The 72089-nt window shown below is 41.6% G+C and overlaps 1 protein-coding gene and 1 long non-coding RNA gene across 2 annotated transcripts; both read right to left on the minus strand.

The window, feature by feature from the left end:
• Positions 1–7695: 7695 nt before the first annotated feature.
• Positions 7696–40106, minus strand: ZPLD1 (zona pellucida like domain containing 1). Its single transcript, XM_005440532.4, has 12 exons — positions 39657–40106; positions 30373–30472; positions 29733–29846; positions 24210–24430; positions 20957–21138; positions 19939–20011; positions 16593–16690; positions 15972–16052; positions 14964–15135; positions 13454–13562; positions 10360–10389; positions 7696–8665 (listed from the first exon to the last, which is right to left on the minus strand). Exons 3-12 carry the CDS (start codon positions 29836–29838, stop codon positions 8490–8492), a joined length of 1248 nt encoding a protein of 415 aa, XP_005440589.1. The 5' UTR covers positions 29839–29846; positions 30373–30472; positions 39657–40106; the 3' UTR covers positions 7696–8489.
• A 30019-nt stretch (positions 40107–70125) lies between these two features.
• Positions 70126–71780, minus strand: LOC129735468 (uncharacterized). The gene is made up of 3 exons (XR_008731148.1): positions 71516–71780; positions 70993–71267; positions 70126–70318 (listed from the first exon to the last, which is right to left on the minus strand). It is a non-coding gene; the product is annotated as an uncharacterized LOC129735468 (long non-coding RNA).
• Between the last annotated feature and the right edge of the window lie 309 nt (positions 71781–72089).

The raw sequence follows: 72089 nt of genomic DNA on the forward strand, positions 1-72089 counted from the left end.
CCAGGGAACCTGTCGAAAAGTGAATATTGGGGAGGGAAAGAGGTTTCCGAGAGCTTCTGAGGTAGGAAACTAAGGTTTTGAAGGGAAGGGAACCATGTCCAGAATGAAATGAGTGAAGAAAAGGAAGCAGGCAGCTCACACCACAAGATTTACACTCTGCACAGCACCCCCATGTCAATGGCTCTTCCAGCAATTCGGATGGGAAATGTTTGTGAGGCAACTCTGAGAGGCTGGGCTGGTTGTTACCACATCGAAGCAACAAATACGGATACCATTAGCTATTTTGTTGTATATTCACTGCCTGGTAAACATTACAGAGATATTTCTCGCAGGGTGAAGCTGCTTGCAGACAGCACAAACAGCAGCCAAGCTCAGCTGCTTTGTCTGCAGGCAAGCAGAGACAAGTGATCTCCGTACCCACCTTAAAAGAGATTATTGGCAGCCCCAACACACCTGTAAGCAGAATTAACCCATTCAATCATAGAAATAGAAACAAGAAGCAGGATGTAAGTCTCTCTCCAGATTTCTCCCACCACAAACCTCATGAAACAATGAGAATAGCAATCAGCCTCTGCAGCATCAGGGCAAACCTGTACAAGTCATACAAACAGCTGAGGAAGTACATGAGAGGGATGCCCTCTGAGAACATCAGTATCTATTTTATTAACTGTAGATGGCCCTCATGCTGGATTCACATCCATGTAAATCAGAGTGCATCCGTGACACTTCTGCACAACTCCAGTCCAAAACAGAACAGACCGAAAAGGCTACTGAAACACACAGCTTTCAGTTTATGTTTAATTATGAGGTAAGTCCAAGAATATTAGCATAAAGTTTTGCTGTCACTTAATGTTTTTTGCTTCCTCTTTGTGCCACTATTTCTTCTCTCCATACAATGACAGCAGCAGAGCATGCTCAATATATTGAGCATCAAGGTTTATTTCCTTAAGCCTTACCCGGAGGAACAGTAAGTTTGACATTTACCAAGACAAGAACTCTTTTTCCAGACTGTTAGTCACTGTATACTTTCATTACTGTAACCAGAGCTCCCATGTGCCCTGTCCCAGGTAAACAGAAACTGAGAAGGAAACAGGCACCGAAGAGAAGCTTCGCTTAACCGCCCTGACCCGGGGAGGGAGGGCACTGGCACCCAGAGCCGGAGCCAGCAGGGCTCCCGTGTGCTCGTGCTCGCGGCACAGGGCTGAGCCAGGCCGGCCAGAAGAGGAGCTGCAGTCAAGGCAGGCTGAGGTCAGGAGCAAGAGAAGGCAGGTGCCCGCCCGCCCGCCTGCCCACCCAGGGAGCAGCAGGAAGGATGCTCATGGGGCAGCACAGAGGTTACAGTGCCAAGGAGTCCCAAAGAAGCAGGCAAGGTCAGAATGCCAGACACTCACAGTGGTGGAAGCCTGTACCAGGAATGATGCCAAAGATGAAGGCTTTCACTTGAGCAGGCAGGATTCGGGGAGAAGGTTAAGGATTAAGGTTTAGAGCATGACCTCAATTCAATCTCTCAATTCAACCCAGCCTCGCCCGGCAGGAGCCTGGCCCAGAGGCACTAAGCTGGCAGACCGCAATCAACTGCTTGATCGCACCACCGTCACCTCTTCAACCACGTCCCTGCCTCATTCACTGGGAGCCAACTTCTGCATTAAGGGGGACAGGGCTGCACTAGGTAGGAGCCCCCTTGTCATGCACTGCTTGAAACCACGCTAGTGCTCTGTGCATCCTGTGCCTCGCGAAATGAGACTCCGTGGAAAACAAGACCCTTTCCAAGGAAACCCACCATGCTTGAGCGCAGCTTCTTAGCGCTTTACTTTGAAACATCAGCTTTCTCTCAGGATTGCATTTCTGACATCCTTTCCTGATTAAAAACAGACAGGTAAAGCATCTTTGCTGTGTAGCATCATCACTGCCCCTACCACACATAATCAGTTGAACATGAAACTTGAAGCAACGGCAAATGGAGGAACGGTACAACTGCAGGCCAGCGCGGTGGCTGGTGCATGGGAAATGCTATGAAATGGCTTCATAGTGGCTTGCAGGTGACAACACTCAGCCTCCCGGGTGGAATCCCAAGTGCTCTTCAGCATTTGGAGCAATCAGGCAGCGAGTGCTCTTGGAACGGATTTCTGGGCACACAGAGGAGGTGGTGGTGATTGGGAACAGCAAGCATGGATTTGCCAAGGGTAAGATGGTGCTTGACCAACCTGATCAAATGACTGAATCAGTGACTGAGTGCCCAGCATGCATCATTCACCTCAGCTTCAGCAATGGTTTCCACAGCACTCTTCTACCCAACAGGAGGGTGAACAGCAAGGTGGTAAAAGTTTTGTTGGATGACTGAGTCCAGAGCAGTGGCTAACGGGTCACTGGCTACCTGGCTAACAGCAAGAAATGGAGTACTGCAGGGGTCTGCCTGGGACCTGTCCTGTTTAATGCCTTTATCAGCGGCCTGGAGGAGGTGACAGAGTGGACTCTGTCAAGTTTTCAGGTGACAGAAAATTGGGGTGAGCACTTGATATTCTTGAGGGCAGGGCTGCCATTCAGAGGGATCTCAGCAGACTGGAGGAATGGCCTGAAAGGAACTTCATGAAATTCAACAAGAACAACTGCAAGGTCCTGTACCTGGCTGGGAATAACCTCTGCGAATGATGAGGGCTGACTGGTTGGGGAGCAGCTCTGCTGGAAAGGGGGTTTTGGGGGCAGAAGGCTGCAGGGGGTCAGCAGCGGGCCCTGGCAGCAAGGCAGGTCAGCGGTGTCTGGGGCTGTGTGAACGGGAGCATGGCCGGGAGGTGGAGGGAAGCAGTCACCCACCACTACCCACCACTTACTGCACCGCATCTAGATACTATGTCCTTTTTTTGGTTGTGGGCCCCCCAGTAGAAGGAAGACCTCAATAAGCTGGGACATGTCTGGTGGAAGGCCACTAAGATAGTCAGGGGCTGCAGCACTTGCCCTGTGGAGAAAGCCTGAGGGATTTGCGTTCATTCAGCCTGAAGAGAACCCAATACCCTTAAAGAGTTTGCAGATCTGAAAAATGCTAAGAAAAGACAACGCGCCATCATGAGCACATGGCAATTCCTACTCTAAAGTGTTAAAGTAGCAACTGAAACAGGAGCATACTCAATGCATGCCCGAGTTTAACATCAACTAATTTAAGAGCCAAGGCACAAGCCACACCCACAGATTTGGCCTGACAGACCAGGAATTATTTTATTATTATGCAATTAATTTAAAAGCTCCCAGAGACAGGTTCTTACCTGAGCAGTGTACCAGTGCAGTCCTCTGCAAGCACTGACAAAAGGTCTTCCCATCCAGCTGAGTGGAGAATGTCAAAGTGTCACCGGAGCAAAAAGCCCACTCCTGCTGCAGAAACGATCTGTACGAGAGCAATGCATGCCAGGGCTTTGGCTTTTACTCTGTCCCCTTGAGGTCTTGTTGCACGCTCAGTATCAAAGCAGACTTCCCTAGGGGCGACACTGTCCTTACCAGTTTGTACTGCAGAGCCGACGTTACGCGCTAACTGCTCTGGCACGTTCCAGGCTAAGGACAGGCACGCCGTTGCCCCACAGACACTACAAGGTCAGCCACTCCTGCCGCAGGACACGTTCACCAGCCTCGGGAGCCCGGTGACCGCCGGGAGGGAACAGAGCTGCGCCTCTGCCTTGCAGCCGCCACCTCGACAGCTCATTGTGCAGGGGCTGCCACCTGCCCCTCTTGGGGCTCTGCCTTTGCTCGTGGAGCACACACAGATCTCCAGAGAGCGGGTCACTGCGTGATTTCCCACTGACCCCCACACTTCTGTTGGTGTATTTAACCAGGGTACCCACCAGAGCAATCCGCGCAGAGCTCAGGTGCCGCAGAAAAAGCTACCCAGCAGCATCAACACGCAGCAGTGACACACACCAAGAGCAACAGCATCGCCAGGGCTGTGCTCTCGCTTTGCCAAGTCACACAGCACGCGCAGAGCGCGGCCGGGGCTGGACCTGGCTGCCTGGGAGCCATCAGGAAACAACGAGGCTAACTGGGAGCAGCCGGCTCAGCCACCCGTCACGGCTCCGGCCACGCTGCGGTGCTGCGATGGCACCGTGCAGCCTGCTGGCCCGTGTTCGGGGGAGCCTGGCCAGCACTGCTCCATCACACAGCACTGACCCGCCTGCACAGCCCCAGCACCCAGCAGCAGGATTTGACCCTGCAGGTGAGGTCGGAGCTGCAACACATGGTGAGTGCTCACCTCCTGAGCAGCCGCTGCCTCCAGCACCAACACCAGCCCGTGCAGAATACACACCTGGCAAACATGCATGCTTGTATGTACCAAATGAACCATCCAGTACAGACCCCATGCTGAACTTCTGCACTTACATTCATTTGCAATTAACCTTTGAATTAACAGGTTCATTACTTTTATTCACTACAGCCTGGAGAGGAAAAAATAAATCAGAAATATCAGCTATGTAGAGTAACCTGCGATCACACTGATCAATCCAGTTCACTAAGTCCCCTTCTTACCGTAAAAAAAACAACAAACCAAAACCAAAACACCAAAATAAAGTCTGTGTTCTAAAAAACAGTTAAAAAAAAAACCAAAACAACAAACACAAACTCTGTCTGTCCCTCAAAACAGCCGCTGAGCAGGCAGATGTTACCACCTGCTAAGAATAATGGAACTGACTGACTGAAGGCAGAGCTCAGCCTGAATCACGAGACTAAGGATTAAAGCGCTGAGCCGAGAGCAGTCACCTCCTGAACAGTACCTGTAACAGACGTCACTCACCCTCTCCATCTCAATGGGGAACATCGTGCACTGCTGGCAGGAACGCAGGGCCTCTCCCGAGGCATTCTGTGGCCCAGGGAAAGGGGCTGGCAAAGCGCAGAAGCAAGCCTTTCTTTCTTATTTTCTTTATGCAAAACAAGCAAGTTTGATAAAGGCACCTCAGAGACCTAGAGCTGAAGCATGAGCCAGTTCAGGGCGCAAACAGAGGATGCGACGCCTGCTCAGGCCGGGATACTGTGTGTCTGTAACCACCCAGCCAGCCCAAAGCACCGGAGGTTTCCCCTTTTAGCAGGGGATTGCAAGCGAACTCGCAAAAATACTTGAGCTCTTGCAGAACGGCATTTCTTAGTTACAAGGGCTGGCGTGCATCCTGCTTGGGCACAAAGCACCACTCACGCTGCACACAAAGCCCAGGAGCAGAGGCCGCAGAGGCAGCAGCCGCCTGCGCAGCCTGGCTGGCCGGCACCCAGCCACCACCAGCAGCATCAGTTTGCCTTCTTCACAATGTAACTCACCTGGACAACTTTTCCACCTTATATTTTCGATTTCACTGTCTCAGGGATGGGCTTCCTAATTGTACAAACATTCTTTGAAAGACTAGGGAAGAGTTAATTAACTAGTGAATAACAGAAAAGTTACCAAAACTTTTCAAAAGAGACATTATGGCAAAAGAGCCGTGATACAACCCTGAAACCACCAGCGCACCAAACACGCAGTCCAGCCACCAACGGCTCTGCAGAGCTACTCTCCACTGCCTCTTCCACCTCCACCTCACCCCCTTCTTCCCAAAAAGCATGGGAAAGGTCAAAGAGGTACTGAAATAAAACCCAGGAGTAACCTGAGGAAGGACTAATTTCCCACACTTGGAACGTGTCCTAGTTTTATCATGACACTCCTGACTATATCTCCTCCAGATGAAGAGATGCCGAGCTTAACAGGGCATGGCTGCTTCTTCTGGCATAGTTGTGGAGTCTACGAGATATCAGAGTAAGAAATACTTCCTGCCAAATGAAGTAGAAAGTGTGATTTACGCCCAGGTTCCCATGCCAAGGCCTGTCTCCCAGATATCAGCTGAATTCATCCCAAGCACTGGTGTACATAGCTCCCGTTATGTGCCATTTATTTCTTCCAAATATGGGAACCCAGGAAGCATTTTCACCGCTGTATAGATTTATTAAGTTCTATTGGATTTAGACCTAAGGTTAAACTCTCACCCAGTTTCGTTCTTGCCTGCCCCCTAATGCAGGTCACAGACCTGAGACCGTTCCACCGCACTGTGCTCACCTGCGGAGCCCTGACCCCCGTTCACAACCGGCATTTAGGCTCATGTAACGGGCACCCCTAAGGGAAACTATTTTACTTGCAGAGCCGCTATCGGTTTAGTAATTCAGTTTCACTTAACACCTGTGAGACCCCCACTACATACTCAGCCAGAGTTCCTTCGCCTAAAGTACCGAGCGTCTTAGTAATTCCCTGCTCCATTCAAAACTCGGAATCTCGAGTGCCAGCAGTCCCTGCCCACTGAATGTAATCCCTGTTTTCAGTCCGTTACCCCTTCCCTCTCACCTAACATCACGCCCCTCAAAAAGCAGGATGTAGCCTTCCTGCGCATCCACCCAGCTTCTACCTAGCCTGGTTCCAGAAGACCAAGGTCACACGTTATGGCCTCCACGTGCTCTTAAATGGCTGCATAATTCTTTCGGACAAAGCGGGATGGGGATGGTTTTTTACAAAAACAGTCAGCCTTCTCCCTGCTAGAAATATGTGGGCAGCCTGACTCAAGTTTTAACGTCCCCCAAAAGCCTTTCATAGAGAGCATTCCCATGTCAGATCTGCAGACGAAGCAGCCAGGGTTTAGATGTCATCTTCCACCTGTGACCGTCCATATTCCTTGACCAAGGAGGAACAGGTATTTCCCTATGGAATGAATGACGCAGACAAAGCCACCCAGTCCACAGCAAGCTCAGCAATGACTCCTACAGACAACTGTGGGAACTCTGTTCACTAACCTAGCTGGTATAGGATCACCCTTCAGTACCTAGTAACTTTCACATGAGGAAAAGCTACACAAAGAACATCATCTTATCTGCCTCCTCACAAAAACAAACCGCTCCAGAAACTTCAACTAACATAAGGAAAACATTTTGCGTGTTACATTACTGGGTAACAGCTCCATTTTTGTAATAGGCTACCCAAGCCTTAAAAAGTTTGGTCAACCAAGTCTGTTTTAATTACTGTAAATTACTTTTCTCTATATAAGCAGCAAACTGTCTTCCCAGAAATACACAAAAACTGAAATAGGACAAGTATGATACCAGCAACTTTTGGTTTTCTTTTTTTAATTATTTGTTTCTGCAACACTATTCACTATTTCTTTTTCCTGTGGTCTTAAGCAAACTATGTGAGATTTGGGTTAGAAAGTGTGTGTCTCAGTCTAGCAGACAAAGGCACAACAGTCTCTAGCAGCTGGCAAGTTAAGCTGGGCACATTCATATTAGAAACTCTTTTAAAAAGTACTGAAGACAGTAACTGACTGTTGGAACAACTTACTGAAGATGGTAATGGCTTTCTCCATCACTGGAAACTTTCAGCTAAAGCTGCTGGTTATGAAGCAGTAATTACATTAATGGAATTTCTGTGGTTGCCTGTATGAGTAAGTTAAAATAGATTATCTGTATTTATCCCCAGACTGGGATATAAATCTCCAGAGTTTATCACCCTCCTGTAAAGGCCAGTAAAGCTATACTTATATTAATTTATCCTATATATTGAAAGCTTTCACCAAACCGGCTTAAAATAGAATGTCCAGTTTTCATCTTTGTAGAACAAGGTCGTGAAAACACATACAAAACTGTAACGATTTGACAAGGGGAGGAAAACAGTTCAGACAAAGCATCCGCTCTGAAATGTTTCAAATAATTTTATTAAACAATCATGTTTTACATGTCATCAGACCTAACCCCTGAAGTGCAAAAATGTTTCTGAGGTATTAAGACTGGAGGAAAACAGGCACAATATTGGTTGTTAGGGATACCACACTACAGCACAGTGGACTTTGCGAACAACAGGCCTTTATACAGCATTTGCAGGATCAGAGAAAACTGAGAACAAGTCTCTATTTGTCTTTAGGCTTGAGCGCCAAAAAGGCCTGATCGTTAGCCAGTTGCATCACATCAATGAAAGCACAGACATGGTTAACACAGGATGATGATAAATATCAATGAGGTGTTATTTTTAACCAAGATGGACAGATGAAAACCAGTTCCTCCTGAGACATGACTTTTTTTTTCAAATTTGTCAAAAATACAATGACAAAACAGAAGCGATCCTTATCTTAGTAGGCATTTATGAACTTATGTTTCTGAATGTGTCAGGTTTTGTGTAAGAATGGCATACTCGGAAAGGTCCTCACCTTCAGCATCTTCAGCTTTAAGACCCCGCTGGGAAGCTGGAGACACGAGCTGTACTGTCGGCACACCCACGGGCATAATGTCATACAGGCTGATCACAAGCACAACTGAGATTCTCCTAATTTTCTAGGATTGTTACCTGTATCACTGCTGCTTACCTACACGTCATCTAGCAAATCTACAAATACAGAATAGCTGGCATAGAAGCTGGATACAGCTGGAGCGTTGCCGTAATATTTTTTAATGGAATCATATTTCACGGACCAGAAAGGCAACCCCAAAGAAAAAGTGCAAGTAAATCATCACTTTCAGTTGAAAACTGGGTTTCGAATGCCACTCAAGACCGAACTGCTGGGCCACTTTCTGCGCAGAAGAGTTAGGGAACATACAAAAAAGAAAATGCTTGTGATTCCTAGGACAACAATGCCCGAAATCAGTGCACCGGTGACTGAGTTCAGCTGGAAAGGAGGTCCATTTGGATGAGCTGCAAAGAGAACAAAAATGTGCAGGTAAGATCTGGTTACAGGCTCTCAGCAGTGCCAGCCACTGCTGTCTTTCCATTACAACACCCTAGATACAAAATAATTACAATGAATGGACTGAAACTGTACTTCAGAACGAGCACCTGTCCACGTGGATAAAGCTTATCTAAGTGCAGTTTGAAAACAGTTATTAGTTCTTTCAATATCCATCAGCTAGGGGATAAAGACAGTAAGGATACTTCTAAGGCGTAATCCCTCATGTGCTAGTGACAACCTTGACCTGTGTTATTTAAGGCAAGACTATCCTTATCCAAAAACTGTTAGAGCAGAAGTATAAAGATTTGTGGCCTAATCAAGTTAATGAAAGGATTTCTTCCCTGATATCATTATCCACATCTCAATTCAAAGGGTATATAAATCCTTAGCAGACATATCTGGCACCAGGTATCTGAGCTACTCTAAGCTCATCCGTACACCTTCACAGAAGGCTTCTTAAAGCGTTTATCAATTCTCAGGTAGAAAAGGTAACATATTTACTATTTAGTGTAGCTCAACAGGCTGTCTGTGGACCAGTTCCTCGATACTGGAACACACACAACCAGCCCATACCATCTTTCCCAGCAAGAGGGGAAAAAAAACCCACAACGAAACCCCACACATTTGAGTGGTAGGTGCGACCCAAAGCACCAATGTGCGTTTTCCCAAAAGCCACATTTGCCACTACCAGAGCTGGAGGGTGAGGTGGAACGACACCACAGCTCCTGTGTGGGAAACCAGACTGCTGCTCCCAGAAGCAGCCACCTGCCCTCAACATCATCAACCCCCCCGCTCCTCACCAAAGCTGGGGGGGGATAAAAAAACCAGCTCTGTTGATGAGGTTGCCCTCCCTTTCCCAACTCTGTGCTGCCTTCTGACCTTGCTTGTCTGCTCCCCACTACAGCAGTGATCCCACCTTGCTCTTCCTCTACACTCTCCACTGGGACAGCAACAGGCACAGGAAAGGCACCGCCACTCCTTACTACCGGCAGAGCGACCGGCTGACACCAGCCCTGCGAGTGCCCGGAGCAAAGCACCCCACAGCTCAGAGGCTTGCTGTCCCCCACAGCCCGTCTCCTCCGCTGCCCTAGCAGACCACCAGCTCCAGCCAAGCTTCTCCGTAGGCTCCCTGCGCGGTTAAACGCCAGGAGAGCAGGAACTGAAGCACAGCTCTGCTGACTTTTGTAGCACAGCTCTGCTGACTTTTGTAGCACAGCTCTGCTGACTTTGAGCTATGAACTGAAATAGATTGGAGCATAACAACCATTTTGCTGCTCTATTCCTGCGTGGTGTGAACAAATTTTACCATTTAGGTCTGATTTTGCATCTGGCAGTTGCAATGTTCCTTCACCCTCACATGTCCCAGCAGCAGATTTTCATGTCAATTCCATCACAGGAATGAGAACTTGCTATGTTGGTGGGGCTGAGTACACAAATTAAACTGAGCATTCCAGATTTACCAATTGCTTTCTTTACACCATGTCAGCATTAACTCATTCAAATGACAAAAAAAAAAACCAAAAACCAAAAAACAAAAAACAGCCAAAAAGGAAAAACATTCCAGCTTAGTGCACAGACCTCAATCAAAATGGTTCATGTCCTCAGTTATGTTTCACTCATAAACCCTCTTTTATGTTTCTTGGAATTCTGATTAACTTACCAAGTTGTGAATTGTTGGTTGGCGTCTCATCTGTAGAAAATAAAAATGGGATGCATTACATTTTACAAATACCTCTGCCCATCTCCTCCCCTCCTTACAACGCAAAAGCCAACAGTCCTAGCTTTATTTTCAAAACACATCAGCTACACTTGCAACACTGACTAGCAGCTTTTAGCATCTCTAATAGGATAAGGACAACAACATTAATTACATGATGCTACTTCATTTTTTAATGTGAGCACACAAATATGAAGTTACTCAGTACTCTGGGGAGAGGAAAAAAAACAAACCAACAACCACCAAACAACTTAATGCAGGAACCTTTTACCTGAAAAGGTGGCCAAGTTCTATTCTGTCCCTCAATAAAAGTACAACTATAAGCCCAATATTATACACAAGTCCCTTCACTGTTAATCATAGTATAAAAAGATCTGTGTAGGAAAAAGATTAACCTGAGTTTTTCAAGGCAAAATACATCAGTGACCATAAATGATTACAAAAATGCCTTTTCCCCACGCTCATTTTTCTCTTGACAGTTCCACAGTGGCATTATATTCAGGGAAACATTTGTATTTTGTCTTCAGTTTTTACTTACTTACCATTGTCCATCTCAGAATTACATTTCTTGTCACTATTTTTGCTTTTTTGTGCAACTTGTAAGCACAGCTCATGTATACATTTGTTTTGAGCAGCCGTCTTCTAAGTTTAAGTGAAACATCCATCAAAAACTACACAATTTCACCCTCACAAGTAGGTACCTGCTTTGTTTCTATATACAGATACTAAAACATTTTTTTCTGTGTATGTCTACTGTATTGACTTATTTTAGATTAACAAACAAAAATAAAGTTTCCCTGAAAAGAACAAAATGTTAGAAATAAGAGTTCAGAATTATACAGGAGAAGGACCATTGCTCATTTGCAGTAGCACTATTCAGTATCTTTATATACTGGTACATTATGTCAAGGTAACGGCATAAACAGCCCTAGTGCCCAGTTATTCCCGTACTGGAGTAACAGGGAGACCTGGCCACCTCGAGGTGCCTCTGCAGACACTGATGTGCACAAGAGTGGCCCAGGACACAAGCAGCACCAGCCCAAATGAGGGGAGTGGGGGTGGCACATCCATGTGACCACAGAACTCGCACTGGCGTATGCACCACGGCGAGTCAGGAGCAGCAGGTTGGATGGGCTCTGCGCAAATGATCCAGCTGCATTGAGCGGGACCAGAGTTGGTCTCGAAAATAATGTAAGTACCTCCGCGCAGCACCGCAGCAAGGTAAGCCAGCGCTGCACGACGGCACTCCTCAGCCAAAACCAGACAGCTCTGTTCAAGTTCTGTCATGACCTTCCCCTCTTATTCTTTCCTCGACTGTAGTATTCATGAACCTCACATTCTCAGTGCACTTATTTTCACGATGGGTAGGGACAGCGGGAGGGAATGCTGGTCCTCTGTTTCTGCTCCAGGAGAAACAGGGAAGTGCGAGGCAGATCAAGGGACCCACCCAGTGCCACGCAGGAAATTCATGGCAGAGTTCAGAACCAAATCCCATTTTTTCCTGAGTACTTCCCATCAAACCATCCTTCTGTCAGCAGGAGTGGGATGCTCCAGAAGCATACTATGGCGATGCAGAAATATCTAATAATGTAATCTTATCTAACATCTAAAAAGCTACATAGCTCAAGTAGAAGACACCTAAAGAAATATTTTCCTTTCCAGCCTTATTCATGTTTTCATTTTAAAAACCTCAACAATCATAATGAAATTATAAAACTGTTTATCATTTCATCAGGGTCATTTAATACCCATGGACAGATCTTTGCTTGCTTGAAATTATGCAGTATTTAAATGTAATTGATGCATATCTTTTTTTTTTTAATTGTAAAAAAAGCATTCACAGCATTTGAACCATAAGCTATATTACCTAAAAACTTGGTTTATGACCAACACCTATATCTAGATCCCATTCCTTGCCTAAGGCAGCATTTCTCCAGCATACATGTTTGTCTGAGCAAAGCTGTCATTCCTTTCCCATGAAGTACTCGTGCATGCAGCTTTAAAGTGAGTTCTTTTCACTTTTTCTTGACTAATCAGATAGCAGTGACTCAGTTGGGACTACACATAATGCACAATAAAATACTCATTTTCATTACAGAAACGTTGCTTATAACAGGGGCTATTTGTTCTAAAAATGGTCTCTTGCTAGATGGTTCCCTATTCTGGAGGGTCAGTTGTTGCCTTTGGATATGTGGGCACAACTGCTTTGCATGTAAAGAAGGATTTGATTAAGTGTTTTGATTATTTTTCCTAGACAGGATTCAGTCCTGCTCTCAGCTTCCTAACTCTAATGACTGCTGAAATCAGTTGCTTAACTGCAACTACTTATAAATATCAGTAAATAGAATTTTCTAAAATTTTTCAAATATTATATTTGCAGTCACACAAATTCTTTTCAGAGACTGCAGGTTGCATTTAGAGCTGCCTTCCCGCCCCCCCCCCCCCCCTTTTTTTTTTTTTTACTTTGGCAATAAAAATGGAAATTATGGCATTTCACCCTGGATTTAAAAATTTAAAATAGTCGATTTTGGTCCACTGTTTAGAATTTACAATGTGTTTGTCCTATTTCTTTCTTATAGCTGAAGGCTAAGCATAGCATGTATTAATTTTATGCAACACTTAAATAAAAACCAAGAGGTGAAGCTGGAAGGAATGGCGACTAGAAAGTGACAGTGAATATTCATTAGCTGCCTAAATTAGATGGCAACACTGAACACAGTACCTTAAATTCCATTATTTTCAGTGAAATCTGACAAAAAGAAAGAAGTCAGCCCACCGAATTTGGGCTTCTATAATACCCTTATATGCATAACAGTATCCCACAGTGATTCTACTGGGGTAGGGAGGAAGCATGAGTGCTGAACTGAAACGTTAGCTCAAAATTTCTACCGAACACTCCAAGAGCAGGGAAAAAAATACCCAACAAACTCATGGAGAATCCACCCGTTCTCAAAGTCACTGCAAAATTAAACTGCAAAACATTTCCCCAGGTTTCTGAAATTCCTGCAGCCCATAGAAAAAGTTTGCTCATTCCTACCGCTCCTGGTAATGATGGGGCCAGCAGAGATTACAGCATTGCCAGAGGTGCTCTGAGGGCTCCAAGTTGTCCTCCCACCAGCGTCTCTTCTTTCTCTGTTACTGCAAATCTGAGTGGTTAATCAAAACAATCACCGTTTCAGAGTGGAATGGAATTGTTGCCCTTCCTGTGCTTCCTGCTTTAATGTAAACTCTTTTATAAGCAATACTACAACTTTGATTTTATTTCTTAGTATGTATTAAATTACTTTGCAATAAAAGCACCTGCGATATTCACTAGAAGTGTATCTTATAAATGCCTGGTTTCTCATTGTATTTTGCCTCACTTCGTTTACAGAACTACATTGCTGTTGTGTACAAGATCCATCTTATAGCATATTAAATTTTCAGTAGTTAATTTCCCAAAGCTTTGTTTACAGACATTTTTCCCCAACAAATGTGCTTCACTCGACTAGGGATAGAAAACAGGCTACAATCCCTATTCTAGGAAGCTTCTTGAGTTAAAAGTTTGCACGTTTTCCATGGAGTTCTAAACAGCAATGACCCACATTAAAAGAGCCCTCAACACTCTGTCACCTGGAATCCACCTTTAACATCTCTAATTTATAATCCACCTTAATCTTGGGTATCAAGTATCCTTCGACCAAGAGCATTTCCTTAATTTCAACTTCTTGTGAAAGGACTTTGAAAACCTCAGAACTTAAATTCAATAGAAACAATTAATTCAGTGTGACATAAAAGCATAAAATAATGCACAAAATGTCAGACATATACTGAACTGATAGCATTTTAAAATTCTAAATGCAAAGTCTTTCAGTAGGGGACAATACTGCATTCTGAAGACATCACAGGATGTTCTCTGTTTATACATTTATTTAAATAAGTTTCAAAAATATATTTGTTGAACCTGACATTCCTCAAATTGGATATTTTTTGAATTGACACAACTTCATGAACTTCAACAAAACAGCAGTTTCCAGACTGTAAGGGAGGTGGTAATAAACTATAGGGGAGGTAGTAGTTTGGGGTTTTTTCCTCTACTATCAGAAACTCTTTCAAATTTTCTGAGTCAGTAGAACGGCACTTACTATAGCTTTAAGTTTTCCCATAAACTCTATTCTAAGATACTTCCATTCATCAACTGTGACTGTGGATACCTTTTTTCTTAGATGCTATAGTAAGAATATGAGCTCTGGAGCCATCTCAGAAGCTGTAACTTTTAAAAAAGAATTAAAGGGCTAAAAGGCAAAGAGGTCATTTCTCACATGTTCAACCACCTGTGTTTTGCAGGTCTGGTATTATTCTAACTCTGGATGACAACGTTCATTGCCCTGTTCTTCATCAGTTGTTTTACATTCCTTCAGACACAAAAAACATTCTTACTTCAGACTCTACTAGTCATCTTAATTCTGCACCTTCCAAACTTCCATAGAATTTGCATGCAGAATAACTCCAGTGTACCTATTTTGTATCCAGATAATTAACAGCAGCTTCCATCCACTGAAACTTACTGGCACAAGAAAGGGACAGTCATCTGCTCTGCACAGCTTTGTCACGCAGTGAAGGAAGACCGTAGACATCTTCTGGTTCTTATGCTTCACAAAGCGAAACACCTCAAAGGAAAACCGTCCCATTTGGCTCTTGCCATTTTCAATTATAGTTGTCTGCGGGTCCTTGTCACAGCTAGTTTTTGTAGAGAAGATTAAAACTAGGATGAGCAGCTGTATTAGCATTGTGAGGCTCTTAGCTGAGAATAAGAGAACTTAGGTAGTAAGTTCAGTGCTCTAGCTCCTTGGAAAAGAGCGCAGTGCCCTCATGTGCAACACAGGCAGCCACAACCTGCCCGTTGGGCTGCACAGTCCTTTGCCAAAATGCATTCCTACAAAACCATCATGTTCTGTTTTGCAGCATCACAGCTATAACCAAGGTACCATTTCATTCCAGTGCCCAAAGAAACTTGAGACCTGAAGCAAAAAGTAATCAAGTATGCTAACCGGCACAGACAGGTAACTCCAAATGAAGACAGTGTCTCTCCAGCAACCATCACTGCTGAGATTTAATCTGAGATACTGCCAAGATGTTTTTCAAAGTTCCAATTCAAATAAATGTTTTTACTGGGAGTAGAAGCAGGAGCATCTATTTATCTATAATTATTTGCTTAACTGCTTTCCTGAACTGGAGTCTATGATGTTTTATATCACTGTCATTCACTACAAGGGTACCTTTGGCAAAATAAAGGCCAGCTTAGCCATTCAGTTTGGGTGTTTATGGTATCTCTAGTAGAGCCATTTTGGATATATGCTTCTTTGCCTTCATAATTCTTACAGCTTTGCACTTGCTTCTATGTTTATGTTCACAGACAAGAAAAGTCCTGCATGTTATCTGCAAGCCCAGCCCCTGGTCCTCCCTGCTAATATTGCTTAGACTTTCCAGGCAGTTTAGAACACCACTATCGGAGAGATTTATAACTGTTTTTTAAAGGGAGGACTCACAAAACAGTGGGTTTGCACAGGACCTACCTGAAAAAAAGATCATATCGAAGATCATCGCTAGGATTACCAGATGGCGTGGTGTAACAGTAGTCCATCAAAACATTCCACCTGCACAGGGAGCAAAATGATAGATGAGGGAAACTGGCAACATTAAGAGTAGGGGTGGAGAGAGTGAGATAAGATTAAAATATAGTACAGGCAAGCATGCAAACTGATAAGGCAGGCTGCTACATTGAAACCCAGTAACTATATTTAACAGGTCACATACAAGTCATCCTGCATTCTCAATATATCACCTGTTTCTTCCCACTACTTACAAAGCTAAACAGCACAGCATAGCAGCAGAATTGTATAAATCAAAGAATTTTGGTTTGTGCAAGTCAATCACCACACCAACACACACTGTATACCTCCTCTCAGAAGTCACGGCCACATAGGACTAGAAATCTAAGCCATCCCACTTTTAAAAGCCCTGGAGATTCTCACTTGACCTTTCTTAAATAACAGCAATATAGGATTTAAAGTGTAATTCAGGAAAACTTTCATACAAAAGGCTAGGAGGAACAACAGTTTCTTCTAAATCAGAAAAATTTGCAATACCAAGAGTTGAATAGCAAGCGAGACAAGAAATAACATCCTTTACGGTACCTGCCATCAAGGTTGGTTGCTCTTACAGCTGCATATATTTTGGTTTTCAAAGGTAAACCTGTACTTGGAATAAGGAGCTGCTGGCTGTAGGTTGAATCCTGAAAAATAAACGTTGCCTCAGTGTACCAGAAACCCCACTGTAACCACCCATCTGTCTCCAGACTGAACTCCCATCTACATTTTCTAACCTTTCTATGTAGGACAGACATTTACTTTGTCCTCTGTAAGGGAAGAAGCAAAAAGCAGTGCCGGAGCATTTGCCTATAGGCTCGTCTAGAAAGATTGACAGTAGTTGACTGGCCGTATCGGCCTTATCCCATGCAACTATTCTGGGGAATCTATTTATGATTTTATGAAGTGGTTGGGTTGGTGATGAAAGAAAAGGCATCATTCACTAACATCTCAGTAAGTCTCCCAGCACCTACTGTAGCAGCTACTGTGGTTTTCGGAAGGAGGAGCTGAACTGGGCTTTCCCAGGAAAGCTTGGTATTTGATTCAGTGGAGACAGCAATGTCACCAGGTTTTATATATCTTAAGATGTAGTCTGGGAGAACAGACACATTCTGTTATGCAAAATGTAGTTTCTGTGGAAGCTGGCTTGTTGAAGACTATGACTAGCAAACATTTTCATTTAAATTTAGGGTTTTTTTAAAAAAGCTGTTTTAAGCAAGCTGTACGTAACATAAAAGTTGGGAATTCTCCATATACTGCTGCATAGATATAGATGTTTTAATGGTTTCTTCTTCAAAGGCTGAACCACTAGCGTCACTTTAGCAACAAAACCACGAAACAGATCTGAGTGGCCGATGTTAATTCAGCATATCAAAGTGCACTTACTGGTAAGGCCACCTACATCTAATAGGTTGCTAACCCAGAAAGCACAGGGATTAGCATGTTGAGACCTCTTGTGAGAGATCAAAATGCTCAATACATAAGAAAAATTCTGTTAAACAGAACTTTGACCAGGTTCAGTGTGGCAGGGAAGACCAAGAGCAGCAGCTGACAGCAACAAGAAGGATTAAGCACAAAAACTGAGTACTTCTTCAAAGAGAACAATGCCAAAATTGACAGCATGCCCACCGTTGGGTCTGCAGCGCCGGAGGCCCCGGGAGGCACCACGCGTACACGCAGCAGCTTGGTGGCACACACAGCAACTCCTCCAGGATCCATTCAAGTAACATCAGGTAAGTTTGCCTGCTTTAAAATTAATTCTACATTTCTCCAATATGTAGCTCTGTCACATCTTGCAACTGATTACAAAGTCTACAGCAAGTCCCTCACTATTACATGCCATAATTGAACTTTTTTTCTTAAAGAGCAGTTTTTATTAATTTAGGCAGACATTTACAGGAAGGCCTAAAAGCACATAGCCACTTGGGCTCTGTGAAAGCCCGTTAAACATTTTGCTATTAAACTCTGAGTAGATCATAGTCACTGCTCTCATCTTTCCTAATGATTACATGTGCTAACGCCACAAAGTAAATGTTTACATCGCCCGGTGAAGGAAGATGGAGGCGAGCTGCAAAGACGATGAGTCAGTGTTAGGAAATACTACAGCTGAAGTTTGAAAGTATGGCTGCTCGGTCAGGAGTCATGTCTGTGCACAATCCCCCAGCAGCACTGAGGGTGGACAGGAGCCTCGAGGCCGCTCCCAGCGCCAGGACTTTCCAAGGGGACCCAGTGAGCCCACAGAGCCCAAGCCCACCAGCCCACGGGTGCCCCAGAGGTGCTCCCAACCACAGCCTGAGCCCACCAGCCCACGGGTGCCCCAGAGGTGCTCCCAACCACAGCCTGAGCCCACCAGCCCACGGGTGCCCCAGAGGTGCTCCCAGCCAGAGCGCAGCCGCGCACCAGCCGGCTCCCTACCCCCAGCCCCAGGGCGTGACAGAAGGACATATCCACCCCTCAGCCTGCCAGCCTGAGTGGCATCACTCATGCCAGTGCTGCTCCCTGGAGTAATGCAGCTGGAATCAAAGGATGAGACCTTCCCGTTCATGGTCAGCTTGGAAACTCACGGGGGGAGGGAGGATGAAAGCCCACCTTGGCATGTGGTATTTGAGAAAAGTGTGCTGAGTGCAAGCATCAACAGCATTTGTACCTGACCGTTTGCAGAACTGAGCCCTGAAAGGCAGCAAACGTGGTGGTCAGCGCTTGTCCTGAGACTTCTGGCTACACCTCCACCCTGCCCCTTTTTGGTCACAGGTTTATTTAAAAATGAGAGAAGTATAATCTTCATTTTAACAGATTATAGTTTGTTATTTAGAGCTCTGCTCTGTCAAACAAACATGATTTTTCTTTTTTTTTAGGCATGCTGTTGGAAAATGTCCTGTTACAATATTTATAGCTCATTATGTTCAAAGCATAAAGCACTGACTTTTAAATCAGTTGCATGAATTATAACTCAGCATCATGATGGCATGAATAATAATGCAAAAAATCAGATTCATAATTTACCAAAATGATGCTTGATAGATTGAAAAATTGATATTTAAATCAGGTATTTAAAATGTATGAATAAAAATTTTAATCAACACGGAAGTATCATTTCAGGGATTAATGTTAAGTAGAGGTCCGTGCATTTTTAATGTTTTGCTGTCACCATCCATATTTACGTAGTAAAAGCTTTTACAACAATGCACATTCAAGTTAAATTATCTAAAACATATGGAAGTGTTAGCTGAAAGCTGCTAAAATTATTAACCCTTAAAATCTTGAAAGTCCACACAAGGAGGCATCAAGTGCAGTGGGCTATAGATTTGTGACAAATCCCACATCCCTCACTACAATTAACAGATGATCAAAGCACTCTGATGAGGCTTGAACATAAAAATACCCCTGCAAAAGCACTGCAGTTTATTGCTAAGGGAATAGGTCTGAAATATTTTATATCTGGAATATTCTATAGAGTACTCTCTGTATCAGCACAATGTACCTATACACATATACACACACAAATAGCAGTAAGTACACACACATGCACATAAACATAGTCAGTGATAACACAGCGTGTACTCCTGAGTATGATTGTTATTACACCTGATTAGTGACGTGGCACTACAACCTGACGGCCAGAGCTGTGCCTTGAGGAACAGCATACATACAGGACAAAGACTGTGTGTCCTCAAAGACCAGCCACACACATACGAGACAACAGGTGGATGTAAACAAGGACAAGGGAACTCAGGGATGGAAGGTGCCCAGATGGACGGCCTGGCTCACGGGAGGAGTGGGAAAGGAACAGCAAATAATGAAAACGAGTCTACACTTTGCTCTGCTAATCCAGCTTGTACCCGCATAGTGCAGAGATCAGTTTAGTCCAGGTCATACTACTGTGTTTTATACTCACATTGTAAAGCAACAAATTCAAAGTGCTGATAAATGTACCATTGTTCTCTCTTACAGAAATAGCAGCTGATGACCTACAACAGAACCAGAAATCAAAAACCATCATGAAGAAGGATATCTTATTTTTGTGTTTACATACTTCAGGTTTTTATCATTAAAAACTCAATGAGGCATGTCAGAAGGAGTTAATTTATGCATTTGGGTTATAAACTTCAGAAATTGGAATTTATAGTAGAAACACTGACAGAACCTCAACTATGCAGAAAGTAATGGATATTGTTGAAAACATCAATCAGAAAAATAATTAGCAGAGAGGCGAAGTGACAAAAAGGGAACTACTTTTCATGATGTACAAGGTTTACTCGTGGAAATAATTTTCTCTTGCACTCTATACTCAGAGAATCACAGAATGGTTTGGGTTTGAAGGGATCTTAAAGATCATCTTGTTCCAACGCCCCTCCCATGGGCAGGGACCCCTTCCAGTAGCCCAGACTGGCAGTGGTGTTGATACAGCAGTGTGCTGTTAGCAGTTCTTGGTGAGCCCATTACATACCACGCCGCACTGGAGCACTGCAGTGGACTGAACTGTGCAGCCTTCTTGGCACAGAAGCACCAGTATCTAACCCAAGCAGTGTTTATCTTGTCAAATTAGAAACTGAATAGCTGCCAGCGAGGACAGCAAAGGCAAATGAAGAATTTCTTTTTTCTTTTTTTTTTTCCTGCTATCATTTTGTCATCAGAACACCTGAATTTTAAGGGAAGCTTTTTTTACATTATCTAGGGCTCTCTTCATAAACTATGTTATCTCATACAATGATGCTGCAGAATTTTCTTTTCCTTTGCATCCCTTCTTCTTTCAGTGCTTTTTCCATCTCCCCATACTTTCTTGCACAGCTGAAAATTACTGTTGACAGTACTGCTAGGATATGCATATATTTAGGTGTGCATGCATATACACACATACATAATGGGCTTACACAAACATGGGAATGAAACACAGAAATGAAAAGCACACTTACGAAGCAAGCTGGGTGTTGTTAACCAAGTACTCCAGCGGATAGCTACAGCTAAATTTGTACAAAAGCCCAGGCAAATAGCTGATAATCGTTGGTGGGTCTGGCGTATCAATATAGCCTGACACGTTACCTATCTGTACCACTGAGGTATTTCCATAGGCATTGACACCTCGAGCTGAGGATACCTATTGAGGGAGACAGAAAAGGACTATTACCAGAAAGTTAACTATAGAAGAAAAAAAAAATGCTTAAGGACATAATTTACCCAGAAATATCTTCAGAAAACCCTTTAAAAATTAATTTCATTTAATACCATGTTCCCTGTGTTCTGTTTTTCATCTCCCCAGAATCATGCATCTAGAGTTCACAAGCAATATCCCTGTTCTCAAAATACAGACTTGAACAACATCTAATAAAAAATGATGAATCCTGGATGCTTTTTTTTTTTTTTTTTTTTTTTGGTAGGTACTTTTTTTCTAAGCATTCTCGATGAATTCACATGACTTACTGGGAAAAGCTGAAGGAACTTTTCTATTACAGCTAAAAAAATACTAGCTTAAAATGAGCTTCCATATGCAATAATAAAGCCAATACACAGGCAATTTCATTAACAGAAACAATATTCTATCACTCTTGAGCTTTGTTTTTTGACACATCAAAACCGATGTATTTTATAAGCAGATACAAGCCAAATAGCTGAGTTCTGTGTCTGTGGTTTTGTTCACATTACACATCTTTAAACCTGAATTATAAATTATGTGGAAAGAAACACTGTCAGAAACACAAAAGCTGAAAAGTAATACAATCTTAATGCCAATGCAACCTTAATTCAGTCCCTGGACACATGCTATCCTGTGCTGCTCAGGCTCACAGAGTGTGCAGAGGCAGCAATAACAAGCAGCTTTCCAGAAAACCGAAGGACACTCTTTCCTCCTGGTAGTATCCCAGCCCCACTCCATCTGTAGCTACTGATCTGATTAAGGGGGTGGTTTGAAAACAGCAGATAAATGTCACAAATGACTGTCTCAGTAGGCACACACAGAGTAAGGCAAATTAACACGGCACTGGACTTCCACTGACGCATTTCTTTCCTATAACTGTATTAGCAAAACAGATGGTTTCAATAGCTTTAGAATATACAGCTTCTTAAAAAGGCTTTTCATTACAGAAGAATCATCCTGAGGTGCACATGAGTTGTAACATTTTGCATTAAGTAGCACGGAATAGACAGCAGGTATTTTGATTTCTTCGGCTACAGAAAAACAGCTAGAAGACAAATGCAGCCATGCCCTTTGCCAGTACTATAGCTAATCACTTGCTAAAGAGCAGGAAAATTATGAAAATCAAATTTTCTAGGATCTACTGCTTGCCTAAAAAACTTAGGCTAGAGCACTAAGGTGTAATAGCCAGCTACAGTTCTGTTCAGCTTCCTCACCACCCCACCACCAAAAAATAAAAAGTGGCATCAGTCGCCTTACGGACAGAACTGGGTTTCACCTGAGTTCTGCCGGAACGGTTGCCTTTCCTTTTATTGAAAATGAGTTTGAATGTCTTTGTTGTGAAACACAGCCAAGAAATGCACGGGATTGTACTACTCCAGTGTGGGGAACACAAGAAATGCTCTCTGCTACTTTATCCTCTTTGTTGGTGGCACAGCATGTGTAAACCAAGAGGGGGTGAGGGCAATTTTGGGTTATATTTTTAGCAGATGCTACTTTGTCTTTGTATCCTGTGCAGCCTTGTAGGGGGCTTCATGGGGAGCTCAAATTATTTGGACTTACCAGGCTGGTTTGGGGTTTTTTTTTATTAAAAAACATCAAGCTTTTACAGTTACAATCAAATAGCAAGGTCAGGGAGTTTACAATGTGACCGACTCCACAGGAACAGGAAAAAGTTGCTTCCTGGCAAATTCTACTGCAAGTCACTGAGGTGCTACGGCTTTTCATGGAAAATAGGAAAAGAGAATCTTGAACTTGGACTTTTTTGTTGAAATTTTAAAAGAAAGCTCAGCCTGAGGCAAATAGGTCAGAGAGCATATCAAATATTTCAGCCCAGTTTTGCAAAATTATTAGCAACAAAACAATGTGTTTGTTATAAAAACTGACAGGTATCATGAAGCGCAAGTACAAATTGCAGATAGAATATAAGCCTCAAAAATAAAAAAAACCCCAAGTGTAAAAACGTATTAAGTTATTTGTAGATAAGTCATCGATCGCTGTTTGTACAACGTAACATACACACAACCTGTACCATTCTTCTTCCTTGGTTTAGGAGGTTTGAGACCTGACTTCCCTCTCTCCCCATTCAGACTGGGATAGCTTCATTGACAAAAATGAAATTATACTGGCACAAATCAGCTGCTGGATCAGATTCTGGTTCCAAAAACTCACCCACAGCTAAGGATTAGAATTAGTCACTAGCCGTACAAAAACATGCACTACACATGCCTGAAACAGCAACATAAAATGTAGACACTAAAGTCACACCATCAGGCAAAACTGCAAAAAAATTGCAGAGTGGCCGTGCAGTAAGTGATCAGAGATGAACATGCCAATCTGAACTCCAGTCCCACAACTTGACTTTTTCACCAAGAATTGAGTGCATAGGTTAAACAGCCATTCTTTCCTTTTTTTGGGTCTCTCAAACATTCAAAATTTGCTTGAAAACTTCAGTTTGTTGCCAGGCAGTCCCATACGGAGCAGAGATCTTCCAAGAAGGTGCAACAGCTCACAGCAGAGCTCGCAGAGGTGTTTACTGTGGCTTGGGCCCTGTGACATCCAGCCTGAAGACACTGCCTTATCACAGAACATGTAGGATCGGTCAGCAAGCCCCTCTCATGAAAGCACAGAAGTAGGTACCCAGACTAACTCTCCCGCTATCTAACCCACTCTTAAAAATATTTTACTTTCATTTTCCAAGTGGGTATTTGAAAAGTTTCAGCAAAATTTAAGGCATGTTCAGCAAAAGTTTTGAAAATGGTCTGGAATAAAATCCCTCATTTTTCTACTGAAAAAAATTAAAGTTAAAAATATACATTCTAATCAGAGGACAAATGTGTGTCCCACCACGTTTTCTCATTAGTAATCAAGATTATAAATTACCAGCCTTCCCTGGTTTTCTTTGAAATATGTAATGTATTGCTAACTGGGGAAGACAAAGCAAACATTATTTGTAAAAGACATAATGCTGTCAAGGCCATTCACTTCATCCCATGCATAAAAAGCCACGCTCCAATTTCACTTTGACTTCGTCTTACCACTAAAGTGTTTCCACAGGATTCCAAAGTACTCAGATTGATGATGAAAATGACCACTGCTGGAAAGGTGTTGTTATTGATGAAACCCCTGCAGTGGGCATCCCCATGTTTCCCATTCAATGCCAGATCTGTCTCAGAATAACCAGAGAAAAGAACTGTGCAAAAATTTATCTTCATAGTAATTGTCTGTACGCCACAGAAAACATTGATATCTCGTTCAGCTGCAAGAAAAATATAGGGCAAGACATAGTAAGAAGATGTATTTTAACTAATCACCATATAATTACTGTACCAGTTAGACTAGTGTTGTAACTTCTGATCAAATCAATTTTTAGACCCTAGTCACTGCAAAATATTGGAATACAAAGGTCAGAATTGCATTGTACTTGAAGAACAGGCTTGACTCCACAACTTCAGTGAGGAAAAAATGAGAATTAATATAGTAATGTAGTCTACCATGCAGCAAAACCACTGTTCTAAAATTCCCCATTTAGTAGCACATTCATAAACCAAAGCATTGCAACCAATTGGAAACCAGCAAAGGGTTAAGTGTTTGGAGCCTGACTAAAGAACCCCCTTACGGAACAGAAATTTCCAGCAATTTTGAGAAACTCAGGAGGCGAGCTGTGCCTTCCAGCCACTCCGGCCTGGAAGTCAGGTGCATTTCTCTGAGGATGTCCGAGTCCAGTTGGTATGAGACCACAGCCTCAGCCTGTGCGGACTTTGAAGTACAATCAACAGCCAAGAAAAGCAATTTATTATGGTATTTTTAAAGCTGGGTTGGTTGGGGGTTTTTTGTTGGCTTTTTTTTTTTTCCCCTCCAAAACCCATCAACTTTAGCTTTAATGAAAAATCAGTTGGCTCTTGAAAGACAATGATCAATACTACAAAGTGTCTTGCAATCTTTCATTCTGTACATTATGACAATACAAAAGACCCAGAAAACAGCAAATTGTTACAACTGATCAATTTTTGCACACCAAAAAAACCTTCTTGGATGAATTTGACCTTTTATTCGAGAGTTCTGAAGATTTTTATGTACTTGAATGGAAAAGCATCGGGTTAGGATATAGGCACAAGCAACAGCTTGTTTCGCTTTGGAGCGATAATATAGCTTTTCTATAAGCTCTTCTCTGCCTGTAGATGACTGGGGGGATATTTTGGCCTTTTTCCCCCCTAGTACTTTACAAAAAGACATACTGCATCGTGTTAAACATAGACATTACTCCTTTATATAACAACTCATTTGTTACATCTACTTAAAGATTAAGTACTATTAAAAATTGCAGAACAACTTCAGTCAATACTATACCATTAAGCCTGCTGAAATGAATTGTTTCACTGCATTGTCACAACAGAGAGGAAATGAAATCTCCATTACAATGAACTAGCTCTTCCCCGGTGGTACAGGAGCACAAGCAGTTTAATTTAGACAGCTTTAATGGTGGCTTTAAAGCCAAAACAATCAAGTGCAGGAAATAACAGGCTAAACTCAGTCCTGAGATAATGCAGTGATAAGTGCTACTCACCGGGTGTAAATTTGGGCAGAAAGGTACTGGAGGCAAGACCAGAGTTTAAGTGATTTGGCATGAAATTCTCCCGGTTTGTACATACACATAATTCCACTACTATAATGTACAGAGATCGAGAAGAAGCATGCCTTGTTTTTCCCTACTTGAGGACTGTTATGATCCATTTAATGGCTATACTAAGGTAGAGGGAACAGTACAAAAAGGCAAATGGCAGAGTGTGCCTTTACATTTACTTGGACCAATGCACAAACAGTTAGATTGTAACAAATTGCAGGATGTAATATAAAGTAGCTCAGTTAATTTTATAACTCACTTCAAGCCTTTTAAAACGCAGGATATTACTTTACCTGTTAAGGTACCATTACCGCTTGCAAAATTCTCATTTGACACTAAGGAAAATGAGGCCATACAGTACAAAAACAACCTTTGTGCTATGCAGGAAGGTAAACAACCTTTCCAGAGCGAACCTCTTCTGCCCACTACTTTACAAGGAAGTATTGGTGCCAAATTAGTCTATTCTGGAATTAAAACAACATTATTTGTTCAGAAATTAAGCTGAAACCACATGCAAACAGATCTAATGCCCCTTTAGACACTAAACATCTAGCTCATTTCTTGTCAATTTAAAAAGGTAAACATTATTCCTATATAAGTTTAAACAAAAAAAAAACAAACAAAAAAACCACAACAACAACACAAAAAAGATATTTGCATTCCTGCAGTAAAAGCTTCTGGTTTTCTGCGTAAGAGAGGAGCAATGGTTTGAAGGTTACGTCACCCACTGATGGGGCATTAAATACAATGCGCTCTGCCACAGAGCTCCTATCCAGGCAAGCCACGTGGCTTCTGACTCAGGTCACACAAGCGACCCACAGTCAGCAGTACTCACAGGGGGTCACACCCCAGAGTACAGCTCAACAAGTACAGAGGTACTACAGTAACAGAGACTGTCCTGAATCAAGGACAGACTCCTGGCAACTAGAGCCAAACGCCGACAGCTCCACTGCCCAGTTCTGCTCCGGTACCTTCCACAGCTGCCCAGACCCACCCAGGGCAGGCAGTGAAAAGCCGGCCGAGGACCAGGGTTTGCCACCAGGCACTGTTCACAAAAGTCATTCCACCAGAAGAGGCGTGCAAAGACACTTACGGTTCAAAACCAGGTTCTCTGCAATGAGCCTCCTCTTTGATCAAATCGCTGCTTTGATAGTGAATTAAAATGCATAGTGTCTGTGAAAAAGCTGCGATATTTTCTTAGCTTTCAAGCTCCCAGTATGCACTTACAGCAAGAGCCCCCTGAATCAACACCGTGTTTCCCATCTGTAGAGAGCCAGACTGCTATGGCTCCCTCCCCCAAAAGCCTTCTAAAAGCTGTGCTTTACTGCAATGCAGAACCAAAGCTTTTCCTCCTCCAGGTAACTGAAGGATGGCAGGATCTAGCCTTATTACATGCTCTCTTGAATATGTCTAGCTTTCGGTATAAAGAGTCACAGAATTTTCAATCTACCAAATATGGTTCTTTTTTTCCTTCATCGTTGCTGACTATTGCAATCCTACGCTCTAAAACAAACCTGCAAACTGCAGGAAAAATAAAGTCCTCCCTGATTATTTATCACCCTATTTATGCAGCACCATCCCTATGCAAGAAGGCACCTAAGCAATGAATGATAAGAGCACAAACAAATGAAAAATGGATGAACTCCAAGGTTCCTTTAGGAAGGCTTAATTTCTTGTCTTTGCTGAAGATGACTTCTGCTCTCCACAACGTTTAAAGAAAAAAAGCAGACAATTTCAAAACCCAACAGCTTCTCTGACGTGCACTCCACAGACCTCCACAACAAAGTCCATTCTTGCCCCATGTTTGGAATTTCAGCTGACAACAACGAAGATCTCTTCTGTGGAATGAATAAGGAACAAGAAGAAAGCGTGTCCATAACCAGGCTCTGTGAGCAGGATCTCAGCCTGGAGAGAGACTTGGTTTGAAACGTTCTCCTTTTTTTTTGACCTCCCACCACTCTCTTTATGCTTGAACTCTGAAGACAGTGAAGCCAGCACCCTCAAAACCACAGCCTGAGCCAAGTGCTGGGGAAGCAAGTGTGCCGAGAGCGAGCCCCTTCTCCAGGCAGAGGCTCTTCACCCCCTTCTTCTGGGGCTCTTGAACCCAGCAAACTGAGCCCCATCAGCCCCCCTCGGCCCCACCGCCCCCCCTTGGCCCCAGCCCGTTACACAGTGCTCTCTTCTGCATTACTGAAAATAGCGCATGTCAAATTTGGGGACAAAAGGGTTTTCTGGTTTTTACCTCCATCTCAAATGCACAACTAACAAGCAGAATCATTTTTCTTTCCCAGCTCTCAAACTCAGCACTAAAACTGTTGATTAAATTCCAACCTTTGAATCTTTACTGCCCAAGATCACAAACAAGAAAGAGCAGGACTCTACTCTCAGCTCCTACAGGCAGTGAGGAGTGATTAGCGTCTACTTTTGAAAAAAAAAAATAAATCTGTTTACTTGTAATCTAAACAGATTTTCTCCTGAGTCCCTGAGTTTTGGCAGACATAGAATCTGAGATGACCCTTTTTTTATGAGGCAGAACTGCAAGAGGCCCCTAAATACCCACAGTAAGAACTGGATTCAATTCACAGGTATTGCATTGCAAATATAAAACCTTGGCAAAGGGCTGGTGCAAAAAATGACCACAGAAAAATTTAAAAAGCACAGGAATAGGAATCTAAACTTCCCTGCAGCTGTTGCAATCTTGCCAAGAAGCCTGAAACAGAAAACAATTACATGAAAAACTACAAAAGGTAGATCTGAGGCAGGTGGGCACAACTCACCCACACTAGACAAGGCTGTAAAACTTTTACCTAAGAAGGGGAAAATCAAGTACTTTGTGAAATACTCGGTTATACGGTGATTTTTTCAGGGATGGAGACAACGAGTTTGTTTATCTTTGCAGGTCTTATTTCTCTGCTCTTCATATTCACATTGCTTAAGTGGACAAGGATCAACCCCACTGTTGGTTTTTATGTCAAGAAAGTGCCTAGCAGCGTGGTGGTAACACAGGAAACTACACAGGCTGTAGCCTTTCTGCTGACTTAAGTTTAATAAAAGAGTTGATCCTTCCTGAAAAAAATCAAAACTATTTTTATTCAGAAAGCAACAACACTGAAAGATATTACAGCATAATAGCATACCAAGAGTTCATCACAATACCGCTAAATTCAATTGCTACCTCAGAAACAGATGTGAGCAAGCCAGTATTCACAGCATTTTTTATTATTATTCTAAGAAACAACTGAGGCAGGAAGGATAACCAATGTAACAGAGACTAAAAGCATTCTTTAGCCGAGTACACCCTGATACACATGACACTAAGACTGAAGTTTCGTTTCTATTTCTCATTGTATTAACAGCTCCAGACATCTGATTGTCCCCAAAACAACAACTCCCATTTCCTCAGAGGCACAAATGTACATCATACATACATACAACCCATTGCTTCACCTGTCCCTAACCAAGCACTTAATGTTGAAGTGAGGCACTAAATTTTGCCATCAACGTCATCTTGCTCAGAAATAGATATATATTTATTTCACTAAAAGGACATAATTATAAATCTCTTATCCAGATAAAACATGAAAGAAAACCCAGTCAGAAGTTTCAGACTCTCAAATCTGTGGAGAACATTTACAACATGACCACTGGTGAATTCCTTGGACAGGATAGAGCTCTGGCAAAAGCAGGTCAAACCCCACTGATGCTAGGGGAGCTGTGTTCATTACTACGCTGAATTTGACCCATTGTGCAATTAAAAAGAAAGTAAAGTGCAACATTAGAGGAGTTTCATTGTCACCGAGATTGTTAACACTCACTTAATGTGGAGTCCTACCCCCAGGCTTTAAGCAGATTTAAAGCTCTGTATTTAAAAATAAGCACTGCTTTGATCCAAGACAATAAAGAAGCCATTAGAAAAAAAAGTCTATTAAATACTTACCAGGAAACCTGCTATGGAGGTTAGCATCACAGTTGTATCCATTGAACTGAGCAGTCACTGAGAGCACTTTAATCGTCAGCAGGAGCAGTAACCATACCTGTTCCATTGCAAAACCTAGCAAAACATTAGGTAGTTATTACACACATCTGTTCATGGCATTAAAGATGCTTACTGCAGACATTTAACTGCTCAGGAGGTGACAGTCTCCAGCAAAGGAACTGGGGATAAAGCTCACAAGCTTATGGGAAAGAGGCCACAGGCAGCAGGGCCCGTTTCTCTGCTTCTGAGTAATGTGTAATTTCTACTAACTTCTACAGTTTTTAATCATAACTTGTGGCAAAAAAGGTACTCAAGAATGAATAAAAAAAAAGAAAAAAATATCCCTAAATATACCAATAGATTAGGATTGCTTTAGATATTTTAACCCCAACACCTTTTTTGACATTTCAGTGTAAAAATTCTTTGAGACAGGCATCTTTGAACTATGGTTTTGTTTTAGCCAAGTCCTTGAAAACCATACAGGAAAATGACTGGCTAAGCAATTCTAGGGCTCAAGGTCCTAGAACAAATATCAGTTCATATCTATTTACCAAAAATACGTTCTTTGAAGCATGCATGCAGTTGCATTGAGCTTACGTACAGATCTGGCACAGATGCTTGCATCTACTTGAATTGTATCTGCCAACCAGACCAAGAGATCAGAGCACATGCATTTCTAGTGCCTTGAGTGATTATTCCTCCTGGGAGAAAAGCAAAAAAAAACAAAACAAAACATCTTATTCATGTTTTTGTCAAAAGTATCCCAAAATAATGATATCTTTGTTCATGAATCCATGTGTTACTGATACTTTTTATTTATAGGATTTTGTAATCTTATATCTCTGCTGATGTGGACCTTAAATGGGGCAATGCTTTCCATTTGCCTAGACAGAAACAGAGCAATTCTAAGAATTAGGAGGCTTGCTTTGTCCAAGACTATAGAAATGCTGACCATCACCTTTCTCCAAATGGACATCAAAGAACATTTGTAAACTCCACAGAGGCAGCACACCTAAATGCAGCCACATCTGGCATGGCAAGTGGCCGTCACGCATTGCTGAGAAGAGCTGGCAATAGCACCTGACAAGAACATTTGAGACAAAGCCTCACTCAGCTGGGTCCTCCGCGGCTCCACAGGGTCTGAGCCAAAGTCTGCTCAAACTAATAGAAAGGCTTCCACTAGTTTTCAAACCAGGCTCACCACAAACTGGGATTTAAAGCCTTGTGTTGAAAGACAGGCCCACAGAGGAGACTCCCAAGTGCTCTTTGTCAGCAAAGAACCCAACTACAAGAAAACAGTGAGCTAGACCCTACCAAAGTCAAAGGCATGTCCAAATGTCTGGCCATTCACTCCTGTGTAATTCTGCTTGGAAGTAGATGGAACAAAAATGGAGAATTAGGAAACACCATTTTCCCGCTCAGCAGGCATGTTTTGTAAGTCAGGTATAACTTTTGCTGTCACACCCAAAAGCAGTTTTGCTAGCAAGTTCTGCACAACTTCCTCCAAGTCTGACCTGTAACAACGATGCAACCTCCTTTTAGTTTCAGGTGGATACAAAACTCTAAATGAAAGCACTGTTTGACCCTCCACTTCTTTTCCATTAGATCCCTGTGGAGGCTGACAGTGCTCGCAGCTATCACTGATGAAGAACTGTAAAAACATAGGAAAGAAAACAAAATTTCTGACTGGGTTGCTATGAAACCTCTGTATTTTTGTGATCTCCTCACCCTCTCCATTACTCTCAGATGGAGAAGTAAGGTGGTGCTTTGTTTGTTTGTTTACTATGAAAACTCACACTTTAAAATATTTTTTTTCCTTTGGGAAATTGGCATTTCTCCAGCATACTGGAGCCTTACCTCTGCTTGTACAACAGTTACATCAATAAAGTGGCTATTACTGTTCTGTTGTGTATGAGCTGGTTTCTGATGTCCGTTACAATGGTATAAATCAAGGGCAATTTACCAAGATCTAAATCTGACTTCAATTTTCTAACTGCCACAGTATTTTTTGCTACCAAAAAAAAAGTTTGAAGAGAATTTAATGAAAGATGACACTGACAAAGCTGTAGCTATTATTTTAGATGAAAAGCAGTACTTACAATAAATTCTAAAATTTTAATTATTAAACTTAACTTCTGCTGCTGTGTTTCAGAGAAAGGAGAGATGATTGCCAGGGAACGAAGCTGAATTAAGACATTAGGTATTTATAGCATTAGTTCTCTATCTGTATTCAGAACAAGTCAGATAATGTCCTACTTGCTTTCTGGCTATTGACTTAACTGCATATGGATCAACATGCAGATCCACATTACCAGCTGAGCTGACTACTGCTGATTTCAGTTAAATAAGTTAGGAACATGCATTATTTTTCGTTTCTTAAGAAAATTACAGTGCTAAGAAGCACCCTGAGAGGGCACTCTCACCTATCTGCCCACCCCAGCAAGAATCAAGCAGACATTCCTGCTTTTCCAGCCTTTTCTTAAAAGCCTCTGGCAATTTATTTGTCAACAGAAATTCCTAAAACTTCAGTCCCCCAACTGTATAAGGCATCCTAACCAAAAGATTTACCTAAACTGATATTGCTGAACACTGCATCCAATTAAAGAAGCATAAAACTTTTATCAAAATAGTAACAAAAACATCATAATCTTATTCACTGTACATGAATATGAAGTGAAAATTCCATGTACAAAAAAGGAAGGTAGCATGCAAGTGTCAGGAGTAGGGTGATTTATAATCCAGGAACTAACAAATTCATGTGGAAGATATCTATTTTTTTCTTCAACTTAGTATGCAATCCTTTAAGCCCTTTCAAGGAATACAGCATTCTGTGCTTTCCAAAAGAAGTGCTTTGTTGGTCTAGCAGCAAACATACATGGCTTTCCTGATTCCAAAGATGCCAACACATACTGCAAGGGAAACGTGATCCCTTCTATCCATGAAAGTCTTAACTGACAAACTCATACCAGGTTTCACTGATGTTCTGAGAGTTTAATGTTCTTCAGACATCTGCAGTTTTCTCGGCTGAGCATCTTCAAGGCTCTTAATGTTTGTATCATTTACCATGTTTTGTTGCTGGCATTCAGTGTAGTGCTTAGTCTCACTGAAATGCCCAAATCGCCTCAAAAAAATCCTGTCGTAGTCACTTAAATAGTTTTAATTCCAAACGTTCCTGCCTCCACCTGGCCACCTAAGGATCTCTCCCAAACAAGGTCTGGTATCTTCTATTTAGCAAGGAAATTGTTCTTTCCCTTGACTTGGGGGTGAAGGTAAAAATCCGTGTGCAGGACTTCCATTAACACAAGAAGTTCACGTGACAACTCTGAAGCATTACTGGAACGAAAAGGCTTTAAAGGCCAGGTACAGTCAAAGAGATGGCCAGGGATTTAAAGACCTACCAAACATGGTTAGTTACATCATTGCAAACCCATGGTTCACCTAGATTTCTAAAACCATCAGTCCAAAGGAAAAACAGCCCAACATATCCAGGTTTCAATGTGAAAAACAGAGTAAACTTCCAGAATGCTGAAATAGTCAGGGTATGAATCCCTGCTGAACCAGAGCTGTCTACGTATTCAGCACCGAGCCACAACTGCAGGTCCTGCTGCTCCATGCTGCCTGTCACCGAGCGTACAAAGCGGTAAGGGCTGCGACATGCCGCCCTCGACTTGTTACCATTTTACAAAGTCCTTATCCCTGCTTTAATAAACCTCACCATGTCAGAAAACCCACACAAAATTTCAAGGTAAAGATGTTTTTATGGTGTAACGATTTAAAGAAAAGCCATTTTGCAGTCAGTTTAGGAATTTAGTTTCATGAAGAAGCAGTGGTTTGGACCCATCTAGATTCCCTCTTCTTTCTTCTTACCACCTGACATTCATTTCTCTTCTTCACCCATCCTCTCCAAAAAAGATCTTCAATTTGCCATTGTGAACAGCATTCACTGATTCAGTCCTACATTTTTATTGAAAGTAATTTGTGAGACATTTCTGACTTCTAAGTCTATTACTTATTTCAAATATTCGTTCTGCATTTTATGAGAAAATCTATAATCTACTGCTTGTTCTCTATTTTTCATTCACAGGGTGTGGCAGTTCTGCAAAATATGGTGATTGTTATGCCTTCTGACCGGATAATTCTTTCAGAAAACCAGTTAATAGTAAATGAAACCTTCTGAAAGAAAATTATAGATGTGATAAGCACATAATACAGCTGGTGGAACATTTTTAAGTGTTTCCATACATACCTAGTAACTGCCTAAATGCTCTCTAGCACTTGTACATTAGCTCTCTACAAGTAATGGAACAGAAACATTACTACATTTACTCATAGAAATATTTTCAAATTATCATTTCATAGTTCAACGAGTACTTCTCAGTCATCTCATGACAAAGTAGTTCCTCTTTTTGGTTTACATCCATCTTACTGCCACACTTGCTTCCACATCTGCACTCAAGTTGTGAATCGTTGGGAGGTATGTATGTTAACTGTGCCGCTGCCAGCTCTTCCAGAGCTGCTCTGCTTCTAGATGTGCACTACATGATTTGCCATCACTTCAAAGTAAACCAGTGAACAAAAGCAGAAGGATATGTCTCTACATCAAGTTCTTCAGTGGAATTTTCCCTTTTAACTTGTACATCCCATTGTAAGGAATTATCCAGATCACATTTTCACTACTGTCTTCCACTTTACCTCCTTAGCTCTTCTGATGCAGATAAAAATAGGACATGAATCTTTACAGTATCTGCCTACCAGTGTTAATTGCCTTTTTTTCAAAAAGATTACTACAAAAAAAAGGGCATCTGAGACGCAAAGAATGTCAAGACACATTTCAACTACAAAATTTCCCTCTGCTTGTGGATAATCTTTGGAGCTGAAACTTTGAAACACAGTATTACTCTTCTTACAGGTTTCTCTGATTTCAGAATCCATAGTACCATCTCATTTCTGACACCAAGCAAAATCTGCAAAGCTGACTATATATATATATATATATATATATGGAGACATGCATACACATATGTATAGACAACAAATACGTACACAGAGGCACACATATGTATCTTGAAGGTCAGCAGCTTCCTAAATAGAGAAGTAAAGCTGATGACAGAGCTAAACCTGTGAACAGGCTGTATGTTCCCAAAATCATAGTATTTGAGGGCACACAGCAGAGAAATACAACAAATGAAATAACTTAACATATGAGGAAATAATAAAACTAAGAACATCAGAGATCAGTGCACCCTAGAAGATGCAAAACCAGCTATTTTTTTCCCCATAAAATGGGAAAATAATTTTGTTTTGAAAAGGCAACATAATCTCTCTCATAGCTATTCAGAACACAAAGATCAGTTGCAGACTACACAAGAAACACCACGCAATAAACATTTACATAGGCAGGCACAGAGTTGCCTTCAGCATCAATTATTTGGTCCTAGACTGACCTGTGTTTATTTGCTAGTCATACATTTCCACTCAGTTCTTGAGATTTAAAAACAAGAGTCCTGAATTAGTTCCATACTACATTCAGCTTTGTAATTAAATGTTGGGTCAAAGCTTGGAGCCCCTCCTTAATCAAACTTCCACCAGAACCAAACAGGAGCTTTACCTGATGAAGACTAATTCATAGCTAAAGTCTCAAATGCCAGGATGTTTTGTACTCAAGCAGGTGCCTGCAATGTCCAAGGAAAACAAGACTGGGGAACAAATTTTTGCACAGTATTTAAAAACAATATATAAAGATTTTGCTTTGGTTCTACATTTGAAAAAAAAAAAACTTTTTCTAGTCCTTTTTCAATATCATCTTTCACAGGATAAAGAAGCCAAAGGGACTGAGAAAGAGACATTAATTTTCCACAAAAGAAAGCCACACCAAAATCACTAGACTTGAAAGACTTCAAATTTTGACCAACACACTACATGGAAAACAGAAATTCAAGACCATAAAAAATATTTATATGGAAGCAATACATAACTTACTTATGAACTGAAACGAAATAACCATTCTAAATCTTGCTGAACACCAAAAGGCTAAAAACCTGTATCTGGTTCCCAAAGACACAGCGTTTTGTGAGTTTATTACTGGTAGTGAGAATTAAATGTGCATGTTGAGTAAAAAATAGCAGCCTTACAGCCATGCAGTGCTCTTCAACCTATAAAATCAGCAAAAGGTGTGCTTAAGGAGTTACACACTAGCATAGGTCCATCTGGAGCTTCATCTCGTAGCCTTGGACAGGCAAAATTCCAGATGAGACTGGCTTTTTTGCCTTCTTAAAGACTAGGGAAATTTAATCAGCGTACCATACTGCCAAGAAGCTGTAAAAAAAAGATATCTGCATTTTAACACTTAAAAACATTCATAATAACCTTTTAAACACTGTACATTAGTGTATGTCTGTTCATTGTTACAACAAATCCTTGGATGCACTGATTTTTTCAGTCTGGTCTGAAAAGAAACTAAGGTAACCGCATATTTACAAGGTAAGGAGAGAAACAGTGATCAAATGAAGAATGACTGTATGAAATATTTCCAAAACATTTATACAAAGTAGCATAATACCCCATAATACCTCCTCCCAAGGAGACAGACTACTAGGGAAATACAGTTAAAGCATAAAAAACCTGAACAACTATTTCTTGAACAAGCCAGAGATCTTGACTTACTAGTGCTAAACTTATTCACCCAAGACTGTTGAAGTCATGAAGTCAACAGTTTACCTGCTATTCTGTGCTAAATATCAGAGCTATTCTAGTTCTTCCTACATCTACTAGTGAAATACCAATATTCTTCAAACATGCTACATTGCCCCCGACCCTGTTCCATATTAATTTTGCTGTAGTTACACTTAGTGATGAACGGTTGGATTTTACTTTAAATTTTGCCAGAATACCTGATTCACTGTCCCACAAAGATAACTTCAATGGGATACTTAGATCCTTCTTCCTGCATTTCACAGAAAATATAGCCAAAACTCTTCCAGACATTTAACAACTTAAGGAAATGCTAGTGTTTTCCAAATCATGCCCATCATATTGTACAACCAAAGTACCTAAATATGTATCTGATAGATACGCTAAAAATGTTTAAGTCTGTCTGTAATGTTTCCAACTCCATGGTTTGCAGATACCTCAATAAAATGTGAAAACACAAATCAGCTTAACGTTCCAGATATAAAAATGCACACAATCACATCTCCTGAGCCTCACGGGAAAGACTGATTTCTATTCTGTTCTTCCAACCTGCACGAATTAACTACTGTTTCCCACCGCACATTCATGCAGATATGAAGTGCAGAATGTTGCCAGTGAGAAGCAATTTGAGAGGAAAATGGGTCTGAAGGAAGTGACTTATTGTCAAAGCTTTGGACCTGAATTAAAAAATTTTGGACAAATTATCCTTTCCTCTCACTTTCACACTCTTCATATTGTCTACTGCATCAGAAAAACTTTGACATCAGCAAGAGACCTGAGAAAAAAGAAAGGAAATTCATTGTAAGATTGGAAGACTGTTGCAGTGATCTGAAAATATAATTTTAGCTCAAATTTGGAGGTTCTTAACAAAGAAAGTCCTCCTCCTTTTAATCATTAAAATCCACATAATTTGAGGTTTTGTGCTTAGCTCTGCATTTCTCTAATCTTGTGTGTTACAAGTTAGATTTCGTGCAACTTTCGTGGATTCAACATGAAATGCCAAGAATATAAAGCTACGAAAACAGATTTCATATTAAAGACACTGTATATCTTACCCACAGCACAAAACTGAAATAAAAATAATTTTGGATTTTCTACTTCTCGCTGAAGCTACAAAATATTATAAACAAGAAAAAATTCTATAGTTGGCAGTTAAAATTGCCCAATTACAAGGACCATCAGGTAACCACCAGCCGTGTCGCACACACCTACAGACTGGCTATCACATATAGAAGTAGCCGTAATGAATGCTACCAGAGTGTTTTTAAGACATTGGCTAATCAACCCAATACTGCGAAAAAACAAGCTGATTTTGCTCCATTGTAGCTGCTCTACATTGTGTTCCTCTTTCACTTTTAGTGGAGACATTGCAATCTGAAAATCGCCGAGAATAAAGAGAGTCCAGGATCATCTTGTACTGAAACAAAAGCAACAGTTGCATCGGGTCCCCTGTATGGGGAGCGTACCGACAGCGTCCCTAAATCCTGCAATGAAGACGTTGTTCCTAGGCTGGAACACATTCTCAACACATGCACATGCAGTCTACAGATTTCCTTCTCAGACCACTGATCATTATGGGGGTTCCATCAGCTAGCAAATTTACAGAAACTATCAAATCATTTGATATAGGCCACCGAAGAGTCATCACACGATAATGGCCTTCAGTTGCCTCTAACCACGGTCTGGATTCAGACACACTGATCTAGCGATGAGTCGCTCTTAATCCTATCGCCTGCCCCCAGAGCCCTGCAGCCACATGGGCAGATAAAGATCTAAATGAGTATCATTCTACTTAATTACTCTTTTTATGCTTTTGAAGAGAGCAATATAAATATAAATCTTCAGTAAATAATGCTTGATGTCACCAGCAAGTAGATTATACTGCAGCCATCTGTTTGTAGCTTGAAAAGTTACCAGTAAAATAAGACTTCTCTGACAAAAAGCAGCAACATTTTATGCCATCATGACGACTTCAATTTCCTTACTTTTAGAAACAGAAATTAAGCAGTAAAGTTGTAGAATACTGCTGCAGTACAGTATAGCCTTATCCAATCCTTAAAAGTTAAACAAATTTGCATTAAATAAGGCTGATAAAATCTTGGTCTAAGAAAGTACATAATACCACAGATTTCATAAACACTGTGAATTCAGACGGAACACTTACACCGTTCCTAGATCTGTATTTTAAAAGGAAAAGAAAAAATATTTTTATTATGAAATCGAAAAAGTTCGGTTATGGTTCAATATTTCTTTCACTGTGTTTCAAGTCCTCCTCATAGCCATTTCAGACTTAAAACAAGGTTTGAAGCCATTTTCAAGCCAACCTCTAAAACAAGCTTGAGAGGTTCTGCTCAAGACCTAGCTGAAAGAAAACAAAATATCATGCACCGGTAAAAACATCCTTTGCTCAAGAGCATGCAAGCAGGGCCAATGCCCCTATCTTCTGCTGCTCTTAGACCACGATAAAGTTTTTCATACACAAAGGTTTTTGGTACACAAAGCAATTATAGAAGCTATCTCAATTTGGACTGTATCAGTTCATCAGCTTAACTGAAGACCTGATTTCAAACCCCCACTATCCTTTACTCAAGCATACGTTGTTGTTATTATTACTTTAAAAATAAACAAAACTGGTGCAATTATCATGTCCAGTCACTTTTGTGACCAGAGACAACATAATTTCCAATCAGCAAACTCATGCCATTTGATTGCAGTGAAGCCAGATAAGAAGTCTCAGTTATCAAAATTTTTCCCCATTAATGCAGTGATTGTGGGAACAGGCTGACTGACACCACAAGTTGGATAACATTGTCTCCTTCAAGCAATTGATTGTTTCCCTCCTGAAAGCCACATGAGCGGGTTTGACATACATTGATAGCCTCAGCACTGCAAGGGGTTTGTAACCTTCCTCCTGTCACATTAATAGCATGAGTCTGGCTTGGGTAACTTTAGGTAAAAGCTAAGTTGTGAAAAAAAATATTGCTTCTCTTCACAGTTGGATGCTAATTTGCCTTCATGTTTTCATTAGCCATGTACTGCACACTTCTTCCCCGACAAACTCCCACTGAGATTTCCCAGTGAGGTTAAATTTGTCTGACAGGTGATAAAGTAAGAATTTCTTTAAAAATTAACAAATAATTTGACATTTACCAGTACTTCAGTAAGTTCTAGTTGGCTGACATGGTGGGCACTTACCCAGATCCCCTGTAGCTGTTGAGTCAGCTGTACTCCATCTATCCTGTGCTCCTGCATGTGATCAACTGTTCAACTCCTCTGCCCTGCAGAACTTTTTCAGAAAATACTCTGAGCCTGTGGATGGGGGAAAAGAGACACTCATTATGAAAATTCTTTTTAAAATAGGTCTGGATTTTAGATGGGAAAATTTGACAGGTCTCAGAATACTTTACAAGCCTGTTCATCATCAGGCTGAAACCTGAGCAGGATCTTTATGGTGGTTTTTTTCAGTCCTCTGCCTTTTTTTCTTGCAGCCTTTTGATCTGCTTCTCTCCAGTTGTATGAAGATCTCCAGAGGACCATGTCGGGCAAACAATCAACCTGGAGAAATTATTCTGTCAACAGCTTGTTGAGGGAAAACCTTGTTTGCTTAAAAAGAGGGGTGGGAGGAAGGAGAGACATGGAAGCACTGAGACAGGATCAGTAACTAAGCTGCAAGGTTATCAATGTCCCATTGTGTGTTGTGAGAAGTGTCTATTTTTTTCAATTCTGGGCTAAATTCATAGTACTAAACAAAACAAAAGCAAAAAGAGCGACATTTCACGCTGTGATGAAAATGTGATATAGGGGTGTCATCATGAAAACAGGTGTCAACAGAATGATAATTACCAACAGAACATCAATGCACACAAAGCCAAGTGCGCACAAAGGCAAAGATCAAGCTGCTAGAAACTAAACCTGCTTCACAATATCTACTTCCCCATCTCTGGGATTTGGAGGGGGGTGCGGGGAGGTGTTTTACTCCCTTTTGTTGCATTAGGTTTTTTCTTCCTCCTGCCTCCTTTTGCCCCCTCTCTTCAGTTTCTATTGCAACCATCTATGCCTGGAAGCTTTCGTTACACCTTTGCCAGGGAAAACAGTAGTTTATAGGCTTAGGCACCATAGAGAGGGCTTTGAGATGCCTGGATTTCTTGGGGCTTAGGGCAGTTTTTAGAACAGAAAAGCCCTGCCTCTGCTTTGCCTTCACTTCGGCCAGCTCCTCTTAAACATCAAAGTGCTGCAGAGCACACTGTGCGATTGACGGTAACCCCGGCAGGCCCCAAAGAGCAGCCATGGCAGAGCCAGCAGCAACATGATGCACTGACCCCCTCCCCCTCATGGTCCTACCGTGGCAGGGCACTGACAGAAGAAAGCAGATCCTCCCTCTGACACTGAAGCATCAGGCCTTAGTGAAGGAGATCCCTGAGGAACCCCACAGGGCTCACGGGTCTGCTTGTCCCCTGCCTGCTCTGTTTCTCCAGAGGCAGCGGGATGCTCCTGCCATCTCCCCAGGCTAGTCACCTCCACGTGTGGGAGACGGCACACAGCTCCAGCAGAGCCGAGGAAGATCCACTTCACCTTCCAGTGCTGAAAGGGAGTAGCCCCTGCACGCAAACCTCATGCTCTGCACCAGGGAACAGCAGACCCCACCTAGCACTCCAGACCCACCAAGGAGAGCCCAGCACTGACCCCTCACTCAGGGTATCCAGAGCTTTTGCTGTTCCCAGCGGGAGTTTTGCTCTAGAAAAGATCCACTCCATAAGAGTTACACCTTGAAGTCATCAGGCACCAGAGGGCTCCTTACCTCTGCAGATTTCTAGTCCTTTATCCAGGCACATATCCTATAGTATAAATGCTGCTTTGGCTGGGTAAGGACTCAAAAAATAAATCCAACTTTATAACATGAATAATGTCATACAGTCTGGACGAGGGTAGCCTTGAACTAATAAAAAGATAAACCGAGAGATATGCAGCAATGACACATTCCAGTCTTTCACCTCATCTTAAGTGTTCAGACAGGTTTGATACCTTGTCACACAAATGCACAATGGAACAACTCAGCGTAATACCAGCTTCACAAACAAGAGTCCTTAAACAAGCGATTAAAGCAAGGTGTCATGATTTCAGCTGGGACAGAATTAATTTTCTTCCTACTAGCTGGTACAGCACTGTGTTTTGGATTTAGTATGAGAATAATGTTGATAACTCAATGTTTTTTTCAGTTATCACTAAGCAGTGCTCACCCGAAGTCAGGGACCCTTGGGCTGCCCAGGCTCTGCTGGGAGCAGGGGCACACGGAGCCGGGAGGGAGCAGAGCCAGCACAGCTGCCCCGCACCAGCCGAAGGGCTGGTCCATACCAGGGCACCTCGTGCCCAGTATATAACCTGGGGGGAGCTGGGCGGGGGCTGCCGATGGCTGCTGGGGGGCTGGCTGGGCATCGGTCAGCCGGGGGTGAGCCCTTGTGTTGTGCATCCCTTGTTTCTCTTGGGTTTTATTTCTCTCTCTTTTTGTTACCTCCTTGTTCACTACTATTACTTACTTTATTTCAATTATTAAACTGTTCTCATCCCAACTCACAGGTTTTACCTTTTTCCAGTTCTCCTCCCCATCCCACTGGGGGGAGGATGGGGAAGTAAGCAAGCAGCTGCATGGTACTTAACTGCCAACTGGGGTTAAACCACGACACAGTCTACCTTTGAGTAGGTTTCAAAAATAGGAACCTAGATTTATTTTATTATTTAAAAAAATTATAATATCAAAAATAATCCCTTGCCTTTCGGTCTTCAGATGAGAATATTAAAAACATCAAATCATCTTAAGACACTGTGTGCAATTTCTCACCTTTTCCACTGATGGCAAATACAGGTTCTGCAACATCTGGGTTCCTTCCCTCCATAGGGATCTGCACTCAATGAAATCCTAGCCCAGCATTACAGCTGTCATCCCATCCTTCTCTTGCTGCAGACTATGCTGTTCAGTAAATAAAGGAGAAAAAGCGCCAGGCTGCAAGACAGGTCCTAATAACCTGAGACTCACTCAAGATGCTGGCCACCTCAGCAGCTACGCACCCAGGAGAGGTGGCTGCGCACTTTCAGGAGACGTGGCTCTCCCAACAAGCTGTAGGAGCAGCTTGGCTGCGACGAACACCCTTCCACCTGCACACCCATGAGCAGAAGCAGGTTAAAAGCTGCAGCACAGCTCTCAGCAGCTGCGTCTCAGCCCTCAGTAGCCAGCAAGAGCAGCCTTCATGCCAGCAGGTCACATCATGTACCCCTATGAAAATCACGGCTGACATACCCCTTTCTTATCATATGCTTCTCAGGGAAAGAGCGTTTAGCTCGATGCTCCCAAACTCAAACAGCTTTCACAGCCTGGGAGTGCAGTGGTTCCCCCCTCAATCTATTAAAGCCCCATAGGTGAGGGGGAAAACAGCCCCAACACATTCTGTCAGTAACTAACTGCTTTTATTTATAGAAAGCAATCAACAAACCTCTGTACTTAGTAGGAACAGGCACTTCACTGCTATCACAGTGTCCGTAGAAGTGATCTGAAGGATATGCCGCAGGCAACCAAGAAATCCAAGGTTCTGTTTCAAGTTCTCTATAAATAATAAAGAATTCAGTAATTCCACTGCTATATAATGTGTTATTTATCTACTCTTTACATTTAAAGTGAAAAGAAATCCCTGAATTCATTAACATGGAAACATAAACCAAACCTGAGTATTTCACCATTAATCCTTGAAGGAATGTGCCCCCAGCTATTTGATTCTCTAATCTTACACAGTTTATTCATAAAGAAATTATTTGCACTCTGTATAATAATATTCAATTGTTTTGGAATCTTTCAGTATGGTTTCAAACCATTATTCTGGCCAGAACAAATATAAGACCACAGTGCTACAAACTGATCACATAAAGAGCTTTCCAAATGTACCTCATTAGGACAAAAAGACACCTTGCTCATTTCCAAATTCAAATTCTGTCTCCACCCCACAAATCCCTCTGCCTGTCTCACAATGTTGTGTATTATTTGAGATCAGACAAACTGAGTCTTCTAAACACTAATTTTAGAGTTTTGGACACAGTCTGATTACAAGTTTTAGCAATTGGCACCTAAAGAGCTTTCTCTTTTCATATAGAAAGACACAATGTATAAGCAAAACCATTTATCCTCCCCTTTCCTCCCAGACTTGGAAAAACCTCGCTCGCCCACTATTTGCTGCTGACACCTAAATACCTGTGAGGAGACAAAGTGGCTGCAAGAGGATAGGAAAACTCACTAGAAAAGACCAAATTCCAGGTAAAAGGGCAAGTCCAAGATTAATAATCAGTTCATACACCAGCCAAATTCTACTGCTGATTTGCCCATGATATAAATTCAGTTTACCAGATTCACATTTTTCTTAATCAAAAAAATAGATAGACATTATCATTAACCAGGAAAAAAGATCTTTATGTTTTTATCACTATTATCTTCTTGTATAGAGCTCTTGAGACATCCTAGACTTGCTTTTACCAAATTTAAGCCGATATCTGAACCCTACCATTAGTGTGAAACTCTGCAAAGCTTAGCTAGGTTGCTGGCCTTTTTAAGCACAGAGGAGAAACAAAGCTATTTCAAAACAAAACATTCTTCAGTTTCTTAAGTCGTATGAAATTCCCATGCTCAGTTCAGCAGTGAAATGCTTTGCTCTCTTAAGAGGGACTCTGCCATTTTGGGAATGAGTTCTGAAGGTACACAGTGATTGCCAGAGGGTCCGTGAAATGAATTCTGCAGCCTGAACAGCCATCTAAGGGAACAATTCAACAAAGCACGTTTCCATTGTTTAGGGACAGAGGAAGCCTTATACGCAATTAGGCCAGTAGCTTATCGAGCTGTATACCTTGTCTAGAATATAATTCTACATGAAATGTTCCAAAAAAGTTCAGGGGGGGGGAAAGGAATGCTTAAAAGCACAACCTCCATTGACAAAATACAAACATGCAAATCATTCCCACAAAATAACCTGACAGAAGTCTGCTTATATTTGGGACATATATTGGCATATATAGGCTTATATTTGGGAGGGATCTCATGGATCTCTCCCTAGGCATTATTGTCATATATACAGCTATTATGTCCCTTCTTACCTGCCTCTTTTCCAACCAGACTTAACTAGTACTTTCAGTTCTTCTTACAAAAAAATTTTGGAAGTCTCCAAACACTCCCCAGCCCTCTCCGGTTGCTTTGTGTTTCCCATATCTATATTTATCTGCATTTGAAAACCCCCACACTTTTGCTTCTCTAGCCATTTCTCAGCATTAAGCCCACATTAAGCCCCTTGGTATAAAGAATTCATACTACTACCCAGGTTTCTTTTCTGAAAGATCAGATTTGATTCAGAACCCAGCTAATGTAGATTAACAACTTACATTATTCTTACTACCTAGTCAACATTTGCTGTAGCCACAAGGAAAAAACAAATCTAAAAAAAAAAAAAAAAATCAGTGCTGCATGAGAAATTCCTCCCTAGTTATAATCAAATATACTGAGACAAACACATGACTTAAAAATTGTCATGGCTATTTACATTATTGGCATCTAGAGAGAGTGTGTACCAGTTTTAAATAACTGAACAGTATTCAACCTCAGAACCAACTAGTTCACTTTCTATCTTGCCAAAGCAATTATAATTTAAATCCCTCTAATGCAAACTGTTAGCAGAACATGGAGTACTAGTGAGAAAAATTATCATGAAATTATACTTACACTGAAACATCACACAGAACCCAAATCCAGTTCATGCAGAGTTTTACCAAAGGCAAAAGCGTGACCTGAACAGATTGTAAACAACCCCGGCATCAGTTTCATCTGGGTATAGACCATAGAACTGGGATATATATATAAATCCCTGTTAGTCATACTAGCATACAACAGCATACACCAAAGGACCAACACGTTTCAGTATTAGCAGTGGTAAACTTGAATGAGAAATGGATGTGGTGTAAATTGTGAACTGGTTTCAAAAATACACACAAGACTCCTTCAGCTTCTCTGGTTTTATGGAAACCTGCTTGCTCAGCAGCAACAAATATATTCTTCCCAGTGCTTTAGAGCAGCATGAAAAACAGCTGATATCTTGTGTTAAAATTCCTCTTTGTTTCACAATTTGTCTGCTTTTGGGGTTTAGATGTTTAAGCCCTTACCGGCAGAATCTACATCTAGTATTACAGATGGGCTTCAGCTCACCTGGAGGTGTCTTGAAAAAGTTTTCGTGTTGACCATAAAAAAAATTATAATCTACCATGAAAACAAATCTGGAATTAAACTTCCTCTTGGATTACAAGTTTTTATTTCCTCCCAAATTTAAAAAAGTAAAAAAAAATAATATCCCTTTGTTACCACTTGCTATCTTCAGTCATAGAAAGTTACACTGTCTAAACACAAGATGTGAAGTTTGTTGAGACCACTATTTCATAAATATACCTACACTTTAGTAGCATTAGATGGATCCTAAACATTACACGCTCCTACATATAACTGAGACACGCTCCTTTCTGAACCCATTCCCTCCTCCTAGCCAAACCCACAGTCCTTATTCCTTTAACAACTAGATTATACTTAATCTTTCAGTACTTCAAGCATTTTTCTTCTACCAAGGCCTGCAGGTTTTCAGATGAGAAAGAGAGGATATTTTTGACCTGAAAGGAACATTAATCTGGTCCTCTTGCTTTACGGCATAGCCTTTCCTTGTCTCCCTCTGCCATTAGCTTCTTCAGCTAAATGCAGATGTCACCAGCCTTTCTGTAGCAAAGGGAAATAAGTGTCCCATTAAGTACTTAGAGGAGTGGACAGATTCTCCCATTCAGCTGATTCCCTACACACTTGCTGGTGCTGAACAGCAAATCTTGTATTTCTGAGAAAGGGCCATCACAGAGAGGTTATTTTCCCCTAAGTGGTTTCCTTATTTCACCTGTTCTCAAGTTTAGTGTTAAGTTGCTGAAAGATTACCTCATTCATATGATTGGGAGCCTGTTAGCCTCCAGAGTGTAGGGTGAGTGAGGCAATAATTATTTGTTTGAAAAATACAGGTAGTTTAGCTTGCATCGCAAAGAAATATGCCTGAATTTGCCATTATTCCAGGGACAAATCCCGAAGCCTTTATTTCCTTTTCAGAGACTCAGGCCCTGCTCACAGTGCTGAAAAATCGCACGCAGGTAGCATAGTCCCACGGCCGCGCAGCAGGAGCCTGAGGTGAGCGGCAGCAAAGGGGCTGCCCGAGCAAGTGCTGCTGCAGCCCACACGTGCACCCACACCCTGGGGCTTCTCCAAGGAGGAAAGTGACCTCTGCGGAAGGTAGGATGCAAGTTTAACGTACTTTAATACACCAGTGAAGTTCCCCAAGCCAACTGGGCTCCCCCACTCCTTTGGTGTAAGAGAGTTTTCCAGTTATAGAGCTTGGTCTGCATTGCGCTAGACGCTTCTTTTGGGGGTGGTCTTTGTGGCATTTGCAGGGATTTTGGGAGCTACTTTTATTCAAGAAAAAAAAACAAAAACAAAAAAACAAGTGCAGAGCCAGTGCAATAAATGCAGAGCTTCCCACACTTATTCAGGCCACAGACAGATTTCTAAGACCACTTTCCATGAGCTTTTTCCTAGGTAAATGCAGCTGCTGTTTTGGATACTACGACGATTTTCTGTAATTTAATGTGAGATTAAAACTTCAAAACACTAAGACCATTAGGTGTCAGGAAACTCTAATCAAGGAGAGAGAACAAGTGTAGAGATCAGAAAGATTTTCCCACAAAAAAGCCTTGACCTATTCCTCCTAGGTTGTACCTACTATCAGAATACAAAACCAGCAGACTGCATCTAGGAAGAAAAAAGCTCACTACAAAACCTCTGTGAACTGGATTTAAGATGTGTGTTCATTATTTTGCAGAAGGATTGTTCAGCAGGATCAATGTGCCATCAAGATAAAAGAAGAGTATAAATTGTCCTGAGAGTTGGTCAGAATTTTCTTTACTGTCAGCTAGGGAATTAAAAACAGAGCAGGAGGCATATTAAAATTGTGCTTTTATAAGCTTAATCACTAGGCTGGAAAATGAGTTTCACAAAGAGATAATGAGCTCCAAATCATAATTTGCCAAAGGTGCATCAATTTTCACTGGTCTTCAGATCATTTATGAGCATCCAGCACAACACCTTTCCGCCCCAGGCCCCCACCAAGCAGAGCATGTGCCAGAACAGGCTCCACCTGCACAAGGAGGAGTTACCAGTTTAATGGTTGCGTGAGCTAAAAAGGTCATGAGTTTGCTTCCACTCAAGGTAGGTATTTCACGGTCGTTAAAGCTGAGAAGGAAAGTGTTTTCATGCCCTGGTGAGTAAACATTTTGCTTCCCCTCTTGGCCATCTTCAGAGATAGCAAAAGGCTAATCATAATGCTTGATCACAAAATCGGTTGTGCTGCCACCACTGTGGCTTTACCAACCCCACAGTCATTGTCCTCGCTACCCTCCATGCCCAGCAACTAGTAGGGCATTTATCTGGTGCATGGGAGAGCAGACTGAAGGTCCCTCTTCCAGCTCAAGGGAGTACATCTCCCCTTGGGGACCACTCCATCAGGTCAAAAGATGGAACCTACTCCCAGGTTAGCAACAACAGGTTTTGTCCCCTGAACTGTTTATACAAAGACTCCAATATCAATTAAGACAAGAGAGAGAATAATCCAGTTTAGTGTAGGCTCTAGATCAGTGTCTAAAGCAGTGTCCTGAAAAGCAGGACAAAGTTGAAATAAAGTCTTCAGAGCAGAGAAGCATTAAACCTGGGTCTTGGTCAAGTACCCAGATCGCTGGACTAACAGAGAGGAGCTCCTACAGAGGCAGGTTTCCATCAGGGTACCCAGAACTCGTTACACAGTACATCACAAGAGTGACATCGCAGAAGATTAACAAATGGTCTTTCCATTCAAGTTTTTTTTTTTCTTTTTTGATGGCACACAAGCCACATATACACATCTACGTTATTACTACAGCAAACCAGGCTTGGTTTCCCCTCCCACCCAACAGCACTAATGCACAACTACCTTATGCTGAAAGGGCTGGCTGGATTTTTTCAGAAGGAGAAAGGCTGGAATCTGAGGGAACAGTCCCACCATCTGACACCTCTATGCATGATGTGCTTTTCATTCCTCTACGCACATCTTATTTAGATTTTTCACTGAAACATACAAAGCTCAATGTTAAACTGTTCTCACTCGTTTCACCCTTTAGTGCTTTCCTCCTATTTGGTTGCACCTTGCTCTTGTCAGCGGAGTTAGACTGACTGGCTACTAATTTTCTGATGTTCTGTTATCTCACTTCTTTACTGTGTAGTAGGTACAGTTTTCTCTCATTAAGAGTTATCCTTATCCCAGGATGTAGTTGCATTCCAAGTGAGCTATTTTGTTTGCCAGGGCAAAATTCAATAAAAAATGTTGTTTATCCTCAGGAGTTATTATCTTCTGCTCGGGAGTAGAGTAATTAACAAATGGTATCGCTTGGGGCAGCTGAACAGGTTGGGAGGTTGTGGCCATTTTTGTTTTAATTTTGTGTTTCACTCAAAAGTTCACTATCACTGAAAAAAAACCCACCTTTTTCTCTAGCAAAAGGTACAGACTTATAAGAGTGGGAGCTCTGGTCTTCCCACATACCTTTTCTCTCCCATCTCAGCAGAAGTCAGACGTTCTCTAAGTTGCTTATTTCAGGGGAGAATGAGGATGAGGACCCTGGCCTTCGTAGCTGGGAAAATAAGGCTAGATATTGAGGACGACATGACTGGGGAAAAAAAACAAACCTGCATTCAATCCTGTTTCTCACTTTCTTGTATTGTTTGAACATGTATTTTTAATAGCACCGTTTATCACACACAACAAGAAACAGCCTACTCCAAGCTCTGCACCGAGACAACTGATGAGCTGTAGCTTTCTTCCTTTGCTCATTAGCTGAACATGTCCATCCACAGATCTTAGCAGATGTACCTGAACTGGTATGACTGCCTCTCCCTTTGAACTGCCATTCTCAGAAATACTCTGATTTTGTCCCATCTGTGGTGTTATGAGTGTCTGCAGAGCAATATCTCAGGCTTGATAATGAAAACATACTGGTGATACAGCAGTGAAGACCTTAATTTTTATCTTTTACCATACAAAACCAGTGCAAAAAGCTATGAAGCTGAAGTTCTGAACCTCATGCTCACTTTCTGGAAAAAACACGGAGGAAATGAATGCTTGCAAATCTTCATTAGTCTGTACATTATGGAAAGATACTGTAGGCTAAATATCAGAATTGCCTGTTAAGCACAACAGCAACAGATCAAAGTAAATGCTACTATACTAAATGAAAACATTACAAAAAACCATTGTGATTAGAGCTACTTCTTTTAAATAATCCATAAAATCAAAAAGTGAGAAAAACCTATCCTCTCAAGAATTGCAGCCCCACTTGATCTATTTCTTTCTTCACTATTAAGTTCACTGCATTATTTATTATTTCAAGTGTTTTAATCAAGATACCCACTCAGAAGTCATTTGATTTTAAAAAATGCAGTGTTAAATGTAGCAGTAACAGATCACAGCAATTCACAGCCCATGGTGATGTACTGAGCACAAAAAACTAGCTGTATTGAGGACTTGTACAATGGTTACAGCTGAGAAAGTCATCCTGTGGTGTAAAGGGGAGATTTTTAATTTTTATTTTTTTTAAGCAAAGAAATACTGTTGTGAGAGACAGCCCTCCCCTTTATGCTCTACCCCAGACCGCACCAACCCCGCTGTACCACCAGCCATAGCCTGCAGGTTTATTCTGCAAGATGAGACACTGTTTAACTTTGGCATGTTTCAAGCACGCAGCCCGACCTGTGGGGAGCCAGGCTGCAGCAGCAGGGGACTCCAAGCATTTTGAAAAGCCTGTCAGAGAATCGGGTAAATAAGTGGCATATCAATATTGGGCAAAACACCACTCTGCTGTGGCCACACACTTTGCACAAGTGCTGTCATGCTTGTGAGCACAGAGCGGCGGTGGCTGACACATGCGGGGCCAGCTACAGACTCACACCCATTACCAGCCACACAAGGGTAACAATTCCTCCCAAAACAACGCTTTTTAGGTAAACGCTTGGATTTGTGATGAGCCTGGACATTACAAGGAAGAGTAGTATTATATTCCTTATAAAATATTATATTCCTTATAAAATTTCTCCGAGTTAAATGCTGCACGTTATTATAAAGCGCACAATGAATGCTATATACTCAAGTAACTTGTCAGAAGTAGTGAGGTTACACACACTGTTTGAAATAGTCTTGACAGGCTGAAATACAGTCAACGACAGGCTATTTCATCACATGGAAAGCTTATCAAGACTTTTTAAAACTATTCAGCTAAAGAAACATCGCCAGGTTAAGTGGTTTTGTTGCATTTTTCAAGCCATTTTGAGCTTTATTCAAAACTTAAATCTAAATCAAAAGAAGTGTTGGTAAAGCCACGTTTAACAGAAGTTTTCTTTCTTCCTCTACATGTTCTCACTTTGTGGCTGGAAATCCTCCTGTACTTTATATCTGAAGGTACCTATTCTTTTGTCTCCACATTTTTGAGCAGTGAAAACAAAATCAGATTAAAAGGGACCAAAACATTAATATGTTGGTCATTGACAGTATCTCAAATAAAACGTTAAATCATTGAAAGGACATCAGGGTTTGTTGGATTTTTTAGCTTGATATATCTGAAAGATTTCTGCAGAACCTGAATTCCCCAGAAAATTTTGAACTTAATTTCCATCTCAAATTGGGCTGCTGGAGAAATAAAGCAGTCATTTTCCTAAAATAAGGGTGGTGGGTTTTTTTCTCCTCTGAAATGGAGAAATCTATTTCTCAGCCAGCTGGCTCCATTAGACCTCTCAAATCAAGCTACTAAGAGATATTAAAACTTCTAAGTAACACAAAAAGGAATACATTGAACACTCCAACTAAATTGGAATACAGACAGGTTTAAAATTAGAACAGAGAAAAGAACGTACAAATAAGAATGGGTCACAAAACAGACAAGCAGCAAGAACTTTAGCAATATTATTCATGAATAAAATACAAATGACAGCTTCAAGAGCTTCCTTGTAACAAAGGAGAGCTGCAGACCTATGATGAACTTAAAAGAAACACTGGGGACAGCTAGAAAGCTCATATCAGATTGCAGAGCCACAGAAACTGAAGATCGTGTTTTAGAAATGCATTAGACATACATAAAAGCTCTCTCAAATAAAACTTTAGCCTTGTATAATAAATCTTTTTATACATAAAACATACTATTCTTCCTTCAACAGGACCTGTGTACAACATCGGAGACAGTCGCCTAAGAGAAAGAATCACAGCAGCAACATCACCAATAGTAAAAGAAGGAAATCCTAAGAAAGTAGATGAAAACTAGCTATAACAAAGTACAGCTCTAATCACTAATGATTATAATAGCTTTTAACAAGTGCATCAGGATGTGATCTTGTGTCTGGTTTAAGACAGTATGTCCATAGACTACAACTACACTCATGGTTTAAGCTAGCACACAGGAAGATCATAAAAAAGGCATACTGTTTTTACACTTCGTGCAAGAAAAACCTTTTTCCACAGTCCAAATCACTTTCATCTTTACTTCCAAGCAAGAGCAATTACCACTGCTTTTCATTATTTTATGCAAAGAGCTCCTCTTTCTAGATGAAGGCACGCTACTTGCAACATAAATACATTTGGGAAAACAATTGTGCTTTGGAGACTTTACTGTCTAGTTTAATACCAAATACTATAAGCATGGATAAAAATAATATAAGGAGGAATATACAACGTTATGCACAAGTTTTTTTTAAAAAAAGCACAAGCTTAAATTCACATTTCTTATATAAATAACAATCTTTCCAACTCTTCCACCTTTGTATTTCTGTTTCCTTTCAGCTAAAGCTCTAGTTAAAAGAGTTTTATCTAGTTAAAGCTCTCTATATGAAATCCATTGATTATTATATACTGTTTCTATTGTAATAATGCTACATTTGTGCCAGACCGCAGTAAAAATACCAATGTGATAGTATCTGTCCCAAAGACTTTGTCATTACATTTGCAGTGCACAAGAACACGGGGGTACAGGCAGGACAGCCAGTTAAACGGCAAGAGCCCACTAGCCAGCGTGAGCCTTTGGTTGTGGCTCCTCAGGCCCTTCCCTTGGGGTAGTGGGGGAAATAAGCCAGTTTCGTTCCTTCCCTAGCCCTAGCTCCTTGCTCCCAGCCTTCCTGTGCTCCTTATCATCATACCAATGCATCTCTTCCAGGAATGGCAGAGAAATGCCTTAGCCCGTGAACACTCCAGCCAAGATTTGTGCAGGCATTAAGACAAAGAACAGTTAATAGGGAGAGGAACAGGGAAGTAGATTTAGACATTTGCTAGGATTTCTCCCCTGGCATGAGAGGAAGCAAAAGGACAAAGATACTTTTTAGAGATTTAACCAGGACACACCCCTGGTTACAGAGAGAAGGCAACATTCTCAGCACTGAATAAGGAAGGAGCTACAACAGCTAAAGCCAGGAAGGACCTTGGCAAAGAGCACAGACAAATCGGTGCAAAAGACAGCAGCAGCAAGTCAGCAAAGAAACAGGCAACACTGTATCCCCAGCCTGGCACTGCCAGCCAAAATCCTACTTCTAGCATCCTAGAGGAATACAAGGATAGCACGAGTACACTCAGCAAGCCTACAGAAAGTGATGCAGCCCCCACCTCTGGAACAAGACACTAAGCATAAGGACAAGAGCAGCCTCATCTGCTTGCATGGCTAGGAAAAGCCTAGATTTCACAGAAGGGATCTGCAGTACTTCCACACTGCCTGGAGATAATAGCATTAACTCAGATCAATACACCTGGGTATGTATATAAACGTTTTGAAGTAGTTACTCACAGAATTCACTTATTTCTACTTATACTCACATTGTTTCTATACACACAGTAAATTAAAGCATTTCATCACTTTCTTTCAAAAATCTACATTAGTACCAGACAAGGGCTCTCAGCTACTAAGTACCTCAGCTGCTCATATCGGGCTTAGACAAGGTTCCATAATGGTGTTATTCAGAAGAAAGAAAAAAAAGAAAAAAGAAAAAGAAAAAACCCACAACTATGAACTGTGTACAACAAGACAAGAACAAAACCAACTATCAGCATAAATACCTAGATCTGATTTATAAACCATAACTTTGCAAGGACAGCTGACCTTGTGGGCAGATGTTTTTACAGAAAAGATGTTTGTTCCAAGGATACACCATGCAATTAATGATGCAGACAGACTTAGCTTTCAATAACTGTTTCATGTGAGTTTATTTATAACTTCAGTTAACATAGTAAATTTATTAAAAGCTATTGGAGCTAATACACCTATAGGAGTAATAATTAGGCTACCCAGGTTTTGCATGCCCCCAAAAAAAAAAGCCTACCAACCAACGCACTTCAGGTCATGTTTTGTGCCTAAATATTTATTCTAGGGAAAATTTAGGCAGAGACTCAGGTGAGACTTCAGTCTATTTTTATGCATGTATGTATTCATGATCTCCTAGTAACTGGTTGATGAAGCAACTCAGTAGCTCAACTAGATTACCTTATATCTACCAGATACCTTATATTTACACAGTATTTCATCACCTGTACCTTTAAGTTATTTATCTGGGAGAAAAATTCTCCCAACTTAGATCCAACCTAAGGCCCTTTAAGGACTAAGCAGGAACAGCACAGCAGGTTGGATATGCCCATATGCCAGTCTTGCATAGATTAAGACAGATGGATGGGTGTTTGACAGCAGGCGTAACAGGGACAAAAAAAAAATTGCATCTACAAGCAGTACTGGTACAGAGAAACTGGCAACATAATCCAGTACTCTGACACAGTAGGGAACCAGAAGGAATTGGGATATAGGCAATTAAACATTATCCTCAAAATTTACACTTCAACATTCTCCATAGAACTTGAAGACTCTCCTTTGGAAGATCAGATTTTACAAACACCTTGAAAGCATCTCAAAAAAACCTCTGACAAATGGAAGTCAGAATATACATCCTGCCAACAAATACCTGGTTTTAATTTATGTGAGAAAGTAAAACCCATGTGGTCACCTTTCTCAGTTACAGAGATTCAGAATCCTTCTAAATCCATGATGTACATCTACCTCTTTTTTAGTAATCACCCACTACTGTAGCCACTCAGCTGGATTTCCACAACTTTCAGTGCTGTTCCTGTCTATGACCAATTTGACAAATATGTAAACCAAGGTAGACCATCTTCCTTTGTTTTTGATGCACCAACTACCACCCGTCTCCCTGCTCTCCTAAGAAAACCAGGGCCAGCTCAGGTCACTACTGCTTCATATCCCCCAAACCCTCAATTTTAAGTCCTCCGCACACACCCCTTTTTTTCCAAACACTGCACCAGCCCTCTGCCTTTTAGTGTCAAATTTGTACCAAGTCTCAAACAGAAGCGTGAACTTCTGCACTGGGCGAATGGTTGTGTAAGACGCCCCCGAACTCTGAGCAGAGAAGCACTCACTTAAGGGTGCAGCCCAGGCCAACCTGCTCGATGTGAGACAGCAGCACTAGGTACTGCTGACTGACTCAATTAGTGCTCCCATCAGAACAAGGTGTCTTCCTTCTTCCACAAGACAACACAAACCAAAAAAAGAATCCACAAACTCTAAAGAACATACAGCTACGACTCAAGCTGAGCTGTTTGCAGCACATGCATTGTTTGTATGCCTTCCTGGTACTGTAAAAGCTTTTACCAGTTGACTTCCATCAATTTAGTTTCCTTTTTTCTGCACAACACTTCATGAAACCATTCCTCCTCTTCTCCGTACAGGAGACTTCAATGAAGCCTGAGATGTTGTGTTAACATGGGCAATGTGAATAAAATTAATTCCTAGAATTCCTCCCTAATTTTAAATTGCCATGGAAAAAGAAAACTAAAAAGCATGTCACCAGCTGAAACATTTTGCAAGATCATAGTTTCTCTGTGTTTTCATACACGCTGAGCAATTCCAAGCCATTCCCAGCCTCTTCCAGCACCTCCAAAACAGCGCTGCAGCATGATGATCTGAACCAAACCACTGCCTCTATAGCCAAGCTTTCACTCTGCCACCTTCTCTCCTCCTGTCGCAAAGGAGGGTATTGCATATGCTTTGTCGGTTTCCATACAGAGAACAGTTTCAGGTACCTTGCTGGTACCCAAATTCATTACATTGCACTAAGATTTGTAGCCAGATTTACCATACCACCAGCACATTCCAGGTTTATGAAGAAGCATCCAGTAATTGAAATCCCAGCTTCTTTTTCACAAGTGCTGCACATCTGTCAAAAGGAATAGTAGAAGCACACCACGTTTCAGACCCACCCGGCAGAAAACCACAGTAAATATATTGCTAATGATCTTAGGCCATCATGGCATTGGTTCATCATGCTCTGCCAGAGATCTCAAAGAGCTATTTTCTATCATGAGCTACCATAAGTACTAACTAACATTATTTCCCCTGTAGGGCTAATGCCCTAGATAAACAATTAGGCAAGTAAAAAACTGATTTCAAGACCTGATTCCTGAAAGCACCAACACGCACACACACACAGTATCTTCAGACACCTGAGTCACCCAGTGTTGGGGAGCAGCAAAGGGCCAGCTGCTCCCCAGGGCAGGGCAAGGCGAGCCAGGAGCCCTGGTGGCCCTCACCAGCAAGCACAGAGTCCGGGGCAACAAGCAGACCTTGGCCATGGGGTCCATCAGCAGTCCTGGACAAGGCAAGTAAGGAGCCAGCCCCAAAGCCTGTCTGGGGAGCCATAGGAGGGGCCACACAGGACCCATCCAGGGGACAGGGCCACCAGCAGGGCTGGAGACAAGCCACAGATGGCACCTGTGAGAGGGGCTGCCTGGCCAACAGGCAGGCCAGGGGATGAGCACTCTGCAGCCTTGCTGGGGCCCGCATCAACAGCCCTGGGGGGCTGAAGCGGGACCTCAACAGGGGCAGTCAGGGCTGCTGGCACCTTCGGGGCTAACACATTCAGAAATCTACACCATGTTGTGACAAAAGGCAAGCACTTGCTATCAAGCAGCTTTGTGGGACATCAGGTCTCTCCAGGAACTCTCTGTTGAGCTGGGAGCGATGCCACGCTGCTTGCCCAGCCAAGCAGAGGTGGAGCTGGGCTGTCATGGGTGGGACAGGGCATCAGTTTCCCCCCTGTCAACCACAGGTCTGGGCCTTCCTTTCCAGCAGCATCCAAAGAAATGAGACGGGCTTCCTGCTACCATTCACAGCAGCTGCCACCCACGTCTGCCCCAAAGGCAGCTGGCCTCACACACCCATGATGCCTGCCACTCACACACGGGAGATGCTGGAGCCCACCACCCCACAGACAGCACAGCACAGCAGCTGGCCTGCTCCCAGAATTAAGCTGCTTATTTCTTTCAGGAAGCAGGTATGTAAAAATGCACCACTTTGAGATTCTGATTAACATTTGGTTTCATCAATTCTCCAAAACTTTGGCTTAAGAATTAGCTACTCTTACTTTGATTTCTTAAGGCAGATTATTCAACAATCAGAAGTATCCTTACTTGTTTATAACCTTCTCATATAGAAGGAGGACATGTCAAAGCCAGGGACCCTTTGTCATGCTGATTAGTCGCCCTAGTCACCAGCCTCCAGATGAATTATCTAACCCATTATCCACTCATTTCCAGCTGCAAGGTACCCACGCCAGAGCCCTGGAAATGCACTCACAGGGACCAGTTAAAGAGGGACAATGTGCCATGTCTGTGTCAAGTGTCCCTGCCAAGAAGTCTCTTTGCTGGAGCAGTCACTAAGCACCTCCAGGAAAGACAGTCACCCCAGGTGAAGCAAAGGCACCGCAGAAGGGGGACCACAAAAATCTCATACATGGAAGCTGGTCTTGTTTAAAACCCTACAAAGTACCAAATGGCAGAACCAGCAAGGCAGTGGCAGACGAAAAACCCCAACTATCAGTTTTTACAAATGCCAGAACCAAAGTTCCGAGTTCTTTGTATCATGCTCCATAGCATGAATTCAGTTACCAGTACCTCCACCGCAATCAGAAATATTTGTATGTTCCCTCTTTGTGCTGCAATTCAGCCTCAGAACAGCATAAATCTTACTTCTAACTTCAAATCAATATTGAAGGCCAGAGGGACTTCTGTAATGTTCTAGCCTGACCCTCTGCAGGACAGACCAGAAAGCCTCCCCAACTCTTTCTATATCAGGCTCTAACTCCTGTGTGAGCAGTTGTTGGTTCGTGGGTTTTTTTGGGGGGGTTGGTTTGGTTGTTGTTGTTTTAAAGAATCCTATCTGCTTAGTCATACCTTATTAGTGGTGTAAGTACACCTCTGGTAACAGCACCAAAGCAGCAGAGAAGCTACGCGTTAACAGAAGATACTGAAGCAGTAGAACACAGCACATTTGATCACAGGAAAAATCCACATTTTAGAGGGACTGAACATGACACTGGCTGCCAATAAATAAATAAAATCATTCGCAGTCAAGAGGGGGACAGAAGCATATAATGTAAAGCAGTGGGAGATTTTTTTATTTCAAGAAAAAAGTTAGTGCAACAAAGCTCAGACTTTAGTAACAAGTACAACTCCAAAATGCCACGTCCTGTCTGGATCAGCCTTCCTTTGAGAAAGGGAGAGGCTTAAGCAGGAATCTCTCACTACATTATTCATTTCTGCCCTTAGAATGTGAGGCTAACTCAGAAGCATTACAAAAGCATTTAATGTACAGCTTTATTTAAATTTACTCTGCAAACCACAGCATCAAATTTTCAACAGTTGAAGAACTGATTATACAACTGATCAGTTTTTGCAGTAATAAAACAGGCCTCAAACATTATCTGCTGGAACTAGCAGCAGCCACTAATTCCAAATTTTTTTCAGGCACCAGCTGTTAAGCACTTCAGCTCCATGAAGAAAAGAGTTCAAACACAAAAAGAAAGGAAATACAAAAGGAAAGTAAATTTAGGGTGCTTAAAGATCAAAGAGACAAGATTTAAAAATACGATTTAAAAAAAAAAACAAACAAACCTTCTACTTCATTTTGGAATGCCAAGACATTTGAGGCTCAGACAACCTAAATATATTATGAACAAACATCCTGAATTTTGTTAGACTTTATCTAGGAATAGGATTTGAAAAATTAACAAGAAAAATCTTTCTGTATTTGTTCCAGTTTAAATTCCATTAACATCTAGGAACAATTTTGCTCTCAACCAGGCAGGCTACACAGAAAGGATACACTACAAAATAGAAAGCAAAGCCTGCCCAAGCCTCAAAATTAATTGTGTAAACCCAAAAGCAGTTAGAGAACATGCCTAATTTACAATGCTATACTATTTGTCCATTCATAAAACTAGATTTAAAAGACTTCCATATGACAGAAATGCAGCAATTTGTACTAGTAACCTCACAAGAGAAGGTAGATACCTAATCCAGTTCCTTAAACCAGGATCTTCTAAACACCATTAGAGTTGCACGCACAATGCCATGTGCCATGAGCAGCATCACTTCCAAACAGAATTCCAACAGCTGCACTAGCTAGAAAGGTACTTTTATTTCAAATTCCTTGGACAAGAATCACCAGATTTTCAAGCAGCTGAGGTATTTTGAAGGCCAAGTTCTGCATATGCAGGTTACTTGCACAATATACTTTATTAAAAAAAAAACATCAAAACTATGGTCAGTAAAGCATGCGTTTCTAAATGTACAATAATATAGTTGTAAATAGCTAATTACATAAGTGGGTTAGTCACATGTAATTACACAATGTAAATACACATCAAGTAAAAATTGATATAAATTAATTTACACGCTAAATGGTTTCTCATGCATGGCAGCCATTGCTCACACACACTTGCCACTTTATATGGGCATTTCTTTCTGTTATTTCAATGAATAAGGAAGTATAGGATATCCAGAGAAGCACCAGCCTGCCAGAATCAGCTGACATAAGACTTCAAGCAAAAGGGAAAACACCGTTCAAGGAGTGAAATAAGCACAGAAACATATACCCAAGTTTTAAACTTCTGCTGAGTAGCAGAAGAGAGTGTGGTTCAGTAGTCTGATGTTCCTCTGAGCCCCACATCAAGAGGCTGGAGATTCATTCCTCATCTCTGCCTCTCCATACATTTCACAGCCTTAACACTTTTTTAGTGTAGTAGTTTGCTGGTGCTGTGACAAGCATGCATGCACTGAGCAAAAGATTCATATCCCAGGTGAGAGACAACTCGAGATTCCATTCCACTCTGTAATTACAGAACACATAAATGGAACAAAACATGAAGAAACTGCCCAGCCCACAAAAAAATGACAATCCTATGCCATCAAAATGTATTCAGGGAAACAAAGCACTAAATGGACTGAAGTACATTTCCATATGTCAATATGCTTACAATGCATTCTCAACAGGAGCTTCCACCATACTCCCCTAACAGCCTATGATTACTACGATTGTTATTATTATTGTTATTATTTCAGTACCTTTCTCCCAGCCTGGACAAGCAGCACAGGCACCAAGACCGATGAGACAACCCTATCCAAGCAGGAAAATGGCAGCTGTGCCACATGGCAGCAAGCAATGACACAGCCTTTTGGTAATCTAAAAATGCCTGCTGCCACAGCTACCTGCTGCAAGGTGTGAAGGCTGTACTATTGCATTTGCACTGCTAGGGGTCTTTTCCTCTCTTTCTCCCTTAGGAGTAAAACCAAAAACCCACAATAATGTTTGCCAGCAAGACAGACAGCACAAGGTGTTGATGTAAACACACCTCACCTGGGTGCTCAGCATTCCACTTAGCTGCATTTCCCCTACAACAGTCAGAGCAGTGAGCAGCTTCCTTCATCTCCTTTTTCCTGCTCCAAAACACAGAAGACAAAGCCAACTTTTACAAGGCCTTTCCCAAGGGCTATAAAAGCCTTGCTTTCTGCAAAAGATGCTTGCAAAAAGAGGACAGTGTTTCCTTCACAGAGCTCCGCCATGAGTAGGTTTTCACAGCTAATATCCCACTCTCCCTGCTGGTCTCACTGCAATTCAGTGCAAGTGGAGAGCTAGCCAAAGCAGATGCGGACAATATATTGCTTTCCTGTGAAGAGCCTGGCCCCAGAGAGAATCAGAACTGGGAAAGTAACTCCTGGGCTCACTCCTCTCAGCACTCAAGGCCCTGAATTAACGGGGCTGAGACCAGTGTCTAGTTTTGCATTAGCTAAACCTAGGCCAGATGCAGATCTTCAATCCACAGAGGCTCCCTGCAAAAGCCCTGTCAAGAAGCTAGCAAGACGGGCAAGCTCTCACGTGTCATAGGAAGAGTAAACAAATCAGCAATATTGTGTCTCCAAGTTGAATGTAGTACAGGCCCTGCAGGCAAGCCCCCACCACGTTTTCATTCCACTGCTGATTTTCAAGCCATACCCATGTTTGCCACTTGGTTAGGATGCGATGGTCAAGCTTCAGCCTGAAGCACATTACTCAGGTTCGCTCATTTCAGCAAACACTTGCAAAAAATATCTGCCTTCATGCCTACCAAGAGGGGCTTACATGAGCAACGTTTCAAAGCAAAATTGGACAAATACAAGTCATAGCATGTCTGCTATATACTTATTCCCTATTAAAAGTATTGTTCCATAAAACCTAGTTACATGGTGAAACATATATTTCATTAAATCTAATAATCAACAATTTTTGATTTGAAGGAATCCAGCACGTCGTTTGTCCCACCCATTCCCTGAACCAGTGCTGACTGCTGTATGCAATTCTTTGCCTAGCCCTGATTTTAACATGTCCCATGATTAACCTCCATATGTTTAGGCAGTCCCAATCTCTCTGCACAAGAAAAATACATTAATCACTGACATATTCTGCCTAAAGACAATATCAGTCTCCCCTGGCAAGCTAAATATTGATGCTCATCATTTGGCTACGTTTGGCCACTAAGAGCAGTGCTTTGGAATTTCTAGATGTTTCATTTGCTCCAAATTTTTTCTGCTGAGTAAAGTGTTGAAAAAAGCCAGAGTAAGCTAATTAAGAGCTAAATTCTGCCTGTGAGTACCTAGGCATGCCTCTGCTGAAGTCACCAAGAGCTTACTACTTAGGCACCAGCAGATCTAAGATTTAACTAATGTCAAACCAGGATGGGCATTCCTGAACCAGCAAGGTATCTGGGAAACAATAAGCCTCAAGACCAAATAGTTTCACTCACACAAAATCAAAGCCAACACATTTAAAAATCCAAACTGCAGAACTGATTCTAAAAGAAGTTTTGAGATTGGTTTAGTTTCTTTTACTCAGGGGAAGATCTGCAAGACCCCTCAACTTCCAAAATTAGGTTCTTAATCAGATGTGTAGAAGGTGCAACATTATCAACTATGAAGGAAGAAGGCGAGAGATGAATGAATGCTGGCCATAGGGCCTCATTTCTTTCTTTGCACTAGGATCTAGGCTTCACATGCTGTGCATGGCTATAATTCTTATAGGAAAAAAATCATATGCATAAAGACAAGGTGAATTCCCTTCACAAGCAAATGAGTGCTACGCAAGCCTACCTATATAACGTTAAACAAGTGTGGCAAGTTCTCATGGACTTCCTTTAAACGATTCCTATTTAATTGCTTAGAGAGCCCCAGACAAGATTAGAGATACAAAATAGGTAACAGTATGTCAGGACGTAAGTGCTCTACTGGGAATCAGAATGAACCCCAGATATTTCCATTTTACCCTTAGAATCACAGAATTGTTTAGGCTGGAAAAGGCATTTAAGATGATCGAATCCAACCAGTAACCTAACACTGCCAAGTCCACCACTAAACCATGTCCCTAAGCACCGCATCTACACGTCTTTTAAATACCTCCAGGGATGGTGACTAAGCCACATCCTTGGGCAGCCTGTTCCAATACTTGACAACCTTTCCAGTTAAGAAATATTTCATAATATTCAATCTAAGTCATATAGCAAGGAAGTCACAACTAGGAACTTGCAGATAGCTGGTATTCAGCTTAAATGTCACTAAAACTCCAGTTTTAGTAACTCCAGCAAATTAGAGCATAATTTAGGATCAGCATCATCTTAATTCTGAAGTACTCTGACAAGAAACAGCACTAGCTGAGCAGCAGGAGATTGAGTTCCTTCAACGTTCTCAATCTTTAACTACACTTCTAAAATGTAATTGAGGACACCAACACCATTTTAGTTAGGAATGTCAAGCTATTTGCAAAGCAAAAGGGAAGAATAAGAAAAGTTTTACAGATCATTCAAATTTGAATTAACACACAGAACAACTCTTGCAGTGCCTCTGGACTAATACAATTAAATACTTCGACAGCACTCATGTCCCCTTGACCAGTGAGAGCAGGTGCTGTGTGTCAAACTGGCAACTATCATGTAACCCATACAACTACAGAGTGGTCCCAGCACAGTGGTGCAGCCCATCTTCTTGCACAGCTGTAAGACATCAGCTTGAAGATCACAGGATTTTGTACTAAGGAAATGGGAAGACAGACAGATGCAGGACTTTTCTTCACAGCTTCACCCACTCATACAACCTTCTGTCACCACCACACACATGCATCACACACATCTGCACTCCGATCCTTTACATTGCCTGTACTCACATAGGCACATCCATGTCAGCCTCGACCTGCAGGAGCTCTGCTAAAGGATACATCTTTGTCAATGCTGTATCAAAAATAACACTGGACTACGTGACACATAACTGCACCCTGCTGTTCGACTGACAATTGACTTTGCAGGCATTCTTGTTCCTGTGCTTGTGATCCTCTGGTAGCATTGATGGGAATAACAATGCCAGAGAAAATATGAAGGTACAGAGCAGCATGTTCACTGCAGGGACAGGACAAGGTAGATAATACTTGTGTCTCCTTTGTAATACATTTGTTGCTCTTGCTGCTACATATGGTGGTCCATCCACTTGGCACAAAAAACCCTAATTAAAATAAATAGGTATTCCTAGAAACTCTGCATTATTGATGAAGAACATTCATTTAACAAGTTTCTTTGGGATTGTCAAAACTTATGACCGAAAGTAAAGTGCTCACTTCCGAGGCATAATATATTGATAAAAGCATAAACTCATAATACAATTTAGAGTGGATTTTCTTTACAATGCTATTTAATGACCCATGCTAATGCTTAAAAAGGTTATTTGAATTATTCTGATCTTACTTCTGGAAGGAGAAATGTCCATTTTTGGCAGCTCTTCTAGTTTGGAAAGGTGGGGAAGGAAGATAGGCAGGGAAAGAGACAGACAGAAATAGTCCTGGTCCATTTGTGGAAGTCCATTGGAAAAACCTATGTCAGTACAATATATGATTAAGTATACCTTTATATTGTCCATGTGGAGAGTAATTTCAGATTCAGACCACTTCTAGGAATCAGGGCGGTTCTCAAACAACTTTAAACAAAGAATGATCAGAACTAGGGAGGGGGATCTAAATCCTGTATCTATATGGGGAAAACTGTATCAGTATAGCTACAGCAACACTACACCAATGCAGTTCTGCCATCAAAATTCCACAGGAAGATAAAACTTCAGGTTACAATTTTCTAAAATGCCTAAAAGAATTCCAGTCCTTCCAAATTTCAATGGGAAGGTTAAACTTGCACAGGATGCTAAATTACAGTCTTCCAGGCACTGGGCAGCAGGAACAGAATATTGCAGTGAGCCAGGACTGTCAGAGCATCTTGGCCTAGTTTTTAAATCCTCAGCCACAACAAATACACAGATTCACTTAACTTAGCATATGCAAGTATAACATAGCCCAAACTTCAGGTTTCACATGGATATCCCCCAATGTGAAGTTCAGAACGTGATCTTTCTCTCAGTGATGTTCAGATCTGCCAGGAGACTCATTTAGGCATAAGCTTAAAACCAAAGCAATTCTGAACTACCCTGGTACAATTTGAATGAACTGATACATTTACAGTAGTCCAAAAGCAGTGGCTGTATTTTTGAAGGCCTGAGTCTGAGGGTCCTGAATTCAGTCTGGATTGCCCTACTGCTTCCACATTTGACTCATTCCCAATTTCCGTCACCCTCACAGAAATAAAAAAAAAAAAAAGAAAAAAAAAAAAAAAAGTGTTTCTGAAGGAACCTCCTGTGTTTCCGTTCAAGCCTTCTTGTCCTGTCACTGGGCTCAACTGAAATGAGCTGGGTCTGTCTTCTTTGCACCATCCCTTCAGATATTTGTATACATTGATGATATGCCCCAGCCTTGGGGATGTTGATGGAGTTTTCAGCCCAGGTCTCAAATACCATGCCTCTGTTCAGAACGGAGATGTCCAGGATACTAGCAGAGAAGTGAAATTGTGCTTCCAAGTGGAAAGCTGGCCAAGTTACATGGGGTACCAGATAGGAAAAAGGCTCATTCATCATTTTTCTCTGCTCTGTGAGTCCATGCAGAAGTCAACTGTCCACTCATACGGCAAAACAACGACCATCAAAGCAACAATAGACAATATGGGGTATAAAAATAAAACTGAATTACTATTCTAAGTATAATAAGCAGTCTAACTTATTCGGTTCAAGAAACACATACCTGGTATTTTTGATCTCAAAAGAAACCAAATAGCAAGACATATCCTGATCACTGCATTTATTCCAAACAAATACCCTTTGTTCCCTCAGCCAGTGGCTAATTGCCAATTTGTTTCATGAACAAAACCTGACACAGAAAACAGAATCCGGTTCTTAAGTATAGAGGGTTACAAAAGAATGCAGGTAGTATTAAGCTTAAGACAGAAATTCTTTGCCAGCAAGCATCAATGTGCTAAGCACAATCCCACCTTCCCTATCTCCTGATCTGAATCTAACTTTTTTGCAGTAGATTATCTCCCTCAAGGGCAAATGTATTCCAAACATTTAAGGGCTCTTACAAAAGGCCAGCACTGATTTCTGTGCTTGAATAATATCCCAAATGGACCCTCATTGGTAACTCGATAACAAAATCAGTGTTTCAGTCAAAAGAGAAGAGTCTTTTTGCTCCTCTGTTCTTTTCTTTTTGTGCATTGATATAAAGATCAGAGTCATCTCCATGAATAAGATTTAGAATTCTGATGAAAACAATAAGAGATACTAAACACTTTCTGGCCCTCCCAAATTTGTATTCAACCTCTCCCTTTGTTAAAGCTGTAATCACACTCCCATAGGTATTCAAGGGATTTATGCAAACAAGGTCTCTTCTGTCAAAAATCATAGCAATTTAATGCAGTCACAGGCTGTTTGGTTGTGTCGATTACTGGCACCAAGGAAGATGCAACTTAGTATTCTGATGCATGTCAGCTCTCTATAATACAGATTAGATGGTTTTAGCAGTCTCATCTCAGCCGTTCTAGCATAAGATACTGTATCTATATATACAACCAAACCAGAAAAATATGTGAAAATAACAGAAGAGGGATGACTTGAAGCTACAGTCATAAGGAAATTTAAAAATTAAGCTAAAACTCAGCCTGTTGCTTAATTGTAAATATGGTGTCAGCTGAGTATCTTGTAAGTCTTCTCTCCATGCAATGTCACCAACTTGCATAAGGATGGACTTAAAAGAATAGAAGCCTGCTATCTTTACCTCTGTGGGAGTGCTAGCTACTGTCTGTGCACATTACACATCCGCTTTATACACCCAACACACAAAAGTCCATCACACAGCTCCCAGACAAAGGATTTAACTCTTTAGATCTAGCTGTAAAAATAAACACTTATAGTGGCTCTCTGGCTAACGCTCTCATAGGCAATATCTCAGCAGGTCTTCCATCACTCAGGGCCATATCCTGCCTCCTCTGGGAAAATCGTGCAGGTTTTTGGTGGGCAAAATTCAATCACTTCAAGTAAAATGAGCAAGATTTAGCCATGACCTAGCCCCTCCACATTGTCGACTATTTATAGACAAATCTGGCTGTGTTAGAGCAATTCTACCTGCACTTGCACAGGAGATTATGATGTCTGTGCTCACTGCCACCCTCTCAAGAATGAAGAATGGATCTGTCTTGATGGCTTAACACCTCTTTCCAAAACCAGTTTGATGCTGTGAGGAAAGGGAGAGAGAGAGGTGATTAAAAGCCGTGATGAAATGCATGCAATAGAGAGGAGTATCTGCAGTGCTCTGTCACCTCCACCCAGTTTCTCCCCAGGCAACCAACAGCACTTTACAGGAAAACCATTACATCACCAGGGCAGTCGCTAATTGGCTATATTCTGCATACAGTTTCTGACTCAAAATATATGGGTTAGATAAAAATATACCATTCCAGAAGTATGCTTTAATTGAGGCAGCACATTATGCAGCACCCTGCAGATGTGCAATAACTTCTGCAACTCGCCTTGAGCAAAACAAGGATGAGTTAAAATGTGACTGAATACTCTGTATAACTTTTTTCAATATATATATATGTGTCTTTAAGCCTAAAAATATGCAAAAGATTTGCTTTGACCACATGGACCACTTTTGCATTTACTTTGCAATATATTTATGCCACTGAGTTACAGTAGCAGAAGTGCTTGAAAAAGAATTTAAGGTGCTTATATGCTAAAAACAAGTGTTACACTTAAACACAGTTCTTGGTGACAAGGTGACTGTACAAACCTATTTAAGCTTCATGCACATCCATCCACATAAAAATAACACCAAATTACTTACCCCAAACACAACGCATCTTCCCAATTCAAGCAGTACATAAATACCTACAGAACTGGGTTTATGTTCAATTTATTAATACAAAATATTTACTGAGTAACCACTACAAGAAATCAAGAGTTTCTCATGGATTTTCCACAAGCAGAAAAACCAGATGCTATTTTCAGGATATACCATTGATTGCGCATTATTTACTCAGCTCTAGTACTAGAATAGCTGGTTGCAAATAATGACATTGAGGTATATACAGCACAGTGCCTTAGTATAAAGGGCTCATTCTGCCAAGTGAATTGGGGCCAAATACTTAACTTAATAAGGAAGTATTCAAATCTAATGGGACCAGAAGTAAATCAGGTTCTATTCCTTACTTCATTCCAGTCCGTATCTCCTTTCCCTATACACACAACATGCACAATACAAATACTATGGTATTCTGCAAAGATAACCCTCATTATGTATAAAAAGAGGCACATTAGGGAAATCCACAGAAGTGGATAAAAAAGGGGGCACTTGCTTTTGTCAGGTTGGCTTACAGCTCCTTAGAGCAATGATCACATTTGGGTTCTGTATCCACAGGCTACATATTACTGGTCCCCTCACTGGCTGCTCCATGCACTGACGTAACCTACATAAAATCAGCTAGTAAAACACCTCATGTAATGGTGGAGAACAGGGGCTGGTTGAAGTTCTGATGTCTCTGTCATGAGATGTTATTAGGCCTAACAATACAGAAATGGCTGCTTTAAAGAAAAATAGAAAGTTTGGCTGGTTTTGCCCTATTAAGTGCCTTATCTAGGATTATAAAACATGGAATCAAATCCTGCAAACTTGCATTCTCTTTGCAAGTGTTAAAAGAAGGTGGGAGCTCTGTCTTACAAGTGTTCTCATCACACTATCTCTATGCTGCCTTCATAGGACCCTGACACCTCAATACTCATCTACTTGACCTCAGTTTAGCTGCATAAGTTTTAGCTGCTTTTACAGTTCAGTCTTAATTAGGGAGACAAAAGCAGTTTCCTTAGATGCTTAAGCTAGCTTTGGTGGTGAATAAGATGTTAAAAGAGTAGGTGATGGACTCTAAAACAGCTTCTCTGATCTCCCTCACTCTACAGGCACTCCTTTCAAGTTCTTAGCTGGCCTGCCCCACTATTAACCTCCCTCCACACTGAGAATTAGCTATTTACTCTCAGCCTTTGTTCCCTCTCTCAAAGGGCTCCTCCTCTCATTCTTTACCCAAGAATCCTTAGTGGTCTTTCATGAATGGGGATAACAAAATCCTTTTGAAAGTCAAAATAAATTATTGCCACTTGTTGGAATACAGAGAGCTCCTATTTTGACCACTTACAGCACATTTTGAAAGTCTTCCAGCACGTTTTGAAAGTCTTCATGCAGATGCAATGCTGCTTACTGAAGTCTTATGACTTACGAGTGGTATTAGAAGCATCTCCAAGTGGACTCTACATGCCCAAATCTATCTCTAGTAAAGAGCAAGCTCTTTGCCCTTGTGGTATCCCAGCACAGCAACAATATGTAGCTAGATCTCCCTCCAATCTTTACCTTAATACATCCCAGCAAGTTATGTTTTAATTGAGAATTAGGTCCTGTTCCTCCTGTCCTGGGATCTCTGTCAAAGAGGTACAACAAGGAAAAATTATCATTCAAAACCCACTTAATATTATACTTCCTTAAAGCTACATGGAAATGTAGGAACCAGAAAAAGTTTACTGAAACCTCTAAAAATTGAAACCAGTAAATTGTGCACAAATCCAACAAAGTAACAAATTGCAATACAATCTTGGTTAAAATTGGCAACCTCCACATTTGTCACAACAGAAACTGCAAACTGCCTGAAGTGCCCCTACCTTCCACACTCATAGGGTGTACCTGCGAGGAATAAAACAAACTAGAAGCATGAGGCTTGGGTGTTCAGTAAACCAGGACTGAACTTCAATGGGTACAAAACAAATCTAACAGTTAACTAATTCAGTGCCTAAGGACAAAACCTCATTCCCAGCTCCTGCACATCATAAAATGTCACAACATTTGGCTGCCTCCTATCAAGCAAGAGCAAAATACCATGACTTCTCTCAGGGCAGTATTAAAGGACAGTGTCAGTGCTTCGTTAGAAAACTGGCAAATGTCTTTTCTTGTTTTGCCCAAAGTCACCCTGCCAAAGTAGCATGGTGGTAAGAGGTTGAATGGAAAAAACGGGCACAGGTGAAGGAAGAAACATATTCCATCTGCCTGGCAGTGTCTGATAAAAACTGATCTCCTTCTATTTCCTTTAGTCATTGTGATTTTCTAACAGAAAGATATAATACATTTAATACAGCAAAGCTCTTTGCCATCTTTATGCTCCATTAGAAAACGTTTCACTGATCATTAAAATGCAGCCACGGGACAATGTGATAATACCTGATGAAACCCTTACTTTAGCAAAAAACCAAACTGAAGTGAAACCACAGAATCCATTTTAAAGACTCAATATTTGGCCTGTGTCTCAGTAATACATCACATCTGAAAGTGGAAACTCCATCAAACCTTACAATACTTAGCACTACCCTCGGAGACTTCAGTTCAGTTTGGACTAGGTAGGAAATTATGGATTTGAGTTACCAGGACTTCTCCCTACCAAACATAAATCTCCTCCAGAGGTCTTCCACCCAGGCACTGACCAAGCACAGTCTGTCAGATGTGATGAGACAGGAAGCCACAGAAGTAGAACTGCTCAATCGGATCTGAGGGTAATCGGACTTCCTACAGCATAACACAGTGTTATGGTAAAGCAGTGCTGTGGAACATAGCATTCAGGCTCAGTAATCAAATAAAACTGTCATTCAAGACTTACTATACTCCTGCGTGTAGTTATCCATTAGCTGTAACAAAGCCTGAACTTATTAAATTACTTCACATTTTCAGTATTATGTTGTTGTTTATTATACAGCAATATGAAGGAATGCAGAAAGAGTAATTTTCTACTAATACTGAACAAGGAACATTATTAAGGACAGAACATTACCCTTGAAGCTTTTCTCTCAGCTTTGTGCCACTGCAGAACATCTAGTTACATGCTTCTCCCTGACTTCTCCTGCTGCAGATTTAAAGAACCCAGGCAAATCACTCCCATCACTCCACTAACACTGTGGGAGAGGCACAGAGAAGGAAATAATGTTAATTTTTGTAACAAACCAGAAAAGTACATTGGTGTCATATTCCTTCCATCTGCAGAGAACAAAAGGTCAGTTGGTTCCCACCACACATCTATAAGATGAGACAGGCAGAAATGTCCTATGATAAAAGGGCGTTTGCAAAAAAAGAAAGAGATGAAAATTGATACACATATAATAGCAGTAGCTAGGTAATGGACAGGAGGGAAAACATGTTTCCGACAAGGCCCCAGAATTCCCTTTTCAGCATTCAGAGACTATGCACAAGCATAGGGTGAGAAGGCACAATAGCCTGGGGCCCTTACTCCTCCCTTTCCAATCTCATATGAGCAGAAGCCCCAGGGGCAGGAGTTTAGTTGAGAGCATTTGCCTACAGGTTACTCTTCTAGTTAGTCTAGATAGTCTGTCGCTATCGCTAGTTAGCTCTTGCAAGAGTCAAGTGCAGAGCCACACAGCGCATGGACAGTAGTGCACAGACATTGCAGAAGCAGCTTTGCAGGGGATCTTACCTCCTTTACCTCCTACAGTCACACCAAGAGAGCAACAAGTCACGACACATAAATTCTCTGGTCCCCTCAGCTCAACACACTGAGGCAAATGGGAACAAAGCAGAAGAGGGGCAGACCAGCCCAACCAGATCCACTTACCAAGTGGGAGTCAGCAAGGTGATCTCAAGCCCTGCCAAACTCAATCCTCCTCTGGGAACTCTGTCCACAGCTTCACCACCAGGAAACAGTTCTGCATGCAGCTGCCAGAGATTTCCATTTAACCCCATCATTTGGCAATGCCCACATGCGAGGCTGTGGAAATAATCTTTTCACTCAGTGTTTCCATGTGTTACTGGCTTATTATTCAGAAGCTTGCTGGTCAGACAGAATTAGAAGTTACATCATTTGCCAACAGTATTTGGAGCGCTAAGCATCTGTGAAGAACAGATACAAGGTATAATCAAAATGCTAGAGAAATAAGGATTACTTTTCAACCTTAACTAAGCTTTTTCTGACTTCTGGCTACTTCATTTTACTGAACAATCAGGGAGTTCTGCAATGAAAACCTTCTACCAACCCCAAGGCCCTAATGAGGACTTCTTCAGCCTTATTCCAAGATCACGGATCAGGAGAAGGAAGGGGTACCCAGGTGAATGTTGTCTCAGGACAAACATAGACTTACGATGCTTTTCTCCATGGCCAGGGCAGACAGTAGACAGGAGGAAGCCACAAAGACAGCATACCAAAGGCAAAAATCCAATCAGCCTCTGATGTGGCTAACCTAAAAGAAATAAAGACTTGGATAACATTCTAGCCTGAGGTTGTGGCTTTTGTAGGCAGAACAGGAGGCTTTCTATGGTCAAAAGATCCACAGCCAGATTTAACACACACTATAAACACAGCCTAACACATGGGCAAGGTGTCTCACCAACTTTGGTACTGAGTGCTGCCACCAAAGTACGAGTGAGCTGAGTTCCCACAATAGGGCTCTTCTGAGACTGACCGTACCTCAGCCTGCCATCAGTCCCCAAAGCGAACTCAACAGCAAGGAAAGCCCATCCTTCTAAGCGACCTAAACAGAATAAAGCTATTTCTGGCTTTCATGCAAGAAAAGGAAAAGACCTTATGTTGTTTCAAAAGTTAAAACGAGGACAGGAGACAGGCGCAGAGATATCTACAGCTTCTGAATTAGTGTCACAAAGAACACAAGAAGGTGAAAACTGATAGGAACAGAGTCTCTGACAAATGGAAGCAAA

This window comes from Falco cherrug, chromosome 2, assembly GCF_023634085.1.
Source record: "Falco cherrug isolate bFalChe1 chromosome 2, bFalChe1.pri, whole genome shotgun sequence".
NCBI classification, from domain to species: Eukaryota; Metazoa; Chordata; class Aves; order Falconiformes; family Falconidae; genus Falco; species Falco cherrug.

Coding starts and splice junctions, on each gene's coding strand:
- ZPLD1 (XM_005440532.4), bottom strand. CDS start 29,838: ATGGAACAGGTATGGTTACTGCTCCTGCTGACGATTAAAGTGCTCTCA. Junction 20,012..20,956: donor AACAACACCCAGCTTGCTTC/GTAAGTGTGCTT, acceptor GTTCTGTTGTAG/GTCATCAGCTGCTATTTCTG. Junction 8,666..10,359: donor AACCAACAATTCACAACTTG/GTAAGTTAATCA, acceptor TTCTCTTTGCAG/CTCATCCAAATGGACCTCCT.